The sequence below is a fragment of the Eptesicus fuscus genome, chromosome 6, assembly GCF_027574615.1.
Source record: "Eptesicus fuscus isolate TK198812 chromosome 6, DD_ASM_mEF_20220401, whole genome shotgun sequence".
In the NCBI taxonomy this organism is placed as follows: domain Eukaryota; kingdom Metazoa; phylum Chordata; class Mammalia; order Chiroptera; family Vespertilionidae; genus Eptesicus; species Eptesicus fuscus.
The window spans coordinates 56,121,184-56,182,131 of record NC_072478.1 but is presented as its reverse complement, the minus strand read 5'-3'; the positions used below and the strand labels follow the sequence as shown (position 1 = coordinate 56,182,131).

The window sequence follows — 60,948 nt, the reverse complement described above, 5'->3', positions numbered from 1 at the left end:
CTCTTAGTCTACATTCCCATTTCATGATTGCTGAAAAAATGACAGCACTAGCTTTAAAACCTTTCGGTTGCATGACTTTAATCAAATTAAATTACTTGGCCTGTCTCAGTTTTATTACATACTAGAGCCCAGTGCACAAAATTTGTGCGCAGGGAGGGGAGGGGCCCTCACCCCAACCTGCACCCTCTCCAATCTGGGACCCCTTGGAAGATACCCAACTGCCGGTTTAGGCCGATCCCGCAGTGGGCCTAAACCAGCAGTTGGACATCCCCCTCTTGCAATCCAGGACCGCTGGCTCCTAACCACTCATCTGCCTGCCTGCCTGATGGCCCCTAACCGTTCTCCCCTGCCGGCCTGATCACCCCTAACTGCCTCTGCCTTGGCCCCTGCCACCATGAGTTTGTCTGGAAGATGTCTGGTCTAATTAGCATATTACCCTTTTTATTAGTATAGATATATAGAGTAGGGAAAAGAACAGTACCTACCCCATAGTTTATAAATTCCACATGGTTTTTAGTTACACATACTGGAATTTTGACCGGATAAAAATCATCACTTATTTTTAGAAGTTCACTAAATTCCTCTTAAGATTTATATGCTATATACTGGGTTAACCCTGGAACCAAAGAATCACAAGCAAAATCAACAGACAAAATTTAATATATGCACACAGTTTCATATATAATGCAGCATCACACCATGTAGGGCATTTACTCTGATACATTCAGATATGTTTGAAACACTTCTTAAGGCTACAAAACAGAACATAGAAAAATAAACAGGAATATATGCAACACTTACAAAAAAGTGATATGATAAAGAATATAAAGTACTATTTTCCTTTCAACACTTCAAAAGATATTTATATATAATTTTTTTTACAAGTAACATCACAAATGATCACATCTTCACATGCTTTTAAAGTATTATTTGTACTCAGTATAAGGCTATTATTTTTCATACTTAAATTTTTTTCTATCTCTGTAACAATGCAATCTTAATCCATTCAAGTAAAATTCAACACCAAAGTTGCTGTTCCCCAGCATTAAGACATGCACTCTCCCCTTTAATAGGATTTTCTAAAACTTATTTCAGGGGGCGGGGGGGAGGGGTGTCCCGATTAGTGGGAAAGTAAATGGCTGACACTAGTAGTAAAACCTTAGTTCTTTGAGACTGACATGCTGGAACTGAGCCATTATTAAGGTTTTAAACAAGAAACAAAACATAGTAAACAGAAATAGTGTAGCCAAATATCCATTCTCTTCAGCTACACCAAAATGGACCTTGCTTAGTACCCACAAGTGAAAGACTACAATTCCCTCATCTAAAACTGAAGGTAAAATAAATGAGACATAAATAAATATTGCTAGTTTCTAGGATGGCTGAATGTTTTCTAAACCAGAAATGGTTAGAAAGGAACTTTATTGCACCAAGTCAATCGTAAGCAAGTTTGCAGTTCACAGGCATTTTAATTCAATCTTCAGTCACAAAGGAAACACAATGCAAAATATACAGTTTGTATCAACTAAGCACTGTGGTTTGGGAAAACCTACTCCTGCCAGATCAAGGCAGGGTCTGAGCTCAAGTCAGCATGAAAATGAATATATGGGTTACCAGGAAACAGGGTGAGAATTACACAGATGCTAGCATCCTGCTTCCAAGGAGTACATGGAGCAAGAGGAAGATTTTATCTGAGAAGAACTTGAGGAAAACTATACCCAATACTAAAAGGGAGAAAATCAAGTTTAGCAAAAGCCAAAAGAAGTGACCTTTGGTCATTCTAAACATTTGTTCTTCAAAATGTATATGATCCTAATACAGTGAAGTTCCATAATTTCAAACTCAAAATACAAATGATTCTCACTTCTAAGCATTAGTTTTTCTTATATGGAAACATTGTATGATAAACATTGTATCTCATGTCAACATACTATATGACTCAGTCAAAATGAAGGACAAAAGCTCGCTTGGTTCAACCTCGGCATAAGGCAAATCCCCTGAATACATTTAAAACAAAACTTAAAATAAAATAAAAAACTGACCTTCATGCAAAGACTCATAATTTTAAAACTAATTATCAAAATTCAGAGTTCTTTTATTCCAGAGGTCACTGAGTAAAGTACCATCTGCAAAGTTCTCTTTCAGCACTGTTTCCATCATGTCCTGGAGGTAAATATGGGAAACAGGAAAATCAGTATTTCTTACAGGAACTATAGAGTATGTTGTTACTCAACTGAGGTAAGACAGTGAAGAAATGAACAGTATTCTTTCCTATCCAATTTCAACTTTTCCAGAAGAAAGTGAGAAGATCAAATCCCAGTCAATAAAAGACACTGGAAACACCAAATTTTTTTGGTCTCCTGAGTTTAAATTTACATTGAACTTTTAAATCTGGCCATAATATCTAAAGGTAATTTTCATAAAAACTATCAGATAAACTAATCTTACATTAAAAAATATGAGCTGAGAATAAAGGACCCGCTAATCTCATTCCATAACAACTGATGTTAACTAAGAAAAAAATGGCTTAAGCACTACCTTCCCCAATTGTTAGAGCTTAGAAGGTGACAACAGAAATTCCTTTCAGCAGGTTCTCTCAATATTTCCACACAACCATCTCAGTCTTTAAAGTTTTTACTTAGCACCATCATATATATCTTCCAAAGTGCTCGCTAAAATCCTATGTTACAAAACATCTAAATGATAATCACTTCTCGAATCAGCAGTTACACAGACATTAGGTAATTAAAACAGAGGTAAAATAACCATTATTACAGTACAGTGGAGATTCAGAGTCTAGCTGGCATCCCAAACAATTCTGTAAGTTATCAGAGAACCCAGAAAACTCATCTGTTTCAGTTTGTCAAATTCAAGTGAGTTGTATTTGCTTTTTTTAAAAAATATTCATTTTTGGCTAGGTATATTATACATGGCATGCAAAGAGAAATTACTACTTTATTTGCATAGCGCTCAAACTTCCTGATCAAAAGAGAACATAAAAAAGGGTATTATATTCATATTAGTATATACAAATGAGAAATAAAAGCTATAATTATACAGTATAACACAGATTAATGAATACTGTGTTAATTCAAAGTCAAATCTACAAATGAGGACAGAGTACAACATGCAAAGGGAACTTCTAGTGAAATACTGCGAAGATGAAGACGGAAAGGAAGCAGGATGGACAGGTTACCCAAGAGGTAACAAGCTATAAAATGCAAAGCAAAACCACTTTCTAGCAGCATCCTCTAGAAAAGAACTAGAAGTCACAATCATCCTTTTCTGTACAATAGTTCCAGCTGTGACAAAGTGAACATGCAAATGTAAAGTGATGCACACAGCCAATGGTGCAAAGTGGAAAAAAAAAACAAAAACAGGAACTCTATAGAAACCTGTCAAGCTAAAAATTTTTAACATTTCGTCTCTCAAAATATTTAAATCTGTCAGTGCATTAGTGTTAAAGTGGCATTAAAAAACTTCTGCAGTTTTAACAGATGCAGATTATTTTCAAAATGCATAGCATCTACATTTCTTTCGAGTAGGCACCATATTTACACCAGTGCTAAGAATTCTTGGTGGAAACAGCCATTTCATTGTATTTCCTATTATTTCTTAAACATATGTTCTTGTATGCGATCTCAAGTTCAACAAATACCAAAATTCAAAAATATACCCTATTAATATTAAAAGAACTATATACAACATTTCTAAGACACAGGTTAATAGGCTGCCTTATGTGTAATATTAAAAAGAAGACATTATTCAAGTTTGACAGATATTGAGATGAAAGGCCTTTGGGTTGGAAGCATTTCAAAAGACAACAGTGTTTTAGCCTAAGAACTGTTTGAGCCCAGTTTATGACTAAGGCATTGCATAATAAAATATACATTTCTATTTGGTGCAATGTTATGTTTTGGAATCTATCATGTGTCAAATGGTGTCTTTTCTTGTCACTTTAGTAAACACTATACAGCACACATTTCCAACATTTGAAATTAATCTTATATAAGGGAAAAACAAACAAACAATAAATCTATGTTTTATATTAAGCTGTTTATAAAAAATACTTTAACAAACTTATTTTCTACTTATGGGGGCAGTCACCCCATAAATAAACAGATTTTGAACAAAGAGAAATGGCAACGCCAGGAATTCACCTGCCCCCTTGAACACATATCCAAAATCTCTTGTCCAAAATAGAAGTGAGGGTAAAGGGGGAGGGGAGGAGATAGTTCCAATTTGGGTTTTTATTTTAATGTATTTTTTTAAAGCCTTTAGAAACATTCCACCTAAGAAAAGTTTCTGCTCTAATACACTGCAACAATAGCCATCAAGTGTGTTGTCCCCGATGGCCATCTCCCATCCCTGACCTCCTCCTATCCCCCCTATAGGGCCGTCCTCTGCCATTTCGATGGTACTGATAACCTTCATCTCGGCTTCTGCTTGGCTGCCCTTTCCAGGACTCCTCACCTCTTGTATGTTGATATCCTCCCCTACCAGAATAGCCCCAATCGCTTTTGTACTTCCTGCCTCCATACGTCTGATTATAGAACTGCTTTGATCTACCACTTCTCAGAATATTAGACACTTCATTCTCATCTTCTGAACTCTCTTCTTTTGGTCTCTGTAGTCTGCTATCCACAGAGTTGGCCCCACTGACCACATCAGCAGCAGTCTTAGGATCTTTCACTTTTTCTGGTTTTTCTTTCAGACTTGGAATGGTCCTTTTAGGCTCAGGTTCAACAGGCACAGTCTCTCTCTCTCTGTTTAGATTCTGAGTGGGAAGATGAGCCTTTCCCTCTGCTCCTGGAGGGATGGGAACCAATGCCAGATCTGCCTTGGGTGTCTGGGACGACTGCTCTGCCCGGCCTTCATGCTCACGCACATCTGCTTCAGGGAGAGCATGCTGTGTGTCTTCACATCTGGCCTCCTGAAACTCACCTGCTGAAGCTGAACCACCTTGTTTAGACAGATCCAGATTTTCCAAGGGTAGGTCCAATTCTCCTTTCTCATCAGAAGGCAGAACAATATTCTGCCTCATTACTGGACTTTCTATGAATCCCTGAAAAGGGTACCCATACCAAACAGGAGGAAAGAAAGGAGGTGCAATGGGAACTGGGCCTAAGAATGGATTAGGTCCAAAGGACGGTTGTGGGAACATATTCTTGCCACTTAGTGACTCTTCATATTCAGCATGAAGAAGATGCCCAGAGTTTTCAGATTCAAGATCAGCCTGGTAAGACAACTGTCCATGACTTTCAGACACCTGAGATGGAGGGATAACCAGAGGTGAAGAAAATGTTGGTGGTCCAATCTCTGCCTGTGGCATTTGACCATTAACACTGGGCTCAGTCTGCATAGGAAAGTGTGCATCAGCACAGGTACAATCACTTTCATTCTGAGCAGGAGCTTCTTGGAACCAAGGGTTTTGAGGATACACAGGGACAGGGACCTTTGGGTACATCCTGCAGGCTGCCAGGTAAGCCTGGTGCAGAGGATACAGGTAAGAATGTGGAGCCCACATAGGACAACTATATGCCTAAAAGAAACAAACAAACAAAAAAAAACAGTTAAAAAGAAAAACAAAAGGAGGTTAAAAGTTTAAAGTGGGCTCAAGATAAGTTTCTTATGTCTACAAAGAGCATATAAATCTGCAGTCCAAGTACTACATCACTGAGAGACAACATGGAAAGGAATTACAAAATCAAGACTGCTCTAAAACTCCATTCCTTGTCCTATCCTGAAACCAATCCAAAGTCCTGTATAGATGTTGACAAATGACAATATAATGAACCTACCCAAAGATTATCATGACCATTAATTTCATTCTTTGGATATAACTGCACGAAAACAATTATGGGTGATACGGATCTCAAAAGCTACCACAAAAAAAAAAAAAAAAAAAAAAAGCCACCAACAGCAAGCACTTGAGCCTCCAGCTTCAAGTACCTCAATTATTGGCTGTATAGCTCGACCTGCATTTGTATTTTGGCTCTATCACTAGCTCACTGTGTGAACCCATGCCAACTAAATAACTGGTCTGGACCTGCTCTACCAGAAAAATGCTAGTATAGAAGTAGATGACCCCCAAGGTTAGAATCCACAGTTCTAGGAGACCCCAGAGCACTCCACAAAGATAAAAGTGAGACTCCTAATCAGAGAAGGGCAATACTGAAAATGAAGTACACCAAATTCTTTTCCTACAAAGGATCAGCAAAAGACACACACACACAATTTACCAGCTAAGTGGCTACTTTAGCTAAAGCCAAAATTAACTGGATAAATATAAATTTAGGCAAAGAAATGCAGTAGATGGTGAAATTAACCAAGTCTCCTTTTATGAACTGGTCAGTAGGCTACAGTAGGGCACTTCATTTCATATTTTAACAGTTTAGGGCCCACAGAAATCAATCCAAGACAGGAGACAACACAGCACTGACAAGGACGAAGAGTTCCCCAGCCTCTCTAAGACAAACTATTGTTTGGCTGACCACTTCCCAAAGGAGTCCTCCACTCCACTAGTGAACACCCCACCTTCTATAGGGGTACTTTTACATGGTATTTCCTTGATCCTTTAAACAATGAGGCAGGTAGAAGAATGCTACCCCCATTCCATAAATTCAAAAAGCTAGGCTCAGATACATTAAATGACTTGTCCAGAGCTATCCAGCTAAAAAGTGATGGAGCAGAACTTCAAACCCAGATGGCTCACTCCCTCAGTGAGGGTATTTCCACTAGGCCACCCAGGGACAGAGCCATCTCCTGAACATACTCACAGGGTTAAATCACTGCCCATTAAAAGGAAAATGGATCAAAAATTGGAGCCTCAACCACCACCAAAGAGAAAAATACTGCACAATTCTGAAAATGCTAGTACTTAAGATAATGAGATTTAGTAAATCTTAGGGAATTTACTCAGGATAACTAAATAATAAGAATTTAAATCTGTTTACTTGAAAATAACTTTAAAATGATAAAATGTAAATACCTTTACACCAAGATTAAAGAAGAATCGAAGAATGTTCTTATCTGAAAATAAATAACATAATCATCACTCACTATAATTATACGTTCAAACACTTTTTTTCATTATTCTCAAACAAAGTTCTAAAGACATTTTTACCTACTGGAATTGTTTTCTCTAGCCTGTATTATAAAACATGGAAAAAAACTAACATAACCAAAACCAGGCTCTGATTCTATAGGGTAATTCCAGGTTCAATATACTTTGTCTATGCTACTTACATCTAAGTCCCAAAATACCTTAAATTGAGATTTTTATCTGATTTAAATTAACTCTGTGTGAAGGAAACTCGGGTGTTCACTATATTTCCTTTTCAACTTCTCTGTGGGATTTAAAATAATATGAAATAAAAATGTTGGGGTTTAAAGATACAACCAACATAAACCTAATTCATTACTAACATAAGATTAATAGGATAACATCAGCTAAGGTAATCATTTGACATTATCCAGTTTACTCACAGACTTAAACATCAAGCCACTGAATAATAAAACAAAAGTATCCACAAAAATCCAGATAGGGAGCATATAAACAGTCATTGCATTACTTTTTCTAGAATTAGGAAATTTTGCACCTAAAATTCCTTTAAAGGGGACAGGTAAATTTAAAAAGAATTATTTTATAAATTGTTGCATGTAGTACTGTAATGACAGCTATTATTTATTATATTCATTCCCTATAATTTTTCATGAAGTAATTAGTGATGGAAAAAGTCATTAAATGTTTAGTTATTAATTCAAAATGGTTTTAAACAGTTTTTTTTAAAAATGATGGGGGTGGGGGGAGGATCAGGATGCAGCTACCAAACATATAAAAAAACATAATCCCAATCAAACCACAAGCTGAAGCAGAGTGAGTGACTAATAGCCAAACCTCTGCTATCCTTCCCCAAGTAGAGACTAACGTGGCAACATGACCTCTGACTTCTACTTACTAGGTGTACCGGTTAATAATAGCGGATTTTATAATCAAAGAAAACATGATAATTTCAAGAGAAACCTCCAAAGTGCTTTATTCAAAGTAATGTCCATCAATAGCTACACGTTTCCCCATCTTTCAGGTAATTTGTGGATACCGTCCCTATAGAACTTGCTTGTTTTGAGGCAAACCATTCAGAGACCCAATTTCCCACTTCTTCGTACGTTTTGAAGTGCTGCTCAGAAAGTGCATGTGCCATCGATCGGAACAAGTGGTAATCTGAAGGAGCAAGGTCTGGTGAATATGGCGGGTGGGTTAATACTTCCCAGGCAAGATCTTTTAACGTGTCTTTAACTGGTTTTGAAGTGTGTGATGGTGCGTCATCATGAAGCAAAATTACTTTGCCGTGTCTTCTGGAACATTCTGGTCATTTCACGATCAAAGCATGGTTCAAATTGATTATTTGTTGTCGGTAGCGATCAGTATTAATGGTTTCACCTGGTTTTAGAAGCTCATAATACACCACACCTTCCTGATCCCACCAAACGCAGAGCATTGTCTTCTTTCCAAAGCGATTTGGCCTTGCAGTCAATGTTGATGGTTGACCTGGATCAACCTATGATTTTGTGCATTTGGGATTCTCAAAATAAATCCACTTTTCAGCCAGTCACAATTCGATGCAAAAAAGACTTTCTTTCATGCCGTTGAAGCAACATTTTATTGATGACTTTTCAGTTTTCCATTTGTCTTTCGTTCAGTTGATGTGGCACCAATTTTCCTTCCTTTAAAATCTTTCCCACTGCTTGTAAACAACTGGAAATTGTTTGCTGAGCAACGTTTAAGCTTTCTGAAAGTTGTTTCTGAGTTTGACACGCATCTTCATCCAATAATGCTTATAATTGTTGGTCTTCAAACTTTTTCAGTTGACCTGGACATCTTTGTCTTTCACATCGAAATCATCACTTTTAAAGTGTTTAAACCAGCGTTCACAAGTATCTTGAGATGGAGAATGTTCACCATAAGCTTCCTGAACTATTCAGCAGCACAAAATAAAGTAATGAATTAAAACTTCCTGCAAATGCTCTTTTTTGGGCACGAAGTTCGACATTTTTAAGTGTAAAAAATATCTATCATGTTAACACCTTCAGAAAACTTGACATATGAAGTTTTGAAGCTTGTTGTCAATACAACAAAATAGCATACATATCAAATCGCGTATGTATCAACATATGTGTAACTCCATCTACTGAAAAAAATCCGCATTATTAACCGGTACACCTAGTACATCTCTCACTCAACCTGTATCAGTACTTGACAAATAAAATCAGTTTTAACTTGGAGAAGCAGCTCACCTTTAGGTAGGTCCTCTCCAGTGTGACACAGTGAATAAGGTGGTGCAATGGCTCTATCTCCCTTTTCATTACAAGGAAACCCAGGGTAGAGTGGGTCTTGGTAAAGGCTCAGTGTCTGAGGCAAAGGCATCAAGGGCTGGTTAACTGCCTGTATTGACACAGGAACTGGAGAGGGTGTTAAATGAGCTTGGGACACGGCAGAATCAGGTCCAGTGGTCAGGGTCTGTGTCACTGATAAAACTGGGATTTGAGCAGGGACACCTACAAAAGAAAAGGAATCAAAAACTATAAAAATATGAAAATAATTTTCTACAAATATAAGTTTACATTAAGGTAACAAGTAAAGAATGCTATACAAATTATATAGCTGTTAAAAAGATGTGTACTTAAGCAATACGAAGAAACTTTTTATATTAACCAAGGACCCTCCTGACATACAGGAGAAAATGAACTCAAGAAACAAGCTTTGCATCAATGTCATGAGTGTAGCTCTTACAAACATATGTACACAGAGCCTGGCAAAGGGTTCAATGAGGGTCATTAGAACTGGTCCGTGGGGAAGGAAACTTTGGTGTCAGTGCTGAGTAACCAAAGCAACCAGTAGAGATAACCAGCTCACACATCTTCCTCCTGGGATGTTGAGGGCATATCTCAAATGAATTCCACACTGGAAGCAAAGAAGAGCAGAGGATCGCAAAAAAGAGGCTCCATATATCTAACCCTACTCTAAGATCAAGCTCTCACTCGAACATTTGAAGTCTCTAACTTGGAAAGCTTATGTTGGATGGTTCATTGGATTTTTAAAATTCGTAACTAACCTGTTGGTCCAAAAGATGTAGGCTCACTTGGCCAGGCTGGCACAGTGGCTGGTAAAGAAGGCACCGCAGGAGCTAGATGTACCTCTGGAGAAACCAGAAGGGGAGCTGGATTTGACAAAGACACATGTTCTGCTGGCTTCTTCAAAAAGAGAGGGTGAAAAGAGGTAAGAGTTCATTTTAACCACCAAATGTACTCTGAGTTGCCTACCTTTCTACTGCAGCTTCTATATAAATGGTCTTTCTGATCTTATAAATGAAAGAAAAAAAGCACCGTAGCTAAAAATGCCAAACAAACAAATTTGATTCTAAACAGGGATTGCCTGCCGAAAGTCACAGAAGTCATTGGCAGAGTTAGAAACAAACTTCGAAGCACTGAACACAATGCTTTTAAGGCAAGGAAGCAAAACCATTGAAATCACTTTGAAATTCATGAGTTACTAAGAATAGTTCTTCACACAAAGACATGCCACAAAACTGTATATGCTTTCTAACTGACATAAGGATGTTAACTGAAAGGCAAAAACTACCACCTTTCTCTAGGCCTGTATTAGACCAAGAATCAAAATGCCTGATAGAACTCAGGTTCCTTCATCATTAAATTCAAAAGCTGGTGATATGGCTCTTTAAACATTTTTTTTTTCTAATCTCTTTATTACATTCCCTACCTTCCATGAAAGAACTGTTAAGAATGGAGACAACTGAAAAGTTTTTAAAGTAGAAAATTCCAAAATCAAAGCCAACCCACCAAATACAAACTTATCCAAAATCAATTCAGAAGAATGACTTCTATGTCCAAAAAATAGTGTACCTAAAAATAAAACCCCATAAAAACTGGGAACATTCTGAACATCAGCATTATAAAAAATTACAGCTATCCAAATTATGATGTTAAAATATATCCTCCCATTTTCTATATACATGTTTTCTGTTTTTGAATGTTATCAAATACAGAGCTAAGAGACCCAGAGAAGGGAGCCTTCCATAACAGATGCAACAATGTACTTACTTGTTCTGTAGGAGGTGGGCACTCTAATTTCTTTGACTTTGATGGTGATGAAATTCTTGCACACTTATCATCACCTATATTCTTTAGAAGCAAAAAACAAAACAAACAAAAACAAACACCAAAAACGTAATTTTGTATTTCAAAGACACACATTCTAGGATCATAGCGGTTGCCTTTATTGTCCACCCTACCTGCACGTGACTGAACCCTCTCAATGGTCTTTTTTTCCATTACATCTGGTCTTCATCAGATAGTAACACTGCCTGCACATCTTTTATATCAAACTACTAGGACATTTTTATTGGGGACGTAATTTCAAAGAGCACACTTTTCCTTTAAAAACCTCAACCTACTGCCCTGGCCAGGTGGCTCGGTTAGAGTGTCGTCCCGTGCACCAAAAAGGTTGCGGGTTTGATTACTGGTCGGGCACATACAGGTGGAAGCCAATCGATGTTTCTCTCACACATCAATGTTTCTGTCTTTTTCCTTTCTTCACTCTAAAATCAATGAACATATACTCAGGTGGAGTTTTGGTTTTTTTTTAATCTCAATCTACTAAAGATTATTGGAAAAGCTACTCCCCACCAATTCAGATAGGTCATCATAATGTACCCTACAAGAAATGGTTACAATTTGTGAGTGAATTCTCCTCTAGCACTACTATCTTTTCCCCATTTTTTCTCTACTTTTCTACTTCCCTGACAGTTATCAAATGAAGTCATCATTTCCTACTGCTTCTTCCTGATATATTATTATCACAGTGTTATAAGGAAAATGAAAAGATGCAATTAGTATTTAAAACATTTACCTCTGATGTGCTTGGCCCAGGTTTTTTATCCAGGTGAGTATGTCCATGGCTAGAGTCTGTAACAGATCAAGATTAAAAACAAAGACAGCATCAGCCACTAGGTTTGAAAACAGAAAAACAAAATATAAAAATATAGAAAGCCAAAAGTACTATTTGCATCATTTAGTCAGTGAAAATATAGTTTTCAGAATGACATTTATTTAACAGGAGCGTTAGCCTGAGTCAGTTTCTGTCAGCAACAGTGATATATATGACATTAAACTGCTTACTGATTTTAAGAGTTCTTTTCCAATGGATGACTTTAAACCAGACACAGAACTCCAGCACATGCTTTCAAATGATGAAATAACATACCTTTATCTTTTCGTTCTTCGGTATCCATTCTCCGCCTGCTTCCTTTTCTATCACTCACATACGATGATTTTCTCTGGATGCATGGATTGCTACTCTGAGAAGATGACTGACTGACTGATGAACTCTTCAAATGAACAAAACCCAACACTTTATGTTAAAGATTTACCCATAAATATATTCTTTGCACATCTGATTAAAAATCTCAAAATTCATAGCCGTGTCTTTATAGTTCCAAAAATAGGACTGAAGATTCATATTTAATTATGTCCTCTACAGTTATAGGCTTATTAATAAGTCTAGGTGTTAGGCAATCAGACAGACCTTTGGCCTAAATTATTTTAACACTTCTTCATATCCTTATTTGGGAAAGCTGCTCTGACCAAACTTTCACCTTGCAATCTATATTTATATTCTTTGCACGAAGAATAGCAAGCACCCTTCATAGCAACCTTCAAAAACAGCTATTGTGGAGCCACAGTCCTTTCGCAGGAAAAGATACCCAAGTGCAAATTAACAGATACAGTGCACTATGATTGTTATTCACTGAAATACTACTGACCTCCAGCAAATCATGTAAGCGCTGCATGAGATCTAACCTTCTAACTGGTGTAACAAAAGGACTGGAATAAGTCAGGTTTTTAAGCTAAATTATCATTGAAGGTCCTCTCCTGTTCTGGTACTAAGTAAATATTACACAGAGCTGTGAAGAGGATCTTAGGAGTTTTCTAGAAGACAAGACAGGATTCAAACTGCCTACTAGTAATCTAAAAATGATGAGTATAACTCCATTCTGACAATCAAAATTTTCACATTGTATTCCTACATTACAGTAGTCATATTCTTACCATTCACTAACTGAAAAAGGACAAAAAGCTATGAGTACAAGCTTAAATGATTTGTGGCTCTTTTAAAATCTAAATATTATGGAAAAATAACATCCTATATAATAAAAGGCTAATATGCAAATCAACCGAACAGCAGAATGACCAGTCGCTATGACGCGCACTGACCACTAGGGGGCAGACGCTCAATGCAGGAGCTGCCTCCTGGTGGTCAGTGCACTCCCACAGGGGGAGCACCGCTCAGCCAGAAGCCGGAGTCATGGCTGGCAAGCACAGCGGCAGTGGTGGGAGCCTCTCCCGCCTCTGCAGCAGTGCTAAGGATGTCTCACTGCCGGCTTAGGTCTGCTCCCCAGGGAGAGTGGGTCTAAGCCGTCAGTCAAACATCCCCTAAGGGCTCCCAGACTGTGAGAGGGCGCAGGCCAGGCTGAGGGACCCACCCCTCCCTGAGTGCACAAATTTCGTGCACTGGGCCTCTAGTGTTACATAAAGATAAATATAGTTAACACACAACCCATGTCTAATAATGCCTAAGCTCCAAACCCTATTTCAGACTGAACTATTATTCCAGAGGAGCTGTTTTCAACCAAGAATCTCACACCTCTAAAAGACTCCACAGAGGCCAGTGGACAGATAATTGAGTGTGAGGGACATTATTTAATGTTTTACATTGGTATACCGGGAAGCCTTCTGTAACATTTCATTTTGTTTAATCTACTGTTGAGAAAAGGTGTCCAACCAACATTCTGGATCAAAGGTCCTTTAGTACCACTTACCAGTACTTCAAAGCCATAGTTGCATGGCTTCCAGTGCCCCAAACTGAACCACATTCCCCTATCCTGCCAATGAGCCCTCTTCACAAACCACTGACTTAACTCTACATGAGAACTGTTTTCCCTTCTGACTCCACCAAAATAATTAAGAAACCTAAAGAGCCCTAGTTGGTTTGGCTCAGTGGATAGAGCCTTGGCCTGTGGACTGTAGGGTCCCAGGTTCAATACTGGTCAAGGACATATGGCCAGGTTGCGGGCTCGATCCCCAGTAGGGGGCATGCAGGAGGCAGCCGATTTATGATTCCCTTTCATCATTGATGTTTGAGAGAGAAAAATCGATCAGTTGTCTCCTGCACACACTCCAACCAGGGCCAGGTACCTAACCAGCAACCTAGGCATGTGCCCTGATGGGAACACATCTTTTGGTATACAGATGATGCTCCTACCAACTGAGCCACACCAGCCAGGGCAAGGTACCCTTCAGTTTACAAATTATTAGTCTTATGGTTTAATATAAAGTTATGGTTTAATATAAAAACTACAGTTGACCCTTAAACAACAGGAGGTTTAGGGGTGCCAACCTCTCCCAGGCAATCGAAAATCTGTGTATAACTTTTAACTCCCCAAAAACTTAGCTACAGGTGTCCCTCAGTATGCATAGGGGATTTGTACCAGGACTCCAAACAGATACCAAAATCCATGGATGCTCAAGTCCCTTATATAAAATGACACAAAAGAATGCATACAGTTTGTCTTCCACATCCACAGATTCTGTGATTAGTTGAATCTGCAGATGGGAAACCAGGGGAATTCAGAAAGCCAACTGTGGTTATTGAAAAAAAATCTGCATTATAAGTTGACCTACAAAGTTCAAACACATGTTGTTCAAGAGTTAGCTTCTATTAAGGAGAGATTTCAAGCCAATAACTTTTTTATACATACGGAAAGGGCTGGGAAAGCGTGTTCATCTCGGTTTTGAATCTCATAAAGTAATCGAGATTCTTCTATAGCTTGCTTCTCTCTGCGCTCTTCTGGGGAGAGGCCAAAATAATTAGATTCTCGACTGGCGTGCTCAAAATCCTCAACTCTCTCACGATCAGGTTTTCTGTTAAATAAAACATTTTTGTCACAAAAAAAAGACAAATGTATTGACTACCTAAAATAAAATAACCTGTTTTGTCAATACAAATATTTACCTAATTTAACTACACAGTGACTATAGAACTTTTGGCAACCTGAATAATAAATGTTTACCAAACGGAATCTCCTGAAGCATCATGCACGCTACATAACAGAATCAAGAAGACAAACTTATAATAGGGAGAGGTAGAAAAAGAAAAAAAAAAAGAAAGTGATAAAGAAATAATTGAGGGTTGTTTTTTTCCTTTCCATCAGAGCAGAAATGTAAGTACTGCGTATATTTCTTTACCCCACATGTTAATATTTTCATAAGAATTTACTTTCAAAAGAAAGGGAAAGTTATTAGTTTAGGTCTCAAAAGCATTCTACTTCTCTGTTCTAAGGGCAACATCAAAGGAAACAACAGGACCATCCTCCGCTTTTTGATTCCACCAAGGGAAATGTAAAGCTAGAAAGAATAAATATTAAAATGTGCCAGGCTACATACTAACCACACAGATAAGACCTGTCATCTCAGTATAATTTTGGTCAAATAAGGATGAAAAAAAATTCATGCATACAACTTAGTAGCCTGTAACACATTCCTATTGATTTTGTAAGACTTGTAACTATTATAGGCAATATGAATACTATTTCTACTGTGTCTAACAGTTTCACAACAGTGGGAAATGAAAAGTCAAAACCTAAAGGAAAAATATGTTGTCACAATATGAACATATAATCCGAACCAAAGTGGGAAGGACACAATAGTATCATATGATTTTTTTACATCTAAAATAAGGAACAGCCACTTTATGTCCTCAGATTGTCCCACTTAAAAAAACACACCCGAATTCTAACAAGGCAAATGCCAACCCCAAAATTGGGGGGGAAAAGCAGGGGAGCAAACTGGACCCTCATAATCTTTGACCAGTCCTTCTCAAACCCCAGTCATGGAAGACTCCTAAGACGAGTCAGCAAATGCCAAGAGTCTGGAAAGTTAACACAACCTTATACCATGTCCATCCTGACACCAAAACGGTCCATCTTATCCTCACCCACTACAAAGAGAACCAAATCCTCCCTATTTGCACCTAACTGTAGGAAAAATATTCAGCAATGATATTACTATCATTTTCAGCATTCACATAATGCAACCACGAACAGCAACCCTGCTTGGTTTTTATTACACTTTTATTTTTTTCAAAGAAAGAGACAAATGAGAAAGAAATGAAAGGTGAGGTCATGAGGGTCTTATGGCTAAAATAAAGATTATTTTCTGTAAGTAGAATAATTCAAAACTAATGTGTTGAACATTAGAAAGATAAACTCTAATGGGCTTAAATCCAGGGGACTATTAACTATAAAATTCTAGACTTAATTTTTTAAAATCTTACTTTAAATATTTGATCATCAGCCGTCTCTAAATTTCTTTTAATATAATAGTAAAATCCACTCCATACATACAGTGGAGAAGGGATACTAACTGCAAATACAAATAGGTTTCTATGTAATCAATCACAATGGCAAACATTCTCTAAAAACTTCATGTCTATGTATTACCTACTGCCTTCTGCCATCAAGTGTTTCATATACCAAGTATTATACAGCTAACACACAAAGCAGAAACTGATCCTAAGGCTACGGAGACATTTCATATCTGTCTGATCATTCTACCAATGCCTAGGAGATTGGATTCAAGAGCAGAAACATACTGGATAGAAATTATTTGTGGTAAACAAAAGTATATTTCAAATTAGCCATTTAGTAGCCTATGTGTATTTTCTTTTTTAATCTGTAAGACACTGAAGAGTACAGTTTCCTTGTGTTCAAGGGAAAAAAAATGCTTCTTTTCCAGTCTATTAAAAAAATAAAATTCATTTCTACCTATGACCTTGCTATGTTTACTTCACATTTTTAGGTTTCCAAAGTCTATATTCAAAATAAGTCAGATCTCTTAGGTACTTTGCCTGCTTTGAGTAAGATGCCACCAAATGCTAGTGGAGTCTGGTCAATATCCAAACAGACTTCAGCCATAACTAGTTGATTAATGGACACAAATTCTGTCTGTTGGGAGAGGTCACCTACCATGGGCCAGGAATGTCCCTGCACAGAGAGGACTACAGGCAACAGCAGAAGCAGAAGAGATGCATGAAACAGATTCTCCCCTGGAGTCGTCAAGACAGCATAGCCCTACTAACAACTTGAGTTCAGACTTCTGGCCTTCAGAACTTTAATAAATTTCTATTGTTTTAAGCCACCCAGTTTGTGGTACCTTGCTACAACAACCCCAGGAAACTAACACAGTATTGGTAACATGTCAGCCTAAGAACCTACAATTGTCTTGAAGATGTTATGTTATATAAACGATCTTTAATGAAAAAATGTTAAGTATATCCCAAGAAAGGGAAATGCCCAAATGCAAAAAATAAAGGAACTAAAGACTAGAACTTGTCAAGCACATAAGCTGAAGCTACAGCTGTTCAGACAATAGGGGAAAGAGAGGCATAGGTCACAGTAACCTATAAGGGCTGCAGTGCCCAGAAACATGGCCACATTTGCATGAAAAGAACAGCCTCCACTTAAGACACACCCTCTCAAATAAAGCTCCTTTAAAGGGATATAAACTACTCCATGGGAGGGCAGATTAAGAAAAAAATAAAATCCGTAACACAGGAAATTATGACCCTGAAGTTCATCTGTGTCTGGATATTTATTCAGTCAGAATGCTGATAATCATGATTACATGACCCTCAACTTGTAACTCCATTTGGTATTAGACACATTAACCCAAACAATACAAAGTTATTAGAACAAAGTAAACCAACCATCTTAACTGATTTAAGTTCCTATATAAAGGAAAACATCGTCACCCTCCAAGAAATTAGAAATTCGATTTGGAATTCAGTATTAACTTATTACAAACTACCAGACAACTATTAAGTGCCAGAATAAGACCTAGCTAAGATCTCCCAATTATTGGGGGGGGGGGAATTATTCAAAAATACAGATGACTAACTCTCCAAAAATTCATCTGGAATAAAAAAAAAGACCCCGAATAGCCACAGCAATCCCGAGAAAGAAGAACAAAGTTGGAGGGATCACAATACCAGATATCAAGCTATATTACCAAGCCATGGTTCTCAAAACTGCCTGGTACTAGCACAAGAACAGACATATAGACCAATGGAACAGAACAGAGAACCCAGAAATCAACCCAAGCCATTATGCTCAATTAATATTTGATAAAGGAGGCAAGAGCATACAATGGAGTCAAGACAGTCTCTTCAATAAATGGTGCTGGGAAATTTGGTCAGATACATGCAAAAAAATGAAACCAGATCACCAACTTACACCATACACAAAAACAAACTCAAAATGGCTAAAGGACTTAAATGTAAGACAGGAAACCATGAAAAGTCCTACAAGAATCCATAGGCAGCAAAATAGCAGACATATGTGGTAGCAATACCTTTACAGACACAGATCCTAGGGCAATGGAGACTAAGGAGAAAATAAAATAAAAAGCTTCTGCACAGCTAAAGAAACCATGAGCAGAACAACAAGAAAACCCACTGCATGGGAGAACATATTTGCAAACACTATTTCAGACACAGGTTTAATCTCCAAAATTTACAGAGAACTCATACAACTTAACAAAAGGAAGATAAACGATCCAATCAAAAAATGGGCAAAGGATCTAAATAGACACTTTTCGAAAGAGGACATACAGAAGGCCCAGAGACATATGAAAACATGCTCAAAGTCACTAATCATCCGAGAGATGCAAATCAAAACAACGAAATACCACCTCATATGTCAGAATGGTATTGGGTGGGTGGGGGGGGGGTCAACTGGGGAAAAGGGAGACATATGTAAAACTTTAGACAATAAAAAATAAATAAATAAATAAAATAAAGATGACTTACTCTGCAGTTACTTTTATTTCTTTAAAGAGAACTATGAAGAACTGAAATCCTCACATAGTATTTTATCAACGATACTTTTAATATTATTCTGTAACTAAAAGCATGAAATGTGGCAAATAAAAGAAATGCCCCTCCCTTACCTTATGATCTGTGAGGGTGTCCTGCTAAGATTCTTGTGCTCACTGGAGGGTTTCGGAGACGGTGACCCTGCAGAATGACTAGAGAATACATGCTGTCTTACTCCCGAAGGGTGCTGGAGTCGAGGAGGTAGTGCTGATGGAGCTTTTACTGGCTTGCTTGAATTCTTTGGCCCTCTGTAATCTGCATCTGTGACAAGAATCCAAAAATACCTCATAATTTCCTATGATCAACAATGCCATGTATCTTTACCCCTCCCCCAAAAAAAGAATAACTTGATGTGCTCTTACCAGAATGGGAATTTTGTCCAGAAGGGGAAGGTTTTTTCATCTTCTTCCCTGACACTGTGTTCCAGCTTTCTGAGGGAGGTGGTTTGAGGGTCTTCGGTGAGTGCCTTCAAAAGGAAGGAAAAGACATGTAATAAGTTAAAGTGCTCATAGCAATGATATCTACTTAAGTATTCAGCACAGCAATTTTATTTGTAACTTATGTAAGAATTTCCAGCTTTAGTTCTTATATTAAAAATGAAGTGCAAACAAAGCCATTTAGCAACCGATATAATTCTAATAAATAAAAGATAACATAAATCAAAAGTGTGTTTTCAAACCCCAAAATACCAGAAGACTAAATGGCCTTAAATCACAATTGAAGCAAAAGACTCAAGGAATGATTGCTATTCGTTAGATGTGATAATGGTACTGTCATTCAGGTGGGGAGAGGCAGGAGCCCTTACTGTGCTAAAGACACATAAAAGCACCTAATGTATATGAGAAATTGTATAACGTCTGGATTTTTTAAATTATTCCAATTCCATTTCTAAAAAGGGTTAGGGAGGATAGATTAGAAAAGGTTGCTAAATGCTGTTAACTGATGAACCAGGATGGTGGTATATTAGGGTTCTCTGCATTATGCTCCTGACATTTATGTGTGATTAAAATTTTCCATAGTAAAGTTTAGGTGTGACTTACTACCTTTATCGCTAGTAAGGGCAGCAGCAACTAAAATAAAAGGTATTCTAAAGTAACACTATTGCCGAAACCGGTTTGGCTCAGTGGATAGAGCGTCGGCCTGCGGACTGAAAGGTCCCAGGTTCGATTCCGGTCAAGGGCATGTACCTTGGTTGCGAGCACATCCCCAGTAGGGGGTGTGCAGGAGGCAGCTAATTGATGTTTCTCTCTCATCGATGTTTCTAACTCTCTCTCCCTCTCCCTTCCTCTCTGTAAAAATCAATAAAAAAATATATATATATATAAAGTAACACTATAAATCTACCATAAAATTTTACTCCGTCTGACACTTATTTAAAATTAATTACATGCAATGCAGTACCGAATACATTAGGAATGAATATGGTCCCTGTCCTCCAAAGCTCCCACTTTATAGTTATAATACAGTCAATTTCCCAAAATGCCTTTGTGAAGAATGGCACATTTTAAACAGTAACCGACAAAATTAGTTTTCCTTTTATTTTAAACTATATCATCATGCAAAACACTGAATTTAAACTCTATTTTTCAAAAGCTCTAAACAAATATTTCTGCACATAGGCAACACCTTTAAGTGAATTTGCAAATACAGAAAGCCATTTCGAAATGCTCGTGATTACATTAGGCAAGTGGAAAAGACAGTAAATGCCTTATTTGAAGAGCAGTACATACTTCCTTCCAACTTCTTCAACCAAAACTGGTCCGTTTTCAGAATGAACCCCTTGAAGGTCTGCATTAGAAAATTTTCCATTGTGATCCAACCTAACCTGCTGAACAATTCCAGAAAGATCAGTCACCTGCTTCCTTGCATTAATGATCAGTTTTTAAAGTTTTTTTTGTTTCCAATTAAAGAGAAAATGAAATGTATATTGTTAAACACAAAACTAATTTCAAAACAGTATACAATATCTGTTTCTCTGACCTCCCAGATTTATGTACCTCTCCTAAAATACTTTTGTGTTTATCCTTCCAAAATTGTTCTAAATTATTTCCTTAATAGTTCAAGAAGTATTAGCACCATCTATTAAGGCTCCTAACAAGAGAGGTATCTTGTCCTGGTCCTGAAGTCAGGATTGTGGCACAACACAACCAGGATTCCAGGCCTGGCATTTCTCCTTACTGGCAATATGACCTTGGGCAAGTTACTTCTCATACTCCAGTGAATTCATATGCAAAATAAGGCTAATAATAGTACCAAAGTCATAGGACTGATGGAGATGGAATGAGGTATGTATCATATACATGAAGGACGTGACAGTATTATTACAATTACTGTGTGTAACTGTGACCTTTCTCCTCCCTAAAAATAGATCCGCTATCTCTTCTCTAACACACTAGTGGTATTTTCCAAGAGTAAACTGTAACAGGAGAGTAAGTCCTGAGGTGTTTCTATAGTCCAACAATACACAATGAATAGGGCATCTGGCAGGACTACACCAGGAGCACTAAGAGCCCATCCATGTTGCATGGCGTTGAGTACCCTCGTACTTTTATTAGTAGACAAAGTCTTCAAGCTGAGATTTCATTCTTCACAAATCAAAATAGGACACTTTGCCTTCCTCTCTTTGAGTTTGTCAAAAAGATTTTTCTGAAGTTTTTTACCAAAAGTTAAAACTGCATCTTACAAGCTTACTTGAGTAATAAACAAGTCAACTTTGACTCCTAGCAGTTTACACAATAAAGTTTCAATTAAATTTTATCCAAGTGAAAGTTAAGTAGAATTAGAAACAAAATACTCTTAAACAGAAATAATTAAAACAAGTATCTGTTTTATCATCTACTTTATTAATGGCGTCTACCAAAAGCAACTGCAACCTCAAAGAAGATATGCTTGATTTAAAATAATGAGTAACAAAACTTTAGTGATGCAGCATAAGACAAGCAATCTTCTCTTCTCTGTTGAGGGGTGGGGAAGGAGGGGAACCCTAAGCCTTGGTTTTACTCTTTTGTTACCTTCAAAGATTCCACAATTCTGTTCTATAATTAGAGCACAATTCTGAAAATTCCATAAGGAAGAACCTAAATGAATTACATCCTCTTCTTCCTTTCCTTTCAAATACCCCAAAACCAGAACACTATGAAAAGTGCTCAAAAGTACACAGACACAATCCTGGTCAATCAGATACTTTTCACAAACCAATTCATAACAAAGGAAATGAGTGTTTCCCCCACAAGTCAAGAAGAAATGTTTGTCAACGGCTATTGTAAGGTAGTTTTGAAAAGGCAACACTTTTTTCCTTTTAATCCTCACCTGAAGATATGTTTTTATTGATTTCAGAGAAAGAAAACAAGGAGGTGGGGGAGGGAGGAAGAAATCAAGGAGGTGGGGGAGAAAGGGAGGGAGGGAGGGAGGGAGGGAGGGAGGGAGGGAAGGAGGGAGGGAAGGAAGGAATGAAGGAGGGAGGGAGGGAGGGAGAAACATCAGTGTGAGAGAGAAACATTGATTGTTGACTCTCATACATGCCCCACCAGAGATCAAACCCCCAAACTAGGTATGTGACCTGACCGGGAATCAAACCCCAAACCTTTTGGTGGATGGCGCTCCAACCAACTGAGCCACCTGGCCAGGGCAAAAGGCAACACTTTTTGATGGAAGCCATTTTGATGAAAATTATCTTCCAACTAATTTTTGTGTATGTGGATTGCTTTTGTTTTGGAAATAGTCCATTTTTATCATAAACAACAGAAAAGGGACCTTTGGAAATTACCTTTTCCAGAGTTTGTCTAGCTTGGCAAAGAAACTTGGACCAGATAATTCTGTGTCATGGGGAGTGGGAAAGGGTGTCCTGCACACTGTAGGATATTTGGTAGCATCATGGCCTTTACCCACTAGATGTGAGTACCACCTTCCCAGTTAGGAAACAAAAAAATGTCTGCAGACTGTGCTCAGCAGGGAGTGAGGGGATGCAAAATCACTCCAAGTTAAGAAACACTGATTTGTCCTGGCCGGTGTTACTCAGTGGTTAGAGCATCGCCCAGCATACCAAAGGGTCTCGGATTCAATTCTCAGTCAAGGGCCTGTACCTGGGTTGCAGGTTCGCTCCCCATCCCCAGTCAGGGAGCGTTCGGGAAGCAATCGATGTGTCTTTCTCATTGATGTGTGTCTCTCTCCCTCTCTTTCCTCCTCTTCCCTCCCTTCTACTCTCTCTTTGAAGAGCAAGGGGAAAAATATCCCCTGGTGAGGATTAAGAAAAAATAAACACTGATCTAATCCAACTTTCCCCTTTAATAATCAGCTACTTAAGTCCAGAGCAGTTGTTTATTCAAAGTAAATGAAAATCTTATTGTCAGTCCACTTTCCTTTCTTAATTCAACAGAAAACATTATATACCACCTGGATGGCGTGGCTCAGTGGTTCAGCATCAACCTATGAACCAGGAAGTCATGGTTCGATTCCCAGTCAGGGTACATGCCCGGTTGCAGGCTCAATCGCCCCAGAGCGGGGCATTCAGGAGGCAGCCAATTAATGATCCTCTCATCATTGATGTTTCTCTCTCTCTCTCTCCCACTCCCTTCCCTCTTTGAAATCAATAAAAAGATATATCTTTTTATTTTTTTTAAAGAAAAACATTATGTACCTCTCAATCTTCCAGGATAACTTTTATAAGCAAAACAAACTGAACTATAATATCAAGCTTGAACCAATTATAAAATATTTGCTAACTATAATAAAAAAATCTAAAATATTACTGTGACTTCTTTGAAGCAAGCACTATCAAAAATTAGATTATTTTTTTAAAGATCTTGTGACAGGATGCCATGGTTTTAGATACATACAATTTTGGTAATGTATTCAAATGAATAAAAATGCTAAATATTTAAAACCATGAAAATGTATACATGAAAAGATATATTCTAAAATTCCAAATTAACAACACATTCAAACTTATCTGTTTACTCGGTTCCTATTATAATAAGATTTCAGGTAAGATCTTTTCTTCTATATAATCACTTACTTGGCATTTATCCCCAACTTCATATTGTAAGCCAGCAGCAATGGAATAATCACGTTTCTGTTGAGCTGTAAATAATATCAAAATAATATCAAGTTGACTTAATTATTTTCAAGTGCCACAAAACAAATTTATGGAAAATGCAGATTTTTAAACTCACCTTGTTTAGATTTGAGCCAAATTTCATATTCCACATTTCTATAAACTGCTGGATTGAGTGACTTAAGAACCTTTCTAGACAAAGGAAGGCTTTGGGAGTTCCCATTGTTTTTCAGGTGCTAAACAAACAAAGTCAGGATTAAAAAAATAAAACATTTTTGTTTGACATATGTATAAGAAAAAAACAAAAGAAAACTTCAAAAATTACTAAGTTGCTGAAAAATTTCCCAGTAGATGCACGTGATTCTACTGAAAATGTACCAGAAAGAGAAAAAAAATTAAGACTACACTTTCATAAGCTCTTATATTAAAGAACAAGTTAAGACCTTTAGAAAAAAATACCTGATCACTTGACAGAGCTTTAAATCCATTTACATCATTAGCAGTGGTAGTTTTTCTCCTATAAAGGAAAAAACATAACCATAATTAGTACAAAATGTGTTGACATGCAATTAATTTATTCTAACTTCACATAAAAATGTCAGAAGTCAGAGTTATATTCCACAAAGTCAAAGCTATATTCCAATGAGCCCTTAAAAATTTTAATAAACTGTGCAAGTAGCCCTAACCAGTTTGGCTCAGTGGATAGAGCATCGGCCTGTGGACTAAAGCAGTGGTCGCCAACCTCTCGGACATCACGGACCACCGTGGACCACTGGTTGGCAATTGCTGGACTAAAGGGTCCTGGGTTCAATTCAGTTACAGGCCTGAGCCCTGGCCCTGGTCAGGGCGCATGCGGAAGGCAACCAACCTATCTATGGGCCTCTCTCACATGGATGTTTCTCTCCGTCTCTCCCCTTCCCTTCCGCTCTCTCTAAAAATCAGTGAAAAAAATCCTTGGGTGAGGATTTAAAAATATATAAAAAATAAAGTGTGTGTGTGTGTGTGAGACTTATAAAATATTAAGTCAAAGACTTATCAGTAATTCTTACTGTCTCAATCATCAATAAAACAAACTGAAATAAAGGTAAGTAGAATAATTGGGTTTATAAAACATTCAATGTAAAAAAATTTCCTTTAAATACATAGATGATGATCCATTAAACAAAATATTCCACTACAAAAAGATGTACAATCTAGCGAAATGAATGCAAACCATATTCAGTATGCTAATGCTAGTAAGTGCTATTGGGGGTGTTAGGAAAAAATTATAATGTTGAGCCACAGGCTTAAGTAATAAAAAGTGGGATGAGGAAAGAACTTGTTGAGGTGTCTTTTTGAATAAGTAAGTAAAGGTAACGAGATAGCAAACCATACGGCTACTCAGTATTCCAGGCAGAAAAAACAGAAATCAAGTGCAAAGATCCTGGTGTGGACAAGAGGCTGGCAAGGCTGGAACAGTGATGGCAAGTAGAGTGGGAGATGAGGTGAGGAGCCACCTATACTCTTCTGTCCTATACTCCTTAATCAATCAATTTCTAGTCTTCAAGACAATTTCCCAAGTCTACACCCTTAAGTGCAGCAAATTTAAGAGACTCCAAGTAGCTAGTGTCTAGATTTCTAAAAAGCACCCATAATTTCCAGTACTTCAGCACTGGCCAATGTCAATGTGAAAAGAATCCAGGCACAAGAGTAAAACAACATCCCTAGTCTTTCCCCCTTGCTGTCACATTATGCCTACCTATCGTGCCATGGTTATATAGCACTCTTCCCTACTTGAAGCCTTGTCTTCCCTAAGCCAAATATGACACAAGAAATCTATAATAATGCAAAAAGTTAACGAGAAAGGCTCCCATGTTCCAAGGGCTACAATAATAAAGTATAAAAAGAAAAACAGCATTATAATGAGCACACCTTCCCTAATTAACTTTCTCCTATGTTCAATGACATGTCTTACTCAGAGAGGTGCTAGAGAAAACCATGGAGCAAAATTTTTACCTGGGCAAAGTTAATCCATTCTAGCATTAAACTTATAATAGCAGCCGAAACCGGTTTGGCTCAGTGGATAGAGCGTCGGCCTGCGGACTGAAAGGTCCCAGGTTCGATTCCGGTCAAGGGCATGTACCTTGGTTGCGGGCACATCCCCAGTAGGGGGTGTGCAAGAGGCAGCTGATTGATGTTTCTCTCTCATCAATGATTCTAACTCTCTATCCCTCTCTCTTCCTCTCTGTAAAAAATCAATAAAATATATATATAAAAAAAAAAAACTTATAATAGCAGACCCAGATTCTAACCTAACTGATTCATTTCCTTCTTATAAACAAATGGTAGACAATTTTTCAACCAGGAACAGGAAAATTTAATGTAAGAAATGCCTGAATAAAGATATATTTAAGTACTATTTAATAAAGAATTAGATATCAATTTCATTTCTTTCTCTAGTTTCACAGTACGTAACACCAAATAGGATACCTTCCTATTTAAGATACAACAGCAATAATATAGTTTAACTTCATTTGGATTGGAATATGATTAATTGCTATAAAATATCCTATATAATAAAACCCTAATATGCAAATCAACCGAACAGCAGAACAACCGGTCGCTATGACATGCACTGACCACCAGGGGGCAGATGCTCAACACAGGAGCTGCCACCTGTCAGGGCCAACAAGTGGGCGGCGCCAAGCCGCCAGCCAAGGCGGGTGCCAGCAGAGGCCCCCAATTGCCCCACCCACCCGTCGTCCCACAGATCGGCCCTGAGCATCAGCTCGACCTAGAGTCCCTACTCATGCACGAATTTCATGAACTGGGCCTCTAGTATTCTTAATATTATTGATAAAAACTAATATGTTGGGCACTATATCTAGGAACTAGCTTATGCACTTTATATGTTATTTCATTTAATTATTATAAACTGGAAGCCCGATGCACGAAATTCGTGTATAGGTAGGATCCCTAGGCCTGGCCAGCGATCAGGGCCGATCTGTGGGGCAACCAGCGGGGCAATCGGGGACCCCACTGGCACCTGCCTTGACTGGTCTGGGGCCTGTGGGCTGGGGACAGCTCCTGCGTTGAGTGTCTGCCCCCTGGTGGTCAGTGTGCATCATAGCGACTGGTCGTTCTGCCATTTGGCCGATTTGCATATTAAGCCTTTATTATATAGGAGGATTCTGCCCTTTGAGGAACTACTAATATATCTCATTTTACAGATGCAGAATTGAGGCTTCTTAAGTGAATTTAAGTAACTTGCCCCAAGTCTAATAAGTTGGCAGGAAGCCAGTATTGAAACAAGATTTGGAAGTCTACAGCCCATGCTCTTATCCACTAGTTTACATGTCCTGTGTGGGGAAAAAAAATATCATAGACTCGAAGTTAAAAGGTACTTATTCACAACCTAAACAAAGGCATTATCCAGAGCTGTTCCCACACTATTCCCTAAATTTGGGATTTTTATTATCTAAAAAGAGAAAGATGTGACATTATTTAAGAAAATAAAAAAAAGTCAAGGAAATCAAAATGGCCATTTTTTTAGCACTGAATACGCAAACAATTGACAGGTTAACCTTAAAATTTTATAATACCACAGATATAGGTAGACCAAATCTATTCCACATATACACATCCAGATTACATAGAATTAGATGCTTTTTAACCAAAACATAAGCTTTATGAGGTAAAATTAATGGCAGAGATAAAGAACCTTCTATTGCAGATTGCTATATTTTAGGAATACCATAATATTTCAATGTCAGGTAACTCCTTGCAGAATCATTTACTGAGCTGTTTCTTTGTACAGCACTGTAAAGATATCTTAGAATTTAAATTCATCCTTACCTGCAACTATCATCCTCTGAATCTGATATTTCACTGTGGCTTTCACCAGCTACTTCAGCAGTGTTGAGTCCCATCAAAATTTTACTAACATCAGTTTTAAATACCTTCTCATACAGTAATTCATAAAGGAGAGCTGCAATTAACAAGAGAGATGTTATGCAACATTAACTAATTTTATGTTCTAACATAAAATTGAATATCTATTGCCCAGGCTTCTAAAATCTTAACTAGACACCTGCAACACCTATGGTCAAATTTAATCAGAAAGTTGCCTACGTGGAGAGCAACCAGAATTTGTGTGTAATTAGTTTAAAATCATTACATAAGATAATTGCCATTTTTTAAAATATCAACACAAAAAGATATCTCAGCTCTGAAACAAGTATGATGACAATAAAAGATAAACATGTATATTGAGCAATTATTACACTCCATGTGTTAAGCCTTTACATTATCTCTATATTTAATCCCAGCACAGTGGTATAATTATTCTAATTGTACAGATAAGGGAACTGAGAATTATAGATGGCATATAACATGCCCAACCTTAAGAGACTTGGATAGAAAACATTAAGACTGCTTGCCCTAACCAGTTTGGCTCAGTGAATAGAGCGTTGGCCCACGGACTGAAGGATCCCTCCCGTGTTCGATTCCGGTCAAGGGCACGTATGTAACCTGGGTTGCAGGCTCGATCCCTGGCCCCAGTCCGGGAGCAGGGAGCATGCGGGAGGCAACCAATTGATGTGTCTCTCTCACATCAGATGCTTCTCTCTTTCTCTCCCCCTTCCTTCCACTGTCTCTAAAAATCACCGGAAAAATATCCTCAGGTGAGGATTAATAAACAAAACAACAAAAAAAAAAAAAAAAAAAAAAAAGACTGCTAAGAAGATAACTTTTTATAAAAGAATAAAAAGAAACTGTTATAAAATGTATTCTCAGCCCAGCCAAAGTGGCTCAGGGATTGAGCATCAACCTATGAACCTATGACTGAACTATGGTTCAATCCCCAGTCAGGGCACATGCCTGGGTTACAGGCTCAATCCCCACTAGGAGGTATGGAGGCAGCCGATCAATGATTCTTTCTCATCATTGATGTTTCCATCTCTCTCTCCCTTTCTCTTCCTCTCTGAAATAACAATTTTTAAAAAAATGTATTCTCAGCAGCCAATGAAGAAGCATATTTAGACAACGTTTTGCTAAAAAAAAAAAAAAAAAAAAAAAAGGGCCTAGCTGGTTTGGCTTGGTGGCTAAAGTGTCAGCCTGCGGACCTAAGGGTCCCGGGTTCGATTCCAGTCAAGGGCATATGCCTGGTTGCAAGCTCAATCCCCAGTAGGGGGTGTGCAGGTGGTGGCCAATTCACAATTCTTTCTCATCATTGATGTCTCTATCTCTCTCCCTCTCCCTCTCTGAATCAATAGAAGTATATTTAAAAAATAAAAATGAAAAAACAAACAAACAGAAAACAGAAATATGTATTACCCAATATTCTCAATTGGTTTTACTACAGTGATTCTTATGAAAACAAGTACACTAAGAATTCATCAACAATGAGTTTCTTAAGAGACTTCCTTCTAGCAAACCATCTTTCTTCTACCCCTTATATCATCCAACCCACAGGCACTGAGAAGTATAGGAAAGGAATCTCCATAAGCTATCTTTCCCAAAGCTGACATGTCCAGATTTTGACTAGCTGGGGAAAAAAGGACATAGCCCAGGATAGACAGCTAGACTTGCATACCTCAAAACAGATCAATTAATTTTAACAATTTGCATTACACATTATCTTTACTGCTCACCACTAGCTTAAGAACAGAGGAGCCCTGGCCTGCGTGCTCAGTGGTTAGAGCATCAGCCTGCAGACAGGATCTTGAGTTCGATTCCCAGTCAAGGGCATGTACCTGGGTTGCAGCTTCGCTACCAGGTCATGGCTCATGAGGGAGGCAACCAATCGATGTGTTTTTTTCACATCAATGTTTCTCTCTCTGTATTTTCCTCCTTCCCTTTCACTTTCTCAACCTTGTGTGAGGATTAAAAAAAAAAAAAAAAAAAAAAAAACAGAGGAAAAGCTGTTGCATGCCCAGCACTACTGCTTTGTATAAGTGATGTGCATTTAGAACAGACAAAGGAAGGAACTAATAGAGCAGTAATTCTCAATTGGGATGGAACTGTACCCTTCCAGGAAACATGTGGCAAAATCTAGTGACATTTTTTGGTTGTCACAATGGGAGAGAGATCTACACAGCAGATGCTAGGTTTACTACTAAACATCCTACAATGTACAGAACAGCCCCCACAACAAGAATTACCTGGCCCAAAATGTCAATAGTGCCAAGGTTGAGAAACCCTGCTCTAGAGCCAAATATAATCAAATGTTTGATTTGCTCGGCCATGTAAATTTTCAAGCCATATACTATCAGCTTTTAAAATACATACAAAACCTTATTATTGAACTTAATTACTGCAGGAAATAAATAACTTTGTATTTATAAGTCAAACTCTAGCTACTAGATCTTCTTTTCCTATTGAAAGAAGTTTTTAATACAGTATTAATATTTTTGGTAACCTAAGATTTTTAGAAATATCTTTTTATACAACAAAACAGAGTATATGCCCTGACTTGTGTGCATTAATACTGTATATCATAGGAATATAATTTCCTATACATACACAAGGGTGAAACTTACACTGACACATAGCAGAGCTCTCTTTATACTTTATGGGATAGACAATATCATAGTGATTTCCATTTGAAAAACACAGTAATACCTGAAAGAGAAAAATAAGACACCTTTCAGCACTTCATATTTGATATTTACATAGCAACTTATTATCTCCAATATCTCTCAATCACTAGTAAATAATTTTCAAACGGAAAGTGAGTATTTTAAAAGCAATCTAAAGCTCCAATGTAGTCAACTATGGTATATCCGCATGCTGAAATGTTACACAGCTATTAAATCAAAAAGTTCTTAATGGCTTGGGGAATGCTTATGGGATAAAAAATAAATACATTGCCCTAGCTGGTTTGGCTCAGTGGATAGAGCATCGACCTGCAGACTGAAGGGTCCCAGGTTCGATTCCAGTCAAGGGCACATGCCCGGGTTGTGGGTTCGATCCCCAGTAGGGGGAGTACAGGAGGCAGCTGATCAATGATTCTGTCTTATCATTCATGTTTCTATCTCTCTCTCCCTCTCCCTTACTCTCTGAAATCAATAAAAATGCATATATATAATTTAAAAAAGCATGATTTCAGCTACTTAAGGAACAAGATATAAGAGACCGTAAGAAAATATTCCAAAATTTTATTAATACTTACCTCTAAGAGGCATAATCAAGAGTAACATTTTTCTGCTTCTTTACAGTTAAAGTACAGTTAACCCTTGAACAATGTGGGGGTTAGAGGTGCCAACTCCTATGCATTCAAAAATCCAAATATAACTTTTGAATCCCCCAAAACTTATCTACAGTCCTCCCTAGGTATCTGCAGGGGTACTGGTTCCAGGACACACTAAACCCCATAACCAAAATCCACGAATAGTCAAGTCCCTTATATCAAATGGTGTAGAACAATGCAAACAATTGGCCTTCCCCAATACCTTAGCCAGTAAATTATCTTTATAATGGGAAATATATCACGATTACCAAAGTATTTCTGGATGCAATGGAAGAACCTATTTTTACAAGTTATTTTACTATTTAATGTTTATATTGACACAAAACAGTAATAGTCTGGTTAATCAGACACACTAGTATCTCAACTTTTTTCCTCTAGTGATAGGGTTCAACATGGTGATTTGTCAGGAAAAACTAATACAAAATAATATGGCTCAATGATGATTAACAGGAACTACACTATATCAACTCAGTATTAGCCTTCATGCACAACTATTTCTACAACCACCTTAAAATTATTGTTTAGGAGGTCAAGGTGGCAACTGAGTAGTTCTTTCACTTAAAGCTTTTAAAAACACTGAAAATTCTTACCTTTTCAGGAAAATTATTTTCAGTTACTTGTGAAGGAGAAACATTTGGTTCCCGATAAATTACAAAATCTTTCCTGAAAGTAACATTTTTAGAAATTACTTCTGATGGTTTGTTTAGGAACTGAAGATATAGCAGTAAACATAAGATAGTACTGGAATACTAAGTTGTAAAATACCTATATAAGAGCATCTTTTCAAAAAAAATAAAATTTCAAATATAGCTTGTATATGTGTGACTTCATATATAATTATTAAAGGAAACCTCAAAACTACAGAAGTTGTGAAGAGGAAATGTACAAAGACATTTTGAAAAGAAAATATAAAGCATTCACCTGCTCCTCTACTAGGCAATAGTAGAAAAATTGGTAATTGACAGAGGTGTTTTGCCTCTGTTCTAATGGCCCTTCAGTGCTACTGGCCTTGAGAAAGCAGGAAATCATTTCTCTGTATGGTTGATAAATGGTAACGTTTAGAGGTCTGGAAAATTTTCTGTACTCCTTTCCAAAAATATCTTGAAAATTAAAATTTCTAAATATTGATATATCTAAATGTCAAAATCTAATTCATGCAATAAAAAAAAAAATTTAGAAAAGATGCTTCACAACCAAGACATAAAATCACTATTTTCACAATTTTAGTATAATGTAATATATTAATTTTCCACTAACTTTACTTTTGTTGAATTATGTTATTAGTGTTTACCTGTACATAAGAGAAAGGGCACTTATTTCCACCTGTCCAACCCATTCCTGTATTAAAGAAAGAAAAAAAATGGCCCTTAAATGTCTCAGACTTTTTACAATATACCTCTAAACCAGCGATTTTCAACCAATGTACTGCAAGAATTTTTAAAACATGCAACACCTGACTGTTTAGTCAGGGCACTGACCTCTTTTCCCTTAGAGTGACAAATTAAAAAATGACAACAATAACCGTCAGGTGTAAATGAATCAAAATTATACCTATTTTTTTCTGTCAGATTAGTAAAAAATATTTTTTTGGTGTGCCGCAGATTTTGAGTAATTAGATTATGTGTCATGAGATAAAAAAAAGGTTGAAAATCGCTGCTCTAAACATCTTCATACATACCTTTATACAATATAAAGCTCAGAAAGCTTGTTATTAGTAGTATCATAAATATTATAAAAACATTTACATAAAATAGGTTATATATACTAAAAGGCAGCCCAAGTCTCTGTTGCAAAAATCCTTAGTAATGGGGTAGAATGACAGGTCCTAGTGGTGTGGTGGTAAGACCAAGAAGTGGTATCCCTAAGTTGAGAACTTGTTGAATGCAAGGGTTCTGTCCTCTAACCTAGCACCCAGGACAGAGCTTCGCACATGTGGAAGGTACAAAGAGAGCAGTATCCCAGCAATCCTTTTCAAATGAGGTAGAGATTCTACAATCCTAAAGGAGTCACTTTAAGTCTCTAAGGAGGAAATGGCCAGTATATATAAAAATCTTAAAATATTTTCATAAACTCTTAGACAAAGCAATTCAACTTCTATAAACCTATCCTACAGAAATGTTTTCTATGTCCACAAACATAAACAAGGATGTTCACTGTAGCTATCTGTAATAGTTTTTAAAAATGTTTGTTAGAGCCCAAAATTCCACTAACACGTAAGGAATAATTAAATAACTTACACATTTTATCCACACTATATATGAAACATGCAGTCATTAAAAAGAATGAGGTATACCCATGTGAAGGGACTTGGAAAAAAATCACTGACTAGTATAAAAAGTCATAGTAAAAGAATTCTATTGTATAAAACAAAAAGTTATGTGTATAATATGTATGCATATATTCCTTGAGAGAGGACTGGAAGGATAACATCCTAAACTGACAGTGGAGACAGGGAAAATAAAGGATTTTCACTCTATATTAAATATTTTACCATAAGAATGTATTCTACACTATTTGTGAAATTAGTAAAGACTTAATACCAACAGTCACTAAAAATAATGAGCTATGGTACATGAATGCTGCCAACTTTTCCTTGAAAGAAAAGAAATTTGAGGTAAGAAAAAGATTTTAGACAATGAACACAGACGAAGATAATAATCTTTTCCCCAGAGATTTTTCATTTTAATAGTTCTTAAAAATTGGTTCTGGTTTTCAAAATGAAATGGATGCCATATATTACAATAGATTTCTTAAAACAAGCCTCTACCTAACAATGGCTTATCATTAACTGCTGCAAGCAACACCCCTCTGGTATAAACGAAATCTCTCAGATCACAAACAAAAGCGACACCTAATGCAAAATGTGTTACATCACTTTAAAAAATGGAAAATTATTCTACTCGTCTCAACAAAATACTACCTCTCAAATAATGTACTATTTTATAAGTATTTAATCTTCAGAATAAATTCTGCCGTAGTCTGGTTAAGCAGACAATGGCTATCACAGTATCTTCTCTAACCAGGGTCAATTTTAAATGTCTCTTTCTCTTTCTCTCTATTAAAAAAAAAAAAAATCAATAAAATAAAAATATCTTAAAACCACTGCAATTGGTCTTCTTGCCTCTGATCTCATCTCCCTCGAAACCACCTTTATACAAAATTCTTTCATCCATTCAGTCAGTCAACATAAATGTCAGGCACTGTTCTCTAGTTCACAGTGGTGAACAAAACACACTCACTCACTTCCTGCCCCAAAAAACTTGCAAGGCTTCCCAATGCCAGATTCCCAGGCCCCAGGCACAGACTTTGATTCAGATCAGGAATAAAGAGCAGGGGACCTGCATCTGTACAACTACCTCAGGTGATTCTGATGCAGATGGTGTGTAACTCACACTGAGATATGCTGGTCTAAAGCATAAGCTCCAACTTGGTGAGCTTAGTTAGCATTGAAGGCTTTCTCATGATCTGACCCATAGCTTGCCCTTTGACTTATTTCTCATTACCTCATACTGTCAAATGCTCCATGCTCCACAAAACTGGACTGCATTCTGAATCTGCATTGCTCACAATTTTCACTACCTGAAATTGACCTTCACCCCTGGCGTTTCTTATTCAGAATCTATTCAGACTTCAAATGCCAACTCCAACTCTTGCTTTGCCTCCCCAGCTGGAAACAAAATTCTGAATGCCTATAGCATCATACCTGTTCTTCTTATGGCATATGTACTTTCTCACTTCTGCATCCCCAGGGTTATTGGCAATTCTTGGACCACAGCAAGCACTCAAACTAATATTAGGAAATCAAACTGAGATACCAGTTGCTGACCAAACACCCTGATCTCATGTTATTATTCCCTTCGCATCCTACCTGACTCCTCTCCTTAGCTTCATCCTTTGCTAATGTCATTTTAAAATTGACAGTAATTACCTCTGGAGATAACGGGACATTCTACATGACATTCCATGATATTTGGATTTTTTACAGGAGTTTTGTAAGCAGAAAAAAATTTATTTTAACATCAATATAACTGAGGAAGTGTGGCAGTGAGACCTGGTGGGGAAGTGCTGACCTTTTACTCTCAACAGACTCTTCCTTCTTCTCAAGCTAATCATGGAAATAAAACCTCCATAAAAGAACCTATCTTCTCAGTTACCTGAACAAGTAATCAAATCTTGCCCTGTCCACCAACCCCCATACACCTACCAACACAGCATCATGAAATTCACCACCAGTTTTATTTTAGCTCTTTTACACTACATTCACATAACATTGTAATAAAGATAAAGATACCACAACCCTGTCCTTAGGCAATATCTAGTGCACAGTACAGTACAAAGCTCCAACTGTCTTCCAATTAAATGCTATGTAAAATGTGCACCTAAGAAATCTTTACAAGGAAACAGGGTAACTCACTGTAACCCTTCCATACACTATAATATTAATCTTATATATAAAAAATAGATAAAAGATTACTGCATACCTGTGGGTTTTCCAAACGTTTTAAATACTCTTCAAATGATCCTTCTATAAACTGGAAAAGGAAAAAGAAATCTATTAGGAATACATCAAAACAACAGTTAACCTCTCCATTGTGAATTACTGAGTTCTTACATAAACCTTGGATACCTCAGTAACAGTAAAATATATAATCTAATTATGAAAATACATACAAATCATTAAGTGAGGATCATAAACACACAAAAAGAATTTAAAGAAGGAAACACTGTCAGAAAAGGTTTCCTGGACAGGATGTGGACAGACACAGGGACAATATGGCATGTGGAAACAGTGAGGACACTGTGTTGGGAAGACAGGAGTGACCTGGTCAGCAAGAACAGGGCACTTTCGTGGGGAGAGCAGAGTGAGAGAGAACTCAGACTGGACATCTGTTTATAGAAAGTTTGAGCCCAGGCATGACTTTCAGTAGAGGGAGAGAAGGCAATACAAGGTCACTGCAGGTGACATTATGAACAGAGAAATGATTATGATAAAAGCAGCATTTTAAGATTAATTTGAAAATGGCCAATATGTAGAGGAGAATAAACAAAGACAGATACATTAGCTAAGACATATTAGTTTACTAATACAGATATGAATATTCACTGTTCCTTAGGTCAGTTATACTAAAAGCAGAGATGAGAATTAATAATGCTAAAGATATTTTGAAAAATCAGTAAGATATTTTCTAATACACTTTGCTTCACTGTCACTTTAACATAAAAATAAAATTTTATTCAAGCTATGTGAGCCCTGGCTGGTTTGGCTGAGTGGATAGAGCATCGGCCTGTGGACTGAAGGGTCCCGGGTTCGATTTCAGTCAAGGGCACATTCCCAGGTTGTGGGCTCAATCCCCAGTTGGGGGTGTGCAGGAGGCAGCCAATCCATGATTCTCTCTCATCACTGATGTTTCTATCTCTCAGTTAGGGGTGACCAGGCCTGCAGGAGAGGGCAGTTAGGGGCGACCAGGCCAGCAGGGGAGGCAGTTAGGGGTGACCGGGCCAGCAAGGGAGCGGTGAGGGGGTGATCAGGCTGGCAGAGGTGGTTAGGGGTGATCAGGCTGGCAGGCAGTAGTGGTTAGGGGCAAACAGGCAGGCAGGCAGGCGATCGGTTGGGAGCCTGCAGTCCCGGATTGTAGAAGGATGTCCAACTGCCGGGATCAGGCCTAAACAGGCAGTCGGATATCCCTCGAGGGGTCCCAGATTGGAGAGGGTGCAGGCTGGGCTGAGGGACACCCCCCCCCCCCAGTGCACGAATTTCGTGCACCGGGCCTCTCGTATCCAATATAAGACTCTCCTTTCTAATCAGAAAAGCATCCATCTAGGCTCTGACTGAACATCCTCAGTCACAAGGAACACCCCGCCCCCTTCCCATGACAGCCTTTTCCCATTCTGGCCAACAGAAATGGTAAAGTGAAACTTACCCCTTTGGAACTTTCAACTTCTGGTAATATCTTGTAAGATTGCAAGGGTTAAATAAATATATGCAAAGCATTTAAAATAATGCCTGGCACATATTGAGTGCTCGACCAGTGTTAGTAATTTCCATTATTGTCAAGAGAGTTTTAGTTTTACCCTCTGGGGTCAATAATAATGACTAACTCATTTGTAATTTCTTCAAATACTTAAAGACCACTCCATTTACCTTTCTCTTCTCCACCACACTCTAATATCCTATCTAGCCTCATAACCAGTTTTCTTTTTGTAAGACAAGTTTTCTTTTTTTTTTTTTTTAATATATTTTATTGATTTTTTTTTACAGAGAGGAAGGGAGAGAGAGAGAGAGAGAGAGTTAGAAACATCGATGAGAGAGAAACATCGATCAGCTGCCTCCTGCACACTCCCCACTGGGTATGTGCTCACAAACAAGGTACATGCCCTTGACAGGAATCGAACCCAGGACCCCTGAGTCCGCAGGCCGACGCTCTATCCACCAAGCCAAACCAGCTAGGGCAAATCAAGTTTTCATATCTCCTGATCAAGTAGGTAATTCTCCTTCCTGAAACGTATTATTGTCCATCTTATAAAATGGCACTCAGGAAAATGTTACCAGCAATAATATTTTTCTTGAATATAGGAAAACCAACCCAAGAGCATACCCAAACTAAGAACCATTTATCTATTAACTCTCAGAATTGAGTTATTTGCAAAACACCAACGTTCTTTTAGCAGTCCACAGGGGAGAATAACACTGAAAGTTGTCATATGACTTAATTCTAAGCAAATCTTATAAGGCTTTCAATGTAAAATGAAAATAGGTCACTGTCATATTTCACAGCCTACTACATACTACTGAGAAAATTCCAGTGAAGTGTTCTACAACATTCTATTAACTATTAATCATATTTACATAATTACAATATTCTGATATGATTCACAATGAAGCCTGAAAATTAAAAATATATAAATGCCTTCTGATAAAATAAAAGACTTAGTATGAATTCATAGGGGGTTACAAATCACGGAAGACTCTATTAACCACAACACTCCCATTTACCCTATGTCAGACAAAACTCACTCTTAATATGCAAGGAGCCTGCCCAAGTCACCCTCTATCCTCCATAGCTGTGTCTTATCTGTCACAGAAGCTTTCTAAAAGCCTGAGTAATAAATGAATACCACTAAATGGCATAAAAACTATCACAAAAGAATATAATTGTATTTAAACTCAATAAAGCAATTTTTTTTTATAAGGGGGATTTTCATAACCCCCATTAAGATCCATCCTGTGAAATTCCCACTAGACCACTTCTAAAGGGTGAACTGTAAATGCAAGTCGAGATACCATTTCGTTTAAAATTACAAATTACCGCTTCAAATTTCTCTCTGTTCTCTCGAAGATAGTGAATACAGGCCATTCGGACTTCAACATGGCGAGACTGAGAATGCAATACCTAAAAAGAAAAAGCAACACACTATTAAGCATTTTGTTAAAATAAGATTTAAGTTGCAACCTAGACACACCCAAAAAATCTCACAACCAATAGACACATCATTTGTCTTTCTATAATTCTTAGATCTTTATTCACTCCCATTTCTTTCTCTAATCATAAGGATGGCATGACACATACAAACAGAAGTATTTCTTAAAACAGATGCCATTCTACAAAGAGCTTACTATCATTTCTCCTTTAGGTCACTGAAATACTGAAATCATTCCTTTAAGAAAATCTTTGTAAACTTAAGACACTTTCCTCTCTTGGTCAGCCCTCTACTGTAAATTGGCTCTTCACAAAGCAGAACTTAACAGAATCTCTGCTGTGCACTGCTTAGATTCACCCCAGGCATTTTAAATTACTTGCCTTATGTAGAAACTTAAGTCCACTGTGGTTTCAGGAAAATTAGGATACTCATTCTTAAATCCTTACAGGACTCTTGAAAGAACATCCAAGTGAGCAGCACCCAGGATGCAAACATGCTGCTGTGCTGTCATGCCAATAGCCTTGAAACTTGCTCTTATGCCCAAAATATTTTTAAAAATATATTTGTATTGATTTCAGAGAGGAAGGAAGAGAGAGAAATAGAAACATCAATGATGAGTAAGAATCGTTGATTGGCTGCCTCCTGCATGCCCCCTGTTGGGGATTAAGCCACAACTTGGGCATGTGCCCTGAAGGGGAATCAAACCCTGACTTCCGGAGAAACCAAGATGGCGGCATAGGTAAAGACCTAAACTGCTGCCTCGCACAACAATTTCAAAACTACAACTAAAAGACAGAATGGACATCATCCAGAACCACAGGAAAGCTGGCTGAGTGGAAATTCTACAACTAGAAGGAAAGAGGAAAGCACATGGAGAATCAGAGGAGCCGCAAAGGACTGAGGTATGGAGACACACGCACAGAGAGGAAGGGCAGCTGAGTGCCTGGCTGGCGTTCTCTGATGGGAGAGGGAAGGAAGCCCCTGACTGCACTGAACCCCAGTTCCGACTGCATTGAACCCCAGTTCCGGGCGAAACGCTGTGGACCCAGGCTCATACAGGGGGAGTCTGGACTGCCAGGTAGAGAGAAAGGCACACGGAGACTCAGAGACTCAGAGAAGCCGCGGCGGGCAGGGGTCTGGAGGCGTGCGCGCCCGAGTGCATGCAGAGAAGACTGACTGCTGAAGTTGCTGCTAGCGGAAGGGAGTCAGAAGCTCCTGACTGAACTGAACCCCAGTTCCGACTGCACTGAGCCCCAGTTCCGGGCAAGCCTGGGGGAATCTGGACGGTCAGGCGGAAACTCAGGGGAGCCGCAGAAGGCAGAGGTCTGGAGGCACACGCACAAGGGCAGGGCTGACGGGAAGCCAAGACTATCTGCTCAGCCCTGAGACTCCGTCCCATCCAAGCTGAGCACAGAGGCTTTTGCAATTTTGCAAGTCTGGTCCTATAAGGCTATCTCCAGCACAGGTCTCCCAGTGTAGACACATGGCCAATTGGCCTGGAGGTCAATTCCTCTCAGTGATACCAACAACAATAAAGACTTAACTGCAACAAGGCTGTGCACACAGACTACAAAGGGGTGCACCAAGACTGTCCACCTCAGGTGACTGGGGAGGCTGAGCCACTGGGCCCTATAGGACACCTAGCACACAAAGCTACCCTACCAACTCAGGGAAGCAGCGAAAATGCGGAGACAAAATAACATATCACAAACGAAAGAAATGGAGGAAAATAAACGACTGGATATAGAATTCAAAACCACAGTTATAAGGTTTTTCAAGAATTTCCTAGAAAAGGCCGATAAATTTAGCCAGACCCTCGAGGATATGAAAAAGCACAAACTAGAAATTAAACATACACTGACTGAAATAAAAAATATTATACAGAGACCCAACAGCAGACTAGAGGATCCCAAGAATCAAGTCAAAGATCTGAAATACAAAGAAGCAAAAAACACTCAACCGGAAAAACAAAAAGAAAAAAGAATCCAAAAAGTTGAAGATAGTGTAAGAAGCCTCTGGGACAACTTCAAGCATACCAACATCAGAATTATGGGGGTGCCAGAAGTAGAGAGAGAGCAAGATACTGAAAACATATTTGAAGAAATAATGACTGAAAACTTCCCCCACCTGGTGAAAGAAATAGACTTACAAGTCCAGGAAGCACACAGAACCCCAAACAAAAGGAATCCAAACAGGACCACACCAAGACACATCATAATTAAAATGCCAAGGGCAAAAGACAAAGAGAGAATATTAAAAGCAGCAAGAGAAAAACAGTTAGTTACCTACAAGGGAGCACCCATACGATTGTCAGCTGATTTCTCAACAGAAACTATGCAGGCCAGACAGGAATGGCAAGAAATATTCAAAGTGGCCGAAACCGGTTTGGCTCAGTGGATAGAGCGTCGGTCTGCAGACTCAAGGGTCCTGGGTTCGATTCCGGTCAGGGGCATGTGCATTGGTTGTGGGCACATCCCCAGTAGGGGGTGTACAGGAGGCAGCTGGTCGATGTTTCTCTCTCATTGATGTTTCTAGCTCTCTATCCCTCTCCCTTCCTCTCTGTAAAGAATCAATAAAAATATATAAAAAAAAAAAAAAAGAAATATTCAAAGTGATGAATAGCAAGAACCTACAACCAAGATTACTCTACCCAGCAAAGTTATCATTCAGAATAGAAGGTCAGATAAAGAGCTTCACAGATAAGAAAAAGCTAAAGGAGTTCATCACCACCAAACCAGTATTATATGAAATGCTGAAAGGTATTCTTTAAGAAGAGGAACAAGAAAAAAGTAAAGATAAAAATTATGAACAACAAATACATATCTATCAACAAGTGAACCCAAAAATCAAGTGAATTAAAAATCTGAGGAACAGAACTGGTGAATATAATAGAATCAGGGGTATAGAAAGGGAGTGGACTGATAATTCTCAGGGGGAAAAGTGTATGGGTGGTGCAGGAAGAGACTGGACAAAAATTGTACACCTATGGATGAGGACAGTGGGAGGTGGGAGGTAAGGGCAGAGGGGAACCGGGTGGAGGGGAACTATGGGAGGAAAAAGGAGAAACTATTGTAATAATCTGAACAATAAAGATTTATTAAATTTTAAAAAAAAGAGAGATACAAGAAAGTCCTTGGGGGGGGGGGGGGGGGGGGGGGGACAAAAAACCCTGACTTCCTAGTTCATGGGTCAACGCTAACCCCTGAAACACAGGCCAGGCTGCCCAAAATCTTAAAGCACCACCTGAAATAAGCCACACTTCAAAATGAACCAAATCCTCTCATTCTGTAGCCTGTGTTCTTCAGTTAAGCTACTAATTCAACAAAAGGATAATTTATTGGCCTTTTGTCTCTTACTAAAATTCCAAAGCTTTGGTTTCAAACAAACTATTATCAAATAAATGCTTAGGAACCCTTTGGCTAGCCTCCAATACTTTAACTTCCACACTTAAGAGAAGATCAAAATTATTTTCTATTATTAGGTGTCTCAAAAGATGATGTTCCTGGTACCCTATAGGACCAAGGTGGAGGGAAAAAAACAACACACAAAAACTGACATTTAAAATAACCACATCTCAACTACTATGAAGGCCACTTGAAAATTTATATTATAAAGTAACTTTAGGAGTTACAGGTCCAATTTATCTGATAAGGGATTGATATCCAAAATACGTAAGAAACTCATAAAACTCAGTAACAAAAAAAATAAACAATCCAAAAATATGAGCAGAGGACACGAAAAAAGATTTTTTCCAAAGAAGACATACAAATGGCCAACAGACATCAAAAGATGCTCAATATCACTAATCATCAGGGAAATGCAAATCAAAACCACAATGACATACCACTTTACAAGTCAGAATGGCTATTACCAAAAAGTCAACAAATAACATGTGTTGGTGAGGATGTGGAAAAAAGAGAACTCTGGTGCACTGTTAGTAAGACTGCAAATTGGTGCAGTCACTATGGAAAACAATAAGGAGACTCCTCAAAAAATAAAACCAGAAGTACATATAATCCAGAAATTACACTTCTGGGTATTTATCCAAAGAAAACAAAAACACTAATTCAAAAAGATATATGCACCCCCATTCACTGCAGCATTATTTACAATAGCCAAGATATGGAAGCAACCTAGGTATCCACAGATAGATGAATGGATAAAGCTGATATGGTGGGTGTATACATACACACGCAATGGAATATTATACAGCAATAAAAAAGAACAAAATCTTGCCATATGTGACAACATGAATGGACACCTATAGAGTATGCTAAGTAAAATAACTCAAAGACAAATACTGTATAGTAGTTTAACTTATCCTATCTAATAAAGAGAGGATATGCTAATTGACCCTCACGTCATCACAAAGATGGCAGCACCCACAGCCAATAAGGAGGGAATATGCTAATTGACTGTCCCGCCCTCAAAGATGGCGGCACCCACAGGCAATAAGGAGAGAATATGCTAACTGACTGCCCACCATCAAAGATGGTTGCGCCCACAGCCAATAAGGGGGAATATGCTAATTGACTGTCACACCCTCAAAGATGGCAGCACCCACAGCCACAAGATGGCGGCACCCAGTCCCCTAAGTCCCCCAGCTGCCCAGGACCAGCCTGAGTTGCAGGCGAGCCTTGGATGTCAGCTGCCCAGCCACCCAGGGCCAGCCCAACGGATGACCAAAGCTAAACAAGTAGGCTGCGTGGGGCGACCAGGCCGGCAGGGGGGTTAGTGAGGTACGACTAAACAACTGAACAACAGGCTGCGTGGGGCGACCAGGCCAGCGGGCGGGGGGGGGGGGGGGGGGGGCGTGAGGGGGGCAACCAGGCCGGCAGGGGGGCCAGTAAGAGGCGACCAGGCCGGGGGGGGGGGGCAGTTGGGGACGATTAGGCTGGGGGGGGGGCAGTGAAGGGTGACTAAGCCAGCAGGGGTGGGGGGCAGTTAGGGGTGACCAGACTGGCGGGGGAGGGGGGCAGTTAGGAGCCAACAGGCTGGCAGGGAGGGGGCTGTTGGGGGAGACCTGGCCAGCAGCAGGGGGCGGTTAGGGGCAACCAGGCAGGCAGGCAGGTGAGCGATTAGGAGCCAGCGGTCCAGGATTGTGAGGGATGTCCTTCGAGGGGTCCTGGATTGGAGAGGGTGCAGGCTGGGCTGGGCTGAGGGGACACACCCCCCCCCCGTGCATGAATTTCATGCACCAGGCCTCTAGTATGTGGAATAAAAAAAACAAACACAGACTCATAGAAATAGAGACCAAAGGGATGGTTTGAGGGGAAAGAGATGGGGAATTGGGTGAAAAGGGTGAAGGGGAATATAGTCAGCAATATTGTGGTAACTTTACATGTTGACAGATATTAGAATTAGTGGGGTATAAAAATGTCAAATGGCTATTTTGTACACCTGAAACTAATATAATTAATATTGTATGCCAACTATACCTTAAAATGTTACAATTCCAATTGAGAGATTCTCCCTTATGCTCACAGTGAGCAGGAAAAGGGAGGCTCCAGCTGCACATTTTACAGATCTCTTTGGATAACAGCCAAGGCTCATTTATATCCACAGAACCAGAGGCCCAACTGTCTGGACAGCTAGTATGTCCCTTTACTTTGAGATATACTGAAGATGCACTGTCTGAGATTAGCAATGAGTTTGTTTTCAGTATAGCAGCTGATTTTGCAATGCTGTCCTGGGAACTATTAAAAAGCATCCTTATATACTGTAAGCTTCCAGCACTGGAAGAACTGTCCATATATAAAAATAAACACCACACAATTTTTTTGCCAATGAATAAATGTTAATGATACTTCACATATGTTAAATCAGACACCATTATGAATCAAGGTATTATTAGTCTGAGTACATTGTAGTGTCATTTGATAGGGCTTTCTTGCAGTTAGCAAAGTGAAGCTAGTCTTAATGCGATTTACCTAGCAACAGGTGGCAGACATAAGTGAATAAAGCTTATTTTCCATCAAAAACAATGGTAGGCATACTATTTTTTTTCCTTTTAATAAAGATTTTATTAACACATGAAATCTGAACCTGTTACTAAGAAGCAAACTCTAAGCCAACTTCCATAAAGTGCTGGGTGCTGGTGCTCTACAAAGCCAAGCACTGGAAGAGAAGCAACAAAGTTACATGACAACTGTTTAAAAAGTATAATATAGTGCAAGTTCAAGGACACTCAGGAAGATTTGAAATGACAAATATCTTTGCAAATTATTATAGATGAAATAAGCTAAAAATAAGAGGCTTTTCTATCTTTACTTGGGACAAGGTAATGATAAACACTGGGAAAGACTGAGATACACTGCTTTAGCAAGTCCTCTAAGAGTGCCCTATTTTTAGCTCCATGGCCACAAAGCTGATTCAGGTCAGGCCTCCCGCAGGCCCAAGTCCAGAAGTGTAAAAAGGGAAGGGCCTATCTAAATCAGGTAAATTGGAGGGAAAGACTATTCCTAACTCAAGTCTCTACCCCACTCCCCCGCAATGACTGCCATTTAGATTACTTACTCTGACTCCTTAGAAACAATAAATTATTTTGATACTTAAGAAAATGTTGGCAACAAAATTAAATCCTTTGTACATATTTTTAAAGGGCAGCCTGAGGTTGGTGTAACTTCCCTTGCTCCCAACCCCCACACATACTTTGCCTTTGGCCAGAAGGCTCCATGCTTAGCCCATGTCTATGAAGAACTGAGCTTTCCCAAAATTCATGGTATTCAGCTTCCGAAACTCTGTATACTAAAAATCACGAGTCGCATAAATGAAGGGCATATTCCCTTAGGCCTAACTTAACACATTTTATTGTATCTCACTGTAATGGAATTTATCTGATGCTAGCAATGAGTTCTTAGTACAACTAGCTCTTGCCCCCTTCTACTTAAAAACAGAGATCCCACTACAAAATAGAGGCTTCTGTATAATCAAGTTCACTAATTATCTATGGCATGGAATACTGAAATAAGGTACACCTTTCTGCTTCAATATAAACCAAAATCTGGAAATCCAATTTCAAATAAATGCCACACTACTCTTACTTTTATTGGTTTCTACCTCTTCCGTACGGAACCCTTGCTACAGCTAACGGAATATATACTTTCACCTCTCCCCTCTGCTTCTGGAGTGCTGAGGAGTTCAGGGAGGCTGAGACAGGAGCAGCAGAGCAGCCGGAGAGGTGGAAAATTCATAAATGGGACACACTGTTTACCTACTACTAATAGTAAAGACTGGGGTGGGTGGGTGTGACTATATCCCACAGCAACACTGGAACATCCTAAATTTCTAAAAATGAGAGAAAAATAACGAACTGAAAAAGACAGAGCTTGATTGGGAAGCTTTAAGAATGTTTGAATGACAATGACACTTAATACAAAGGTGTATACCAGTTAAATCAATTTCTTGTTTTAAAAAAGATTTCATGCTACTGATGTGAAGAGAGGGTCTTTGGAAAATAAATGACTGGCCTTTTGACGTTGAAAAAAATTAGAATAGACTGGTCTACAGCTGTTAAGCAAAACATTTTTCATAAACAGAAATTTTGAAAGCTAGTTAGCATTCAAAAAAGGTGAGAAAAACAAAAACCTAAAAACTCCATGGAGGGGAGGAGTAAATCTTAAGCAAAGGAAAGCAAACTGTGAATGGTATGAAATACTAGTACAAACCAGGGCAGTAACGTGAAAAGTTTTATCCAACTATTTTAGCAGGTATTTTCAATATAGGATGGATTTTGGTGCCTGCATACCTACCAACCACACGGTGTTATATAACGCGGAACAGTCTCTCTTACCCAAAAAAACATCAGAAACAACTTCCTAAGCAACTGTGCTAGAATGTGATTTTGACCATTAACGGGAAAATTCGGCCAAGAAGGGCCTAAAGCACCCCCAGTTACATCCTTCCTACTATCAACACCAAAAGAGACTTTTCAAAAAAAAAAAAAAAAAAAGTAAATTACTTTCAGTATACCTACACTGCCTTGCAAAGCAAAATAAAGAGTGGAAACGACTCTAAGACAAATCCTTTAAAACATTCTATATTTTTTGAAGGCTGGCTTTCCCTAACTGCACATCCCCCACCCACACCCCCCCCCCCCCCCTAGATTCAAGGGGACAACGGCGGCCTGGACTACCCCACGTTCCAAAGTCCGGCAGCAGAAAAAAATAATGTTCTACGAGTCAAGTCTGGTGCAAACACTGGGTCTACTGGTGAGGACGCTCTGCTTATAAAGCGAGGAGAAGGTGAATGCGGAACAGAATGGGAAAAGATCACTTCGCCAAGTCCCCGGCAATCAATCCACTAGGCATGCCCTCGGCAGGCCTCGCAGGGGGTCCACAGCCCATTACCTCTTCGCCAGGAGGGGCGACACCCAGTTAATCTACGGGTTTTTAAGTTTCGATTTACAGCTTCCAGACCCCGGACGGCGTCCCATTCCGGCGTTACAATGGGCGGCTGTGACGACAGCGGGGCCACGCGCAGCCCCGGACGCAGGCCGCCAGGGCAGCTGCGGGCCCCCGCTCCCCCCCCTCCCCCCGCCCTCCCCGGTCCCCCCGCTCCCGACCCCCGACCCCCGGCCCCATTACCTGCTCCGCCACAGCCCGGAACAGGCAGGACCCATCCTTGGCGATCAATTTCCGATACAAGCCCAGTTTCCGCAGATAAGCGTCCATGGGCGTCACGTCCTCGCGGGGCCCCGCGCCGCGCTGGTCCCCGCCGTCGGGCGCACCGACGGCCGCCTCCATGTTGCCGGTCCCGCTGCAGGCCAGGCGCGGCGCGGGCTAGCCCCACATGGCCGCGCCGCCGGCTCCTCTGCGCCCCGGCCTAGGACGGGCGGCGGCTCTGTCTAGGGCTCCGCAGGCGGCGGCGGCGGCGGCGGCCCGAGGCAGCGGTCCGCGCGCTCCGAGCGCATAGGGGAGCCCTGCCTAATGCATGGCTGTGCGCACGCGGCCGCCTTCCGAGAGACCGCGCACCCAGGAGGAATGTTCAAGAAAACCCGAGAGCGAGAAGTCCCTCCTCGGCGGCCTCGCTGCCGTGCTCCAGACCCGGGCCGGGGTCGCCTTCCCCACAAGTTTCCTCGTCCCGACTCGGGTGAAGCGAGGAAACCCCGCCCCTCGCGCGCGCGAGGCCGGCTCAGGTGAGACAAGGCCTGCGTGCCCCGCACTCCCGACACCAGGAGCCCAAGGAAGCCAAAAGAGAAAAACGCGGCCTTTCGTCTCCACGCCTCGCAGGAGGGCACCGGTGGGGCGGGGAGCGGGTGGGGGAGCCGGCAGAGGGCAGCTCCCTCGCAGCCCAGAATTTGTTTTCGCTTTCGGCCCGACAGCGGAGAGGATGCCGGGAGGTGTAGTTTTTGGCAGCGGCAGGAAGTCGGCTGGCGACGGGCGGGGACGCGCTCCTGGGAGGCCAGCGGACTACAAATCCCTACAGCGCCTGCGCCGCCGGAGCCGGCTTCGCGTTTCCCGGGCCCGCGCCTGGAGAGAGAGCAGGCCGAGGGTGCTCCGCGAGCTGACGCGCGGTGACTTGCGCGCGCCGCTCGCCGGGCTGCCCACGACGCCTCGCGGCCGCGGGAAGTGCGCGCGCCCCGCGTGCGTGGAGTTGCCAGGGACACGGCGGCGGCTGGGTCGGCCCTTTGTGTATTCCCAAACAGAGGGCGCACCTGTCTGCACCCCTCCCCCCGGCCTCTTCTCCTGTTGTTTCCATGGCGGTGGCGTTCACGGCTTAAGTAGAAAATAGAGCTCGAAGCCTGCTGGAACTGGCACGGTGTTGGACGACACAGACGGTCCGTAAATCCAACCACGAACTGCGGATTCCTATTAGAAATTCGAAGTACAGCTCACGCAGTATGGCAAGATGCCTTTGCCACAGACGTTTTTGTCCCCCCTGCCACTGTAGCTGCGCACCCAGCACAAAGAAATGTCAGTGGTCAGAAAAATGTCGGTTGTTTTTTCCTTTAAAATGTCACCAGGTAATTGCTTGATAACAGGCTGGTCTGGCCTTTGGCTTCCACCAGTGCCTGGAGGCTTCCTGCCCAACGTCCCACCCTGGGAAGTTCAATGACGAGTTGTGTTGAGAACCCAGCATGTTTTCGTGACTCCCATAATTTTATTTTGCTAAAATTCAACAGCAGCTGATGTCCTAATTACTTAAACACATGGTTATTCGTAAAATGTACTCCAATCTGAGGCCACGGTGGAGTTGGGGGAGAAAGTTACTGGGGTGTTACTGCAAGGTTAGACGTGTAGGCAAAGACACTCTGGAATGGAGATAAGGCAGGCCCGAGCGTGAGAGTACAGTGCGAATTACTGAAAGCTCTAGAAATTAGTTTTCAGTGCTTTTGGTGCAAGCAATTAGTGACTAGCTTGTGTATCCATCCTGGAGCTTCTCAATATGATTTCTTTTTTTTTTTTTAATATATTTTATTGATTTTAGAGAGGAAGGGAGAGGGTGAGAGAGAAACACCAATGATGAGACAGAATCATTGATCAGCTGCCTCCCGCATGCCCCACACTAGGGACTGAGCCTGCAAACCCCGGGCATGTGCCCTTGACGGGAATGAAACCTGGGACTTTTCAGTCCACAGGCCCACGCTCTGTCCACAGGGCCAAACCAGCCGGGGCTCAATATGATTACTGAATGTTTAAAAATTCTATTTCCAATTGTGCTGTTTTTAGAGAATATATGTTACTGTGACCTAAATAAATTTTCTTGTCCCAATATTAAATTTTGTACATGGTGTAAAGAAATAAACATTATGGAATCACTTAGAAAAATCTAGTTTCAAGTCAGACCTGTTTCTTTTCTTCAAAAATATTTACATTGCATACACTTCTCATTCCACTCAAAAAGAATTACAGCCCTAACCGGTTTGGCTCAGTGGATAGAGCGTCGGCCTGTGAACTGAAGGGTCCCAGGTTCGATTCCAGTCAAGGGCATATACCTTGTTTGCGGGCACATCCCCAGTAGGGGGTGTGCAAGAGGCAGCTGATCAATATTTCTCTCTCATCGATGTTTCTAACTCTCTATCCCTTTCCCTTCCTCTCTGTAAAAAATCAATAAAATATATATATTTTTTAAAAAGAATTACAGAGATTTGCCATTACTTACAACATAGCTTGCCTTTTTTTAAAAAAAAATACGTTTGATTTTTTGTTTTGTTTTTATTGATTTCAGAGAGGAAGGGAGAGGGAGAGAAGAGATAGAAACATCAATGATGAGAGAGAATCATTGACCGGCTGCCTCCTGCACACCCGCTACTGGGAATCAAGCCCACAACCTGGGCATGTGCCCTGGACCGGAATGGAACCTGGGACCTTTCCGTCTACAGGCCGATGCTCTAGCCACTGAGCCAAACAAGCTAGGGCTAGCTTCCCTTTTAAACCCACAGAAGAATTCAAAGTAAGGTAACATCTGAACCATAGAGCTTAAATATTGAATTCCTCCAATGAGTAGATCCTATAGTGTTCATTTTATAAGCAACAGATTTTCTGATATGACAAGAAAACCATGCCTTTCATAACATTTATATACTAGAGGCCCCTTACAGGAAGATTACTGCAATAGGGCTTCCTGCAGCGGTCTCCTCCACCCCTCCTGCTTCCCTCCCTTCTCTGCTGCCCCGCCTGCCTCCCTCCCTTCACCCTAACCCCTCCTGCCTCCCTCCCTTCACCCCTGCCCCTCCTGCCTGCCTCCCTTCTCCCCCACCCCTCCTGCTTCCCTCCCTTCACCCCCGCCCCTCCTGCTTCCCTCCCTTCTCCTCCACCCCTTCTGATTCCCTCCCTTCTCCTCCACCCCTCCTGCTTCCCTCCCTTCTCTGCTGCCCCTCCTGCCTCCCTCCCTTCACCCTAACCCCTCCTGCTTCCCTCCCTTCTCCCCTGCCCCTCCTGCTTCCCTCCCTTCTCCCCCACCCCCCTGCTTCCCTCCCTTCACCCCGCCCCTCCTGCTTCCCTCCCTTCATTCACCCCTGCCCCTCCTGCCTCCCTCCCTTCACACCTGCCCCACCTGCTTCCCTCCCTTCTCCCCCACCCCCCTGCTTCCCTCCCTTCTCCCCCGCCCTGCCTGCTTCCCTCCCTTCTCCCCCACCCCGCCTGCTTGACCTCTGGGCCCTGGGAAGCACCTGGGCCCCTGGGGCCCCGTGTGCCCCCCTCTGCCTGAGTCACGGAGCTTGACTCCCCCATATGGAGATGCTGTAAGCGCGGCCAGATGCTGCGGGCTGGGGTACAGCATGAGGCCACCTAGCAGCGCCCCAAGGAAGCTGGACAGGCAGCGAGCTCTCTCGTGGCCGGCCTTGCAGACTGGCTCCTGGGCGAACCCATGGGGAGCCCAACCAGCCCCTGTGGTCCCAGAGGCTGTGGCCTGGCTCACTGGGAAGAGGCTGGCGCCCGGCACCTGAGTGCAGGGGCTTCCTTGTCACACAAGCCCTGGTGCCCCAGGGAAGGGTAGCAGAGGGAGTGAGAGGAGTTTAGCGGACACCCTGCATTCTCACCGCACCTCCATTCCCATCACCCCTGCCCCCAGCCACCAGGTACACAGCAAGAGGTCACAGCACGTCGCCGATGCCCGCCATGTTCCGCGACGCCCCTCGTGGTCAGTGCACATCATAGCGAGTGGTCAAACAACTGCCCAAGGGGACAATTTGCATATTAGGCTTTTATTATATAGGATTTCTTCAATAAGAATTTCTGAAGTTAATCTCATTCAGTGTGTATGGGAAATGTACTGTATATATCATGCTAAGATTGCACTGAATATCTTAAGGATATATTAGAAACATTTCCTGGGACTTCACATTTTAAAGTTTATGAACCCTTGTCTTGTAATTGAAAAGGTCATGATAACAATTGCTTTAATTTTTTTAAAGTCACTCAAATAAAAGCGTTGCTCACATTTATATGCAGAAAAAGTTCATTTGGGGTAGCTAATAATGTTTCAAGCATATTTTGTATTTTAAGGCTTATATATATTTTAATCTTATTTAAATGTGCTTCCATATTTTTAATAAAGTAATATCTCTATCTTCTAAAGCCCCCAAATTCATTTAAAGTATTTTGACAAGAAAAGGAAACCAAATATATGCTTAAATCTATAATGTCTTTATTTCCCATTGCAATAATTTAACTCACTGACAATAGTATAATAGAAATAAGAATGGACATAATTATTTCAATAAGTATTCTAGTATAGAACCTGAGACACTAGAGTCTACTCTTTCAACATTTTTTAATGAATTGTTAAATACTGAGAAAACAGAGGCCTTTATCAGAATTCATCAAAATTCTGTTATCTTGTAAAAATGTGGTTTTCAGAACTATGAGAAGAATAAAACATCTATTTTTTCCTACACTTGATGCCTTGGCAAAATTACTTATTGTCCTCACTCCTGCTGAATGAGTGCATAACAGCCTCATTCTAAACTGGCTGCTTCTGCTTCCAAAATTAGAAGTAAAACACCTGTTGTGTCTGACATGGGCCTGTTTAAGGAAATCCTTTAGGTATTTTGAGACCTAATCCAAGACAGCCCCTCTGTATGCCAAATCCCCAAATATAGCTTGCTGTTCGGACAACCTTAAAGGATCCTATGCCTTTAAACTGGACCACTTACTTACTTTCAAAGGATCTTTGTTAGCATTAGCTTCTGAAAATTTTTGAGAAACCACATCTGAAATTAAAATGTTCAAAAATACAGCCATCCCACCCTGGATACACCAGATCTTGTCTGATCTTGGAAGCCAAGCAGGGTTGGGCCTGGTTAATACTTGGATGAAATGAAAATGTTCACTCTGACCAGCAAAAGTTAAAAATTCTTTAAACAGAGATATTTTAATCAAATAAAACCTGAAAGATTCAATACTTCTGAGAACCCACCTCTCCTGTGTGGCTCAATAGTTGAGCGTTGACCCACGAACCAGGACAGTGGTCGGCAAACTCATTAGTCAACAGAGCCAAATATCAACAGTACAACGATTGAAATTTCTTTTGAGAGCCAAATTTTTTAAACTTAAACTTCTTCTAACGCCACTTCTTCGAAATAGACTCGCCCAGGCTGTGGTATTTTGTGGAAGAGCCACACTCAAGGGGCCAAAGAGCCGCATGTGGCTCGCGAGCCGCAGTTTGCCGACCACGGAACCAGGAGGTCACAGTTCAATTCCTGGTCAAGGCACTTGCTGGGGTTGCGGGCTTGATCCCCAGTAGTATTCTCTCTCATCATTGATGTTTTTATCTCTGCCTCCCCTTCCTCTCTCTAAAATCAGTAAAAAACATATTTTAAAAAAATACTCCTGAGAACCTAATAAAATTAATCAAATTCATCTTATGCAAATGGGTCAACTAGCTTTTTTTCCTTGTATACAATCAAGTCTGTTTAGAGCTAATAATTGTACTGGATGGAATTTTTTATTAAAAAAAAAAAAAAAAGATACGTGTGGACGAAAGGGGCCACATGCTAACCTGACAAGCTCAGGGGAGGCCTGCATGGCAGTCTTGCAAACTCAAAGACCTGAAGAAACCAAAAAGGATGGTCTGAAATTAAACTTTAACTAAAAGCACTTATGGTGGGTAGTCACCTCTTAGGCAAGTATCTTCACTGACAAAGTCAACCTTTACCTTAACTGAGCCTATCTGTCTTTTTGCATCTATGATAACATATCCTTGAAATGTCTGGGTAACTTGTAACTTCCCTTTTTCTGGACCCCTTGGGGTACAACCTAATGTGCCTGGGCGCCAGGACAAATACCACAAATTCCTTCATTGTTATCATATTAATTGTTCCTGTACCCACTTAAATTAATTGTTCCTGTACCCACTTGAAATGTGTCTATCATTTTACTTCTTATCCAATCCCAGAGGTTTCCCGGCTTTGCTTTCTCCCGCCTCTCTAATCTATCACCAATGGATTTCATATAACCCACCTATGTCCCCTCCTTTGATTGCAATGTATAAAAATAGATGAGAAACTGCCATTCTCAGGAGCATTATCTCAATCCATTGAGGTTCTACTTCCGGCAATTGTTGACAGTTTGGCTCAAATAGACAAAAATTCTTTACAGGTTTCAATGTTTCTACGTTAACATAGATTTTCTGGAGTTTCCCCCCCCCCCCCCTTCCAATAAAAGTTTAGATGTTATAGTAGCCAGCCTCTGAGATGGCCCCCAATAATCCCTGCCTCCTAGTATTCACACTCTTATATAATCGTCCCCACCTTGTACCGAGGTTGGTCTACATGATCCATAGAATCTAGTAGAGCAAAAGTGATGGTATGTTGCTTTTACTCTGTATGTCACTTCTGAGATTAGGTTATAGAAAACACGTGGTATTTTGTTGCTGTCTGACACTCCCTCTCTCATGGATAGGTGACTTCGGTGGGAGGTAGTTGCTGTAGGTCCTAAGCAGAATTTCAGAGGTTCTCTGGGTAGAAAACTACAGCCTTCTGCCAACAGCCATGTGAGAGCTTTGAAGCAAATCCTCCAACTCAGTCAAGCTTTCAGATGATTGCAGCCCTGGCTGAAATCTGGACTGCAACCTCGTGAGAAACCTGGAGCCAGAACCATCCAGCTAACCTCAGATTCTTTTTAAATTTTTTAAAATATATTTTTTAAATTTATTTTTTATTTTTTTTAAATATATTTTATTGACTTTTTACAGAGAGGAAAGGAGAGGGACAGAGAGCTAGAAACATCGATGAGAGAGAAACATCGACCAGCTGCCTCCTGCACACCCCGTACTGGGGATGTGCCCGCAACCAATGTACATGCCCTTGACCGGAATCGAACCTGGGACCCTTCAGTCCGCAGACCGACGCTCTATCCACTGAGCCAAACCGGTTTCGGCACCTCAGATTCTTTTTAAATTTTTTAAAATATATTTGTATTGATTTGGGAGAGGGAGAGAGAGATTGAAACATTAATGATGAGAGAAAATCATTGATTGGCTGCTTCCTGCACGCCCCACAGTGGGGATCAAGCCTGCAACCCAGGCATATGCCCTTGGCCAGAATCAAACCCGGGACTCTTCAGTCCGCAGGCCAAAGCTCTATCCGCTGAGCCAAACCAGCTAGGGCTAAGCTCAGATTCTTGATTCTGAGATTCTGAGATTCCTGACTTCAGGAACTGTGTGAGATAATAAATGTTTGTTGTATTAAATTAAGCACTTAGATTTTGGAATAATTTGTTATACAGCAATCAATAAGTAATTCAGATATAATACTTTTTTTTCTCTTCACTGGGTAGACATAGAATGTATTTCAATAATTCATCAAAATAATCACTAACTTAATATCCTTAGTGGTTTTCTTAGTTCTCTAATAAACTAACCAGTAAGTTGAATTTTTTTTATGACTCTAATTATATGAGATTTTTTTAAAAATTTCTTTATTGATTAAGGTATCACATATTTGTACTCATCCCCCCATTCCCATCCCACACCCCTCCCCACGCATGCCCCCACCCCCCTGTTGTCCTTAACCACTGGTTAGGTTCATATGCATGCACACAAGTCCTTTGGTTGATCTCTCCCCTATATCCCCACCCTCCCCTACAGTAAGTGGAATTTTTAAAATATAAAATCCTTTACAAAAACAGAGTAAAACCTGCCCGGCCAGCATGGCTCAGTGATTGAACTCCGGCCTATGAATCAGGAGGTCACAGTTCGATTACCAGTCAGGGCACATGCCCAGGGTTCGGGCTCTATCCTCAATGTGGGGCATGCAGGAGGCAACCAATCAATGATTCTCTCTCCATCATTGATCTCTCTCTCTCTCTCTCTCTCTCTCTCTCTCTCTCTCTCTCTCTCCCTTTTTCTCTCTGAAATCAATAAAAATATATTTTAAAAAAAGAGTAACTGAAGGATGTCTGAACTTGATTGCCACATAGTATTTTGATTTGCTTTCTGTAAAAATTCAAGTAATTGAATCAATCCTACAACACCAAATTGACCATTATATTGATCCTAGGACTGACACTTTGCAAATTACTTTTCCCAGAGTCCTTTGCCATCTGGCTGTTGAATTCTGCCATTAGGAAGCACTCAGAGGTAGCGGATTCCTAGCTCCAAAGGGGCACTTCTCCCAAAGAGGTGAATACTAGTCTCATTCTTTCCCCTTTTGTCTCCCCAGACCTAAATGTAGCTGTTGTTTCTGCTGTTGGCTCTGGGTTAACCCAGTGTTCCACTCTTGTTTTCTCAGTCCTATAATTCTTGAGTAATCAATTCTCTACATAAAATCTCATGTTAAAATACCTAGTGCCCTTCCTTCTCTTCTCTTCTCTTCTCTTCTCTTCTTTTCTCTCCTCTTCTCTCCCCCAATTGAACTCTGGCTAATACAATATTTCACTCTGTTACCTGTAAGATGCAGGAATTTCCACCTCTTCCTTCATAAAGAATTGGAAAGACTGAGTCTACTCAAGATTCATTTGCTGTAGTTCACATTTCAACTCTACATCTGTTCCTAGAGAGAAGCTTGAAAAGATTGATGGGGCTGTATTGACTACTTGCAATCAGAAAATGTTTCGGTAGCTGTATTTACGATGTCAAAACAGAGAAAAAGCAAAATACTTGTTATATCAGTCAAGTTTTTGTTCTCAAGTATGGCAAATAACTGATTTGAGTTATTATCACACAACAGACAAAGTTTTCCTTCTATTTTTCTTTCTCTTTTAACTGAAATTACAAGCCATCCAGAATTCAAAGGCTAATTTTGTACCAATAAAGAAACAGCAAGGATACAAAGTCTTCACTCTGAAAAACCATCAGAAAGCTGGACTAATTAAATCAGGCTTCACTTAATGTTGAATTTGAATTTAAAATTAACAATGGGAAAGGAGACTCTAGTGAAAGCTTAAGCCTTCAGAAACCTTTTGTTTTAAATACTTCCCTATGGTTTAGCCCACATGCAAAAAAACAGTTAATCTGCAGATGGGCACACATTCACAAATGAACTATTCAGTGTTGCAAATAAATACATTCACAGCCAATCAAATCCTTTCTTCAAATGGGCAGATTTTCATCTGGACCCCAAGAGACAGGAACACACACATACATATCTCTCTGGTGTTTCTGAAGGCTATCTTAGAGGAACTATTTTTCCTGTAACCAATAACACTAAGGATTGTATATGTGTTTACTTCATGTGTTTACTTCTGAGAGATTTTCCAATAGCTCAGTTGCATTCTTTTTTCTGATTATTGCTGAAATGAAAAAGAAAATCAGACAAGTAGATGCATTGTCCTTGAATAGCACTGTTTATTACTCAATTCTTAATAGCAAAGAAAGAAAGAAAGAAGGAAGGAAGGAAGGAAGGAAGGAAGGAAGAAAGAAAGAAAGAAAGAAAGAAAGAAGAAAGAAAGAAATTCAAATGTATTTAAGTTATCAAGAGCCACACCAGAAAATAGCAAAATTCTCTACTTAGAGGGGCTGAAAATTAAGTGCAAACCCATAATCACCCCCCTCCCACCCTGCCCTCTTTCCATGTTCTTCCAAAAAGAAAACAAATTAGTTTCTCAAAAGCCAGAGAGCAAAATTGAAGAGGACCTCAGAGAGCAAAAGAGCATATCCCTAAGTACACACCAGAAAAATGCCTAAATTGAACAATCCCCCTGCACGGGAAGCAGTATGTGCACCACTGTTTGCCTATGAGGATTTTTCTTATCTCTTTCCTATTTAAAACATGAAGTGGGTAGAACATTTTAATCCAGAGTTTTTACTGTTGTAACCTAAGAACAACTAATTGAGGGTTTTAAATAGGTTAAGTGTCACCATGGAAACAAAAAGAAATCTCTCTGAGATACTAGTATGCTTCTGCCTGGAGGTTAACACTAAAAAAGAAGATGGGGCTCAAAGTATATGATCAAGTCATGCACTTTTGAGCTAGCTGAACCTTTGGTCTGCGACTAGCCCTGAAAATGGATTTTTAATGTCCAAGTATATTATTGTTGGTTGCTTTATAAAACGGTGTGATCTCTATGGGGAACAATTTGCAAATGATCATCAAAATTACAATTACACATACTCTCTGACCCAGCAGGTCTTCTGGGAATTTGTCCTACACATTTACAGAATTTACTGATATAAATAGCATATACATATATGCTAAATAATGCATAGATGAGGTTACTTGTTGGAACATTATCTGTAATAGCAAAAGCCTGGAAACAACCTAAATTTCTATTAATAGGGCACTGGCTAAAATAAAGTATGGGCCGAAACCGGTTTGGCTCAGTGGATAGAGCGTCGGTCTGCGGACTGGAAGGTCCCAGGTTCGATTCCGGTCAAGGGCATGTACATTGGTTGCGGGCACATCCCCGGTAGGGGGCGTGCAGGAGGCAGCTGGTCGATGTTTCTCTCTCATCGATGTTTCTAGCTCTCTATCCCTCTCCCTTCCTCTCTGTGAAAAATCAATAAAATATATTTTAAAAAAAATAAAATAAAATAAAGTATGGACTATTATGCAGCCATATTGATATGGAATGATAGACAATATTAATTAAAGCAAAAAGGGCAAGTGCACTAACAAACAATTTGTATAGAATGCTACTATTTATGTAAAAGGAAGGGATCATGTTTATTTGTTTTTACGTGCATTACATATCTTGTATGGATTCACCAGAAAAGTGCTGGCCTTGATTGCCTCATAAGCAGTAGAGCTGGGTAACTGGGGGACAGGGATGAAAGGGAGTTCTTGCATTGCATATTTCTTAGTAGCTTTTGAATTTCAAACCATGTAGATGTACTATTTGAAAAAAATCAATAAAAGTAAAACAAAATGAAAATATATACAGGTGAACAAACTGTTCACTGACCCACAAAAGTTTCACTGGTTCTGCCCACATTTAGAGATGTCTTATTATCTCTGTCTTTCATCTTGTAAAAAAGATTTTCTAACATGGAAAAAGTTTGATCTGAATAATGTATGAAAATAGTAATAGCTAGTTGAACACATGGTATGTGCCAGGCAATATATTCAGTTTTTCACATATATTGTCCCTTTTAATTATCATAGTTCCATGAGACAGCTACTATTATCTTCACTTACAGAGAAGGACATTCATGTAACTAATACAGCTAGGATCCACACCCCAGTCTTACTGACTCAAAAACTTGTGTTCAATCACTCTGCCATACTGTTGGGCTTTTCTTCTTTTAAAATACTTAAATTCTTCAAAGACCTTTGGCTGTACATCAGCTTACTAAAATTGGATAAGTGGAAAACAATGTTTAGGCATCATTTGGCAACTGGTTATCTCATTTGATCAGTAAAAAAAAAAAAAAGGAAAACATTGTTTCAGAATAGAAGCCAAATACATTGGCTGCATTTTTGCATGACAATACAGTGTAATCTTGAAGCCATCTGGTCAAAATCATAAATCATTAAATATAATTTGTGATTGAAGAGGAACCTTCACCAGACTAGAATTAACCATCAATGCCCCCCCCCCGCCCCCACCAAAAAGTAAAAATAAGTGAATAACCCATTGTTCTTTCATGGCTTTGTACCAAGAGCCAGATGTGAAAACATTGGTTAGCATTGGGTATTGTGCAGATTTAAAATGTCTTAGGTTCACTGGACTTGAGTCTTGTGTAGTTCAAGTTTCACTTAGCTTTGGCAGGACTCACCCTTGGTCTTCAAAGGATAAAGATATTTGAAAAGCATCATAAGCCTTCAAATGTTTTTTACCAAACAATGCTGATTGCTTAACTATAAACAAATCAGTAACATCTGGATCACTTGCAACTTCACATGCAATTTTAAGGAGAAAAAAAAATGCCTGGAAGAATATGCTTAGGGCTTAGTCAAATATAAAATCTGGGAAAGAGACTTCTTTGGGTAGGTTTGTGAAGTTTCATCCATCAAAAGATTATCTACATCCATTGTGTGTATCAAGAGACTAAAATTTAAAAGGTAATTTCGTTGCCGAATTACAAGAAAAATTACTCAACAGTATTCATGTAAATAATAACACCATCTTACATTAAAGGACTTTACTATTTACAAAAGGACAAAGTTTTTTATATTTTATAAAATCAATAACTGACTTTAAAAGAGGCAGTGTGATAAAATTTTCAAGTATTTACATGATTTTAATATCTTTTATTTTTAAAAAGTCCTATCTATTTCCAAAAGAGTTTGAGGTCCTTTATAATGAAATACACATATGTTTCCTTCTGAGTCAAGTCAGGAAAACAGAAACCACTCAAGGCCTTTTACAAGAGGGATATTAATTCAGAGAATTAAATGGCCACAAACCAGTGATAGAAAAGCTGAGAAGCCAAGCATAGGACATTGAGGCAACCCAGAGATTAGCAACACAGGACACTACCACCACCCTAGGTGCTGGCCTTGTTTTATATTTCAGATTGGATAATGTGTGCCTCCCTCTCAGGCTGTTCTCACAAATGGCCTCTTCTGTCTACTTTGAGCACTACCTTATCTGTATCATGGGGCTCACACTAGGTCATTCCTAATCACCTCTAGTGTCACCTAGAGTGACCAGCCTCATTGCCTCAATGGTTGCTAGAGAGTGCTGACAGAGTGAAATATGAAGTCTAGAGGCCAAACTTAGGAATCAGAATTGTTGGGGTGTTAGACTGGCTTTCCTATCCTGATCACACCAGAGTATGGCCTGGTGCTCCCCCAACTGGGAATGTTGAGGTGCTGAGTCATACAACCCCTCACAACATCATATAGTTTCAAGGATTGGACTCCATGCCCCATCTCATGTCAGGAAGTGAAGGGACAATGCTGAACTAGTAGGATGGAGTTAGAATGAAGTTTCTGTCTTGTCATATTGCTGATCATGCCTGGTAGTGGGGTGGAGGGGCTGAAACCTTCCTAATAATGCAACTTAAAAGTCTAACAGCCCAGAGGTTGGGGTCCCTCTCACACAGGCTGATTCAGCCAGAAGTCTCTGTACTGCCCCACAACGTATGGGCAATAGGCAGATCTGTGCGCCTGAGACTTCTTTTCCATGAGACATCCCCTAAAAATGCAGCAATATATGTAGGCTGTATGGCCTTTTTCCTTGTTTGCTCAACACTTAGGCCTCTCTCCTGGCTTACATATTGTTTGCTTAGAGTTATTTCTCAAGTATTTATCTTTTTCTTTTTTCTTTTTGCTGCAAAAAGCTTTATTGTTTCCAGTTGGTCCAATGCATGGAAGAGGGCCCTCAGATATTTAAAAGTCCTTATAATGGTCTACAAGGCAGTTCTATATGTACTCCCACTCCTCCTCCCCGCCCCCCCGCAACCTCTCTGATC

General features: G+C 39.8%; 2 protein-coding genes across 5 annotated transcripts; one reads left to right on the top strand and one right to left on the bottom strand.

Annotated features, from left to right (window-relative positions):
• Nucleotides 1-642: 642 nt before the first annotated feature.
• OTUD4 (OTU deubiquitinase 4) lies at nt 643-47,499 on the bottom strand. 4 transcript variants are annotated; one of them, XM_054717704.1, is made up of 22 exons: nt 47,295-47,499; nt 38,598-38,681; nt 35,772-35,822; nt 32,582-32,628; nt 31,881-31,953; nt 30,581-30,662; nt 27,897-28,029; nt 24,522-24,579; nt 24,181-24,298; nt 24,024-24,088; nt 20,740-20,837; nt 19,372-19,475; nt 19,084-19,270; nt 14,838-15,000; nt 12,284-12,407; nt 11,930-11,985; nt 11,122-11,202; nt 10,116-10,254; nt 9,298-9,558; nt 6,992-7,032; nt 4,945-5,542; nt 643-2,163 (listed from the first exon to the last, which is right to left on the bottom strand). In XM_054717704.1, the coding sequence occupies exons 1-22, from the start codon at nt 47,451-47,453 to the stop codon at nt 2,108-2,110; spliced, it is 2,778 nt and encodes a 925-aa protein (XP_054573679.1). In that variant the 5' UTR covers nt 47,454-47,499; the 3' UTR covers nt 643-2,107. The 4 variants fall into 4 exon arrangements, with proteins under 4 accessions (XP_054573679.1, XP_054573676.1, XP_054573677.1 ...); XM_054717701.1 differs by lacking the exon at nt 643-2,163 and having other exon boundaries at nt 4,038-5,542; XM_054717702.1 differs by lacking the exon at nt 643-2,163 and having other exon boundaries at nt 4,038-5,542; nt 20,740-20,834.
• Nucleotides 47,500-47,640: 141 nt separating this feature from the next.
• LOC129149464 (uncharacterized) lies at nt 47,641-49,422 on the top strand. Its single transcript, XM_054717705.1, has 2 exons — nt 47,641-47,845; nt 48,032-49,422. The coding sequence occupies exons 1-2, from the start codon at nt 47,641-47,643 to the stop codon at nt 48,439-48,441; spliced, it is 615 nt and encodes a 204-aa protein (XP_054573680.1). The 3' UTR covers nt 48,442-49,422.
• The last annotated feature ends 11,526 nt before the right edge of the window (nt 49,423-60,948 follow it).

Excerpts from the sequence above, each read along its gene's own strand:
- OTUD4 (XM_054717701.1), bottom strand. The coding sequence starts at position 47,453 with ATGGAGGCGGCCGTCGGTGCGCCCGACGGCGGGGACCAGCGCGGCGCG. Across the intron at positions 10,255-11,121 it reads GCCCACCTCCTACAGAACAA|AAGCCAGCAGAACATGTGTC; the intron begins GTAAGTACATTG and ends CTCTTTTTGAAG. Across the intron at positions 7,033-9,297 it reads TGGAGAGGACCTACCTAAAG|ATAAGAACATTCTTCGATTC; the intron begins GTGAGCTGCTTC and ends ATTTATTTTCAG.
- LOC129149464 (XM_054717705.1), top strand. The coding sequence starts at position 47,641 with ATGGCTGTGCGCACGCGGCCGCCTTCCGAGAGACCGCGCACCCAGGAG. Across the intron at positions 47,846-48,031 it reads CGCGCGCGAGGCCGGCTCAG|CGGAGAGGATGCCGGGAGGT; the intron begins GTGAGACAAGGC and ends TCGGCCCGACAG.